The sequence below is a fragment of the Crinia signifera genome, chromosome 2 (genome assembly GCF_055691185.1).
Source record: "Crinia signifera chromosome 2, ASM5569118v1, whole genome shotgun sequence".
NCBI lineage: Eukaryota > Metazoa > Chordata > Amphibia > Anura > Myobatrachidae > Crinia > Crinia signifera.
This window is the reverse complement of record NC_139218.1, coordinates 194,687,603-194,759,691: the sequence shown is the minus strand read 5'-3', so window position 1 is coordinate 194,759,691 and position 72,089 is coordinate 194,687,603. Positions and strand designations below refer to the sequence as shown.

Here is a 72,089-nt window from a genome sequence, read left to right as displayed (position 1 = left end):
GGATGTTTAACCCACTCCATGCCTATTGCAGACATTACGTTATTCTAAACATCCTAGCATCTGATGTGTGTGACCTCTAGCATGTATATACATCACATTTCAAAACTTACAAACTAAACCTGAAATAAAGACAAGGCATGCTGGTCACACTCTGGTAGACTAGAGAGCTGCAGCCTGTGACCCACATCACTGCAAACAATTCACACTGCAGTCATATAACTATGTCCCACATGCTGCTATTACACACACTACCGCCTCCCCGTATACACCTACAGCCCTGTGCATTATCTGTGGCCACAGCTTACACTTTCTAGACACTCCATAATAGTATCAGCATATACAGACACTCACTGGTGAGCCCAGTAAAAAGCCCATGCTTCCAGGAATAATTCCTTTTAATAGACTTGAACTCACCCAGCTCCTTGTTCCTGAGCGTGCAGCGGTGTCTACAGCTGAATCAGGCGGCGGCACAGGTCAGAGCGCTGGGAGGGGGTGGCGGCGGCACACACAGGTCACCCATAGTGTCCCACGCTGCCGGGGCTGGCCACTGGAGACCGGACCCCTCACTCAGGCAGATTTGCGCCTTTCCCATGAGTGCGCACTGCGCAGGGTGCGCGGTGCCGGCGCGTGGCGTCATGACGCACGGCACCGGCCAGCGCATTGCACTCTTGGGAACGGGTGAGGGGGAGGAGAGGGGAGAGCTCAGCCGGCGGCGCAGTCGGTCCAGGCAGCACAGGGAGCCGGGGCCAGGAAGAAGTTGTGAGTCTGCTGAAATGTCATAAAATGCGGTACATTCGGTACAACTTAAATTTGCCGGTACAGACTGTTAAAAAACGGTACTGTACCGGCAAATTCGGTACAGTTGGAGGGTATGGTTCTATCCTGGGCTGATAAGCAGCAGCAAACACTAGGATAATCTTTGTTCTCATCCACTTTTGTTAGGTGCAGTATTGACGGCGCTTCTGGTGTCCTGCCGGCTCCCATAGTACAGGTCCCGGCGGCTGCTAGGCAGCCACTATTACATGCCGCTGACAGGCAGGCTGCGTGTCTCCCTCCACCGACACCCCCTCTCCCACAGCGGTTTCCTAGGCAACGGGGACGCCAGGCAGCCGCAGGGAGTGTTCATTAGCACACCTGAAGCAGAGTCCAGCTGCTTGCTCTTTGTAATCAGGGGCGGACACTCTGCAGCAGGTGGCTGGGAAGTCTTTATAGGTTTTTCATTTGGGCTGCCCCCGGTATAGAGTTCTGTGGAGACTCTGCTCTGACTCTGCTGGTGTATCTGGTCCCTGTCAGTAACTCCTTGTTGCCTGAAAGAGGGTATTCATAAACTACCTACTGGCTGTCATCCTCCTCTTCTCCTGAGCAAGTATCATCTAGCTTATCTTTAGCAGTTTGGTGTTGGAGAGTATCAGCTATTACAGTTTTCACCCGTAGTCAGCCCCACTGGGGAATCTGTGGAGGCAGAGGCGTCAGGCCACACATGCTGTGCTTGTACATACTTTGGTTATTTTGTGTCAGTCTGTGTGTATTCTTTATGTACTGAATTCTGTGTCAGGATTGATTTATATATCTTAGCTGCTGCTGAGAGAGTCTGTGTATATACTTTATGTGCTCACATCTGTTAGTGGGCAGGGGCAGGCTGCAAAGCCATATGCAATTCCCGAACCATCAAATAATTTTTTTCAATCTTTGGACATGTCCTCAGTGCTGGAGGCCGGCGGCCATTTTCCTGTAGCCGCAGCCGTGCATAGTAAGCGCCGCGCCCAGCAGACAGAGCAGCAGCTGCGGAGGCTTCACCTCACCCCCGCATTGTGAAAGCTCCAGGCTGAAGACAGAGACAGGGGGAGTGACGGGGAGCTAGAACAGGAAGCAGCTCGGAGGACAGGCTGGGGGAGAAGCAGGAGTGCTCCGTTCTCAGGTTAGTGCATGACAGTATTTCTACCTCGGCACTGTAGCTCCATGCTGGCTGGTACTGTGTGTGTGCAAGCAGCTCTGTGATGTAGGGTGTTTGTTTTTGTGTTTACAGTATATACTTTATAGCTTGCCACTGACACCAATATGTGTGTAGGTGACCCCCTGGGTGTATCTATAACATACCTCCCAACAGTCCCAATTTCAGCGGGACAGTCCCGATTATCAGGGCCTGTCCCGCTGTCCCTCCCGCGGCCGGCACTGTCCCGCGGTGAGGGGGGGCTGTTGGGAGTCCCCCCTGTCAGCTGCTAAGCATGCGCACAGCGTCTATTCCCGCAGCCAGGGGGCTGGGGGCATGGCTAGAGGCTCACAGAGCCTCTGGGTCACGCCCCCATAGCGGCAAAATGGGGGCGTGGCCTCGAGGGGGAGCCGCGAGTATAGGCCACGCCCCCAAATTTGGCCACGCCCCGAAAATTCCGGTGCGCTTTCGGCGCGCATCAGTGTTGTCCCGCCTGCTCCTCCATCAAAGTTGGGAGGTATGGAGGAAGTGAGGGCTGGAGGGTGTGAGGGCTGGAGGGTGTGAGGGAAGGGGGCATCGTGGACTTACACTCGGCTCCCAGCAGATGGCTGCAATATACAGGGCAGATTTACAGGTGGTGTGGCCTGTGCATTATACAGGGGCACCGGGGACTGACACTCAGGTTTCCAGCAGATGGCTGCAGTATACAGGACACATGTGCAGGTGGTGTGGCCTGTGCATTATACAGGGTCACCGGGGACTGACACTCAGGCTCCCAGCAGATGGCTGCAGTATACAGGACACATGTGCAGGTGGTGCGGCCTGTGCATTATACAGGGTCACCGGGGACTTACACTCAGGCTCCCAGCAGATGGCTGCAGTATACAGGACACATGTGCAGGTGGTGCGGCCTGTACATTATACAGGGGCACCGGGGACTTACACTCATGTTCCCAGCAGATGGCTGTGGTATACAGGACACATGTACAGGTGGTGCGGTCTGTGCATTATACAGAGGCACCGGGGACTTACACTCAGGTTCCCAGCAGATGGCTGTGGTATACAGGACACATGTACAGGTGGTGCGGCCTGTGCATTATACAGGGGCACCGGGGACTTACACTCAGGCTCCCAGCAGATGGCTGCAGTATACAGGACACATGTACAGGTGGTGCGGCCTGTGCATTATACAGGGGCACCGGGGACTGACACTCAGGTTCCCAGCAGATGGCTGCAGTATACAGGAGTCTGACACATGTGCAGGTGGTGCGGCCTGTGCATTATACAGGGTCACCGGGGACTTACACTCAGGCTCCCAGCAGATGACTGTGGTATACAGGACACATGTACAGGTGGTGCGGCCTGTGCATCATACAGGGGCCCCGGGGACTTACACTCAGGCTCCCAGCAGATGGCTGCAGTATACAGGACACATGTGCAGGTGGTTTCTGTGTATTATACAGGGGCACCGGGTACTTACACTCAGGCTCCCAGCAGATGGCTGTGGTATACAGGACACATGTACAGGTGGTGCGGCCTGTGCATTATAGAGGGGCACCGGGGACTTACACTCAGGCTCCCAGCAGATGGCTGCAGTATACAGGGCACATGTGCAGGTGGTGCGGCCTGTGCATTATACAGGGACACCGGGGAGTTACACTCAGGCTCCCAGCAGATGGCTGCAGTATACAGGGCACATGTGCAGGTGGTGCGGCCTGTGCATCATAGAGGGGCACCGGGGACTTACACTCAGGCTCCCAGCAGATGGCTCCAGTATACAGGACACATGTGCAGGTGGTGCGGCCTGTGCATTATACAGGGGCACCAGGGAGTTACACTCAGGCTCCCAGCAGATGGCTCCAGTATACAGGATGTATATTAGTACATAGGAGAACAACAATCAAACTTAGAATGCAAATTAGAAAAAAGAGGGGGGATAAAAGGTGTCTAGGTCAAGAGTAAGAAGGTCGTCCTAGACATGTATGTAACTCCCCGGGGCCCCTGTATAATGCACAGGCCGCACCACCTGCACATGTGTCCTGTATACTGCAGCCATCAGGTTTCCTGGTCTTTATATACTTGTTGCTTTCTGCACATGAGACAGGAAGTTCTCTGAGCTGATATAGGGGCCCATTTATCATGGAATATTACCGCCCAGGACCGCATTCTAAAATGTGATCACATCACAGGGATGTATCAATTTGGAGGACGCAGGGATAGAGAGAATTAGATTTGGGTGGGGTTTTTCTTCAAAGGAGATCTATATTGCAGTGTCAATATAAAGCAGTCAGTATTTTCCCTGCACAGAAACAAAATAACTCACCCAAATCTAATTCTATCTGCACCTGTTACATCTGCCCCCCTGCAGTGCACATGGTTTTCTCCATCTGAGAAGGAATTTGCCTCTAAGAGTGAACTAGAATAAGGCCCTAAGTGCTCCAACGCGTATCGACCACTAGGGTCTTCTTCAGGGAGAGTGTGTGGGCTTTAGTCACCGTTTAGTTTAAGTTAATACTCAATGGGAGTGGTATGGGTCTGATGCCACCATCTTTGTTTTGGGCTATTTGCCCTTCTGGGTATACCAGGGTTGCCAACTTTCACAGTCTCCTCTCTGGGAGAAGCCCGGAGAGGAGACTGTCAGCATCACTTCTGGGGGCGGGGCCTGATGAAGACATCATCAGTCTCTGCCCCCAGTAATGCAAATCCCGCAATATGCGGGTCTCCTGTGAGGGGGTGGGGCTAAATATGCACGATTATCATATTTAGCCCCGCCCCGTCCGTCAAAAAAAAAAAAAGGCAATTTAAAGTTTCTACAACCAGGTACGTTAGGGGCGGAAGGGGGTCTGCCGGAATACGGGAGTTTGGCCCACCTTTCCGAGGGGCCGGGAGGGGGGCCCAATTTTCAGGATCCTCCCGTCCATTCCTGGAGGGTTGGCAACCCTGGGGGTATACACGTTGCTATTAGTTGTAATAGACTGGAGGGAGAGTGTAGAAACGCCCTTCTTTCATAAAGGTCGCTCTCCCTTATATAGCTAGTGAGTTATATCTTTGAATGGGGCTATGAAATTTGGGGTGATACTTGTTAGTATTATGTGGTATAAATATTTTGTTCTGGATGGAAGTAGTTGATAACAGTTGTTTCTGTATCATTGTGGAGGAAACTAAAAAGTTAATTAAAAAATTAGTAAAATGTTTATGTAATGAAGCTATCTAGTGTGACATATAGTGTTTGTCAATAGAAACCCTGCTGATATTTGAGTTGCTAGGTCTAACGTCTCATTACTACTCACTCAGTTACCTATGTTTAGACCTTTGGATATCAAGGTCTTTAATTGGAATATCCATTTTAGTTCTTCTGTGTTGATCACCTGAATGGAATTGTGCAATAAACCATACCAATTTTTGCAGCACATAATCTGTCTTATTTTATCTGTCAGCATTTCACAACATAGTTACACCATCATTTAGAGACTATTTTTAGCGCAGGTCCCCACCATCCCTTGCATAACCACACCTTAGCCTATCACATTGTTTCTCTGTAGGCCACGTTGTTGTGTGACTTCCATGATGCCACGTGTGGTGAGACCTGTGATGTCAATTTGCAGCGCTCGATCCTGCTGGAGAACTGCGCGGTGGGCGGTCTGCCTGGAGGCTATTTAACCTGTAAGTGGTTTATTATATGTGATCACCCTGATCAAACCATTGTAATTAATATGACAATATTGGTAACCATATGCTGCTGGCCTGTTTATCCTGCACTGAGGGCTATGCTGTTATAGCTATGTACTAATGTTGTATAGTCCGGTCAGTGCATCTGGAAATCGCTGTCCTGGATATACATCATAAGTACACAGCTATGATAATGTTGTCTTTCTTGTAGCTATAATTGGTGATAAACATTATTGGGGCTTGTAGGTGGCAATTGATACATTAGCCCCAAAATTGTGCACCACTGTCATAATTCACTTAGGGAGAGATTGTGGAGGTGTTGCCTGTACCAACCAATCAGATTCCAATTCACATTTTATAGGCTGTATTGGTCAAATAGCTGGTTGCTATGGACAATGTCCCTGCTTGTCTTCTGCAAGTGAATGCATCACCCCCCTCACTGCCTGAGACCCATGGAGCTGCTTAAATAGAGATCTGTGGGTACAGTGTAGCCCAAATTATACACCTATTGCTAGGTAACCAAACTAATGCCCGGAACCCAACAGTATGGGTACATTATCACAGGCCTGATCTTATATGGTATATTACATGTATCCACAGGCCATGGACATACAGGGTTTGGTGTTCTTGCTGTGGGATATTCACTTTCCATTGACCACAAGTGAAGGCCATGTGTGGCATCTATACCATGTATCAGCTGAGAGGAGGATTAGGAACTCTCAGTGGTGAACACTGTATTACTATTATTATACGCTCAGAATGACCAATTTCTGGTGTAGTTAGTATGACTGTCGGAGATCTATAAACAATGGCGACTATTGTTATATAATTGTTATATTAAACTCTCTGCTGGCTGATGTCAGCCCACAATTATTAAGTAAAACAATATAACCTTATCTAAAATAATGACTCAGAGGCATATTGGTGGGGAAAGGGGTCAGGTTTATTTATTATTAATAAAAGGGGAAAGGTATTGTTGACAAGACAGAATGGCCCATCATGCAACACAATTATCTGCCTGATCAAACAGGCTTACATAGGGATGAAATGCCAGCCTATGACAACAGTCATAAATACCTAAATGAGGCCTAACTGCAGGCACATCACCTTGATCTCAGTGCCTAGATGGGGGCCGAGTGCAGGCCCATCACCATCTCCTCAATGCCTAGATGGGGGCCAAGTGCAGGCCCATCACCATCTCCTCAATGCCTAGATGGGGGCCAAGTGCAGGCCCATCACCATCTCCTCAATGCCTAGATGGGGGCCAAGCGCAGGCCCATCACCATCTCCTCAATGCCTAGATGGGGGCCAAGTGCAGGCCCATCACCATCACCCAATGCCTAGATGGGGGCCAAGCGCAGGCCCATCACCATCTCCTCAATACCTAGATGGGGGCCAAGTGCAGGTCCATCACCATCTCCTCAATGCCTAGATGGGGGCCAAGTGCAGGCCCATCACCATCTCCTCAATGCCTAGATGGGGGCCAAGTGCAGGCCCATCACCATCACCCAATGCCTAGATGGGGGCCTAGTGCAGGCCCATCACCATCTCCTCAATGCCTAGGTGGGGACCAAGTGCAGACCCATCACCTCGATGCCTAGATGGGGGCCAAGTGCAGGACCATCACCATCCTCTCAATGCCTAGATGGGGGCCAAGTGCAGGCCCATCACCATCTCCTCAATGCCTAGGTGGGGACCAAGTGCAGACCCATCACCTTGATGCCTAGATGGGGGCCAAGTGCAGGCCCGTCACCATCCTCTCAAAGCCTAGATGGGGGCCAAGTGCAGACCCATCACCTCAATGCCTAGATGGGGGCCAAGTGCAGGCCCATCACCATCAAGTCAGTGCCTAGATGGGGGCCAAGTGCAGGACCATCACCATCACCTCAATGTCTAGATGGGGGCCAAGTGCAGGCCCATCACCATCTCCTCAATGTCTAGATGGGGGCCAAGTGCAGACACATCACCATCTCCTCAATGTCTAGATGGGGGCCAAGTGCAGGCCCATCACCATCTCCTCAATGTATAGATGGGGGCCAAGTGCAGGCCCATTCCATCACCTCAATCCTAGATGGGGGCCAAGTGAATGCCCATCACTATCACCTCAATCCTAGATGGGGGCCAAGTGCAGGCCCATCACCATCTTTTCAATGCTATGCTACTGTTCTATCTCCCCAGTGAAGGCTCTACTAATGAATAAGCACCACCATACTAAAACCAATCTGAGCCAGGTCTTCAACAACAACTCACCCTCTGCATTAAGATTTTCTCAATCTGGTCTTTAAATATTGGCCAATCTGATTATCAGATGGCCAAACACAACACCTACAAGACTTGTGGGTGGAGGTATAGAAGAAAGGGGGGTGGAGGGGGAGGTGTGTCGTAACTTGACCTGAGGCAAAACTTAAAAAACCTGCTAGTCAGGAAAAAAGCAAATTCCTCAGGACCCCCACCAAAGGTGGCGAGTAGCTAGCCCTCAAGTCAGGACACAATTAAGTTAGTAATATATGGTTTGACGTTAGTAATTTATGGTTTGTCTGCATTCGTTTTTGTAGCATGAGCGTGCAAATTTCTGGGATAGGCAATTCATTGCAGCTGCTGGGAAAGGCAATCGGTTGCAGCTGGTGGGATAGGCAATCGGTTGCAGTTGGTGGGATAGGCAATCGGTTGCAGTTGGTGGGATAGGCAATCGATTGCAGCTGCTGGAATAGGCAATCGATTGTGGCTGCTGGGATATACATTCAATTGCTGAAGCTCTAATATGGAAGGAGTGCATTCCAAGTTCATAAGGGAATAATTGAAAATCAGATTATCGCTGCAGCTATGCAAGGAAACCCCATGAAATTTGCCTAACTGATTGGTGTTGGGACGCTGTACCCGGCGCTGATACATATATGGGAAGCGAGTAAGGGAGAATCTGACTTGCTGAATTATAATAGGACTTGTACTAATCCTCGCTTAGTCTAACCTGCGGGTCAGATGGTAGTGACCGCGGGATGGTGTGGCCCTCACTGGTTACATACCTGTCCAGAAGCCTCATTGGAAGAGGCTGCGGAGATCGACGCACCATTCACGACACAGGGGGCAGCTGCTGTTATCCTGAAGCCATTGAGCCAAACATGGTGCATGGAAGACGTGGTTGCATGATGTCGTCTCTGCAACTTCCTCTCCGGCCTCGAATTGTGATTGACAGATGGTGCAGATCTCCCCGGCTTCTCCTTCCCCAACAGTGCGTGTGCGGTAGGTGGGCAGTCCCCAAAGGATGAAGATTTCATCTGCAACGCGCTGTACTTCTCGTGCGTCGGCTTCTGGTCCTCGTCCTGCTGTTCCTGAGGATGATGCTCCTGATGGTGCCCTTCCTGGAAGTCGTCGTCCTGTTGGTGCCCTTCCTGGAAGTCGTCGTCCTGTTGGTGCCCTTCTGGAGAATGTTGCTCCTGATGCTGCTCTTGTTGACGGCCTTTGGCGTCCTGATCGCAACCATGCAGTCCTGTTTGATCCATCTGAAAATATATTTCATACATTACAGATATTATAGTCCTTGGAAACACGTACAGGTCCAGTATTGTTGGTGTACAGAAATAGCATCATTTATAGATTTTCCTAAGATACTTCCTGCTGTGAGACGCGAATCCCGACGTGATCAGATCGCATGGGGACTCGCCTCTCACGGCATGCTAGAGGGGCACAATTTACACTATATAGGGCAGATCTGCACTATATAGTCTTGCCTGCCCTCTCTATCTCACTGCCGATATGCGCTCACACGGCAGCACGCATCGGCAGCGCATCGGGCTCGCAAGCCCTAAAAAAGCCCTATATCGGGAACATCGGAAGCCAAATCTTACCGTCTGTACACACTATTAGATGTAAATATGTTATACTCTTTACTGAGGTGAAGCTGCAGCGCTGAAATGTATTAATATCTCTATTGCCGAAGTGTGGAAGTAAAAACTTCACCCTCCGGCAATCGCTGCCACCCCCTTCCCCACCTACTGCTGATGCGCTGTCTCTCCCCCTCCGGCTCACTGGGTATGAGCGAGATCTCACAAGCAGCCCAGTGTCAGCAGATGCCGCAGCCAGAGCCATCTCCATCCCTGCCTGTGGTGAATAGGTAACGCTACCTGCAGCTGTCCATATTGATATCGGCAGGTGTCGGAATAATCTGCGCTACTGACCATTAATGTGATGGGTATCTATAGAAAAGGCTGCTGGTTGGATTGGTACCGGAGACCCTTCCAATGTGCTATATACAGATAGAATCAGAGGCAATGCACAGTGACCGCCTACCAGGCTATTACATTTACTGCCCCACTTTCTGATCTCTCTGGCCTCACCCCGAATAGGCCTTCATCTACCACCCCTGGCCCCTGTGGGACACTGCAGCGTGCAGATGGGGATATGGGACAGGAGTCAGACCCCCAAAAAGGAAGCTGTCCCCCCTTATGAGGCTCTACTGGGGCTGCGACATCCAGGAGGGATAATTTGTGTAATATCTTGTTATAAATTAGCAGCCAATCAGCTCCTAGCTGCCATGTTACAGGCTGTGCTTGAAAATGGCAGTTGGGGGCTGGTTGGCTAGCACATATCTCTCTCCAATACATCTGTCCCAATGTATGAAAATTGTTTCACTGTTGAATAATAAACTTTATTTGGTTGGCTTTATACTCGCCCTTAAGAAAAGATATACAACTATGAAAGGGCCTTAGTAAATCGGAAAATATTATAAATAACATAAGTAACATTTGGTCCTTGTACCCCACTCGCCCCATCTCCGACCTCGCTGTCACCAGCTGCATTATACATCTGCTAGAGAAGGACAAACTGGACTTGGACATCATACACAGCAAACATTGTACTTACCGTGGTCTCCGAGCAGCTGGGATAATTCCCTGCGGCTCATTGTGGCCACAGGGAATTATCCCAGTAGATGAGAAAAATAATAAACTACCACTAGCACAGATGTGATGGTGCGGCTCTGCTGCGGTCACTGGTCGCTATCTGGAAGTGTGCGCTAGAGTACGGCGGTCTAGTACGGCTAGAGTACAGTAGCTCTCTCTTCCTGAAGCTCTCTCTCTCTCTCTCTCTCTCTGGTCTCAGCAACAGCTTTGACTAGAAATGACAGTTGGGGTTCAATACCTGTGGTCACCTGACCGTGGCAGCCAATGAGATCGCTCTCTGCGTTCAAATGTGGCATGCGGGCAGCAGCAGGTGATGGCTGTGTGTCTCTGCCCTGTATTATCTTCCCAGTGATATTACAGTGACACATGGGGGAAATCAGTGGGGGGTGACCAAGAACAGGGGGGGGGGGGGCGGCTAATGACACCAGCTTAGATCCACTGCTGGGGCCACTGGGCCCTAAGCAAGATACTGGTTCAGGCCCCACTTATATATATCAGATACATAGGTAAATGTGCTAATTTTAAATAAATAAAGTTAAAAAAATTAACATATTATTTTAGGACATACATAATGCACCAGGGAGTGTACGTCAGGTAATAAATGAAATGACACCATGTATACTTAAAAAAGGTGTATGCTTGTAATGAGCATTTTTACCCTTTTATGTTTTCATGCTTCTTACGGGTGTTTTGGGGGGATACGGTTGTATTGTCGACAGCACTTAGGTCAACACCGTTGGGTCGACAGGTGGGAAGGTCAACAGGGTTCTAGGTCGACATGGGACAAGGTCGACATGGGTTTAGGTCGACGTATGAGTTAGGTCGACATGGGTTTTTCACTGTTTTTTGAGCCAACATGTGCCGACAGGCGGTATTTCATGCCCTACCATCCACTAGGGCGTGGTTGGAGAATAAAATAGTGTGCCGAGCGCAGTGAGGCACTGTGCCCGAAGCATCGTGAGCGATGCGAGGGGCTGCGGTTGACTTAACTGTGTCGACATTCGGGTAAAAAAAAGTGAAAAAACCCATGTCGACCTAACGCATATGTCGACCTAAACCCATGTCGACCTTGTCCCATGTCGACCTAAAACCCTGTCAACCTTCCCACCTGTCGACCCAATAGTGTCGATCTAATGACTGTCCACCTAACTGTGGTCGATAAAACGCATACCTCCAAACTGTCACGATTACAGCGGGACAGTCCCGATTTTCGGGTCCTGTCCCGCTGTCCCATTGTTCCGCTGCGGGGGGTGGCAGTTGGGAGACCCCCCAATCTAATAGAATAGACGCTGTGCGCATGCGCACAGCAGCTATTCTCGTATGAAAATGAGGTTGCGGCTAATTAGCATAAGCAGCGCCCTCATTTGCCGCGCGAGTGTCTCTATTTCTTCAGCACGAAAGTTGGGAGGTATGCTATAAGAGCTGGTAGTGACCCCTGTGTGTGTGTGTGTGTGTGTGTGTGTGTGTGTGTGTGTGTGTGTGCTGGTAGTGGCCCCTGTGTGTGTGCTGGTAGTGGCCCCTGTGTGTGTGTGTGTGTGTGTGTGTGTGTGTGTGTGTGTGTGTGTGTGTAGGCTGGCAGTGACCCCTGTGTGTGTGTTGGTAGTGACCCCTGTGTGTGTGTGTGTGTGTGTGTGTGTGTGTGTGTGTGTGTGTGTGTGTAGGCTGGTAGTGGGCCCTGTGTGTGTGTGTGTGTGCTGGTAGTGGCCCCTGTGTGTGTGTGTGTAGGCTGGCAGTGACCCATGTGTGTGTGCTGGTAGTGGCCCCTGTGTGTGTGTGTGTGTGTGTGTGTGTGTGTGTGTGTGTGTGTGTGTGTGTGTGTGTGTGTGTAGGCTGGCAGTGACCCGTGTGTGTGTGTGTGTGTGTAGGCTGTCAGTGACCCCTGTGTGTGTGTGTGTGTGTGTGTGTGTGTGTGTGTAGGCTGGTAGTGGGCCCTGTGTGTGTGTGTGTGCTGGTAGTGGCCCCTGTGTGTGTGTGTAGGCTGGCAGTGACCCATGTGTGTGTGCTGGTAGTGGCCCCTGTGTGTGTGTAGGCTGGCAGTGACCCCTGTGTGTGTATGTAGGCTGTCAGTGACCCCTGTGTGTGTGTGTGTGTGTGTGTGTGTGTGTGTGTGTGTGTGTAGGCTGGTAGTGACCCCTGTGTGTGTGTGTGTGTGTGTGTGTGTGTGTAGGCTGGTAGTGACCCCTGTGTGTGTGTGTAGGCTGGTAGTGGCCCCTGTGTGTGTGTGGGGGGGGGCTGGTAGTGACCCCTGTATGTGTGTATATAGTTAGGTACTGATCCCTGTCAGTGTGTGTGAGTACACGGGCATTGTGTGTTTGTGTATAGGAGAACACTGTCCTGTGTCTGTCTGTATTTGTGTGCGCGTGTGTGTATGTGTAGGCTGGTAGCTGGCAGGAGGCTCACATTTTAGCCGCCAGTCCCCCCAATGCCCCGCATAGCCCTCCCAATACCCCCAGAATAATCAATCCCCATCTAAAAATCTTGACAGCACAGCGGAGCCTGGCACAATCATGCCTAAGAGGCCTGCCAAGCACCGCTGCCCGTAGTCCGCACAAGAGCCACCCAGGCCAGCAAAGCCTGCTAGTGGCCAGCCACCAAAGGAAAAAAATGAAGAAAATGGGTGTCACTGCACTGGGCCATGCCCACTTTACTGGAGACCACACCCACCTTCTTTGTAGCCCCACCCCCATCCCGGGTCAGCCACGCCTCCGGCATGGCAGGTCCTGGTTTTAACCATGCACAACTTGGGAGGTATGGAATCTCCCTGAAACCAGTTTCCGAAAGTAGGCAAGTATGATGTATGTATGAGAGCAGCAGTGTATGTATGTATGTATGTATGTATGTATATATGTATGTATGTATGTATGAATGAGAGCAGCAGTGTATGTATGTATGAGAGCATCAGTGTGTGTATGTATGTATGTATGTATGTATGTATGAGAGCAGCAGTGTATGTATGTATGTATGTATGTATGTATGTATGTATGTATGAGAGTGCCGGTATATGTATGTTTGAGAGTGACTGTGTATATATGAGAGTGGTGCTATATGTATGTGAGAGCCAGCATTGCATGTATATATGTAATTGAGAGGTGGAGGATGGACTGCCACTCATGGGCCTGTCCTTTGTGCATGCCACCCAAGCTAAACTTTGCCAGCCAGCCCCTGTTAGTGGGTATACCTTTATACCTAAATTGTACCGGCCACAGTCTGTGTATATACTATATGTGCTCACACCTGTTTTAGAATACACTTTGGTCTTGCTCTTGTCTTGTCAGTTGCTGTTAGGCACCAGGGTCTCATTAGCTTACGCTTAACAGGATTCATCCGTTGTCCCCGGAGTCCATGTCTTGTGCTTGCATGCTTTATGTGCCATTTTTGTGTCAGCTTTAAGTTTAAGTTAGTCAAACGCAGCAGATAGGCAGCTAGTGTATAATTTATGTGCCTTGGCCAAGGTAATGGCAGCGAGAACTTGGATGGCGAAAACTGGCCCAGATTTGGAGGGGTGGAGAGCTCTGGTAGATTACACTGTATTACACGAGAAATATATTCATATTCAGCGGAACACGATGACACAATTCACTAATATTTGGAATAAATGGAGAGTATGAGGAAAGTTTTTTTGTTTTTGTTTTTTTCCTGCTCTCCTCCTCTTCACGTATATTGCTTTGTTTGTTCACTAATTAATATATTTTGATGAAGATATCAACACGTATCTAAATATTATTATTAATAATGTAATAAGGGATGGGAGTGAGGGGGGGGAAGATGAGTAAGCAATAAAAGTATTAGAATTCCTATAATTGGAATATTAGATAGATATAATTAAGGGGGTTATTTTGTATTACTCTTTCTGACAAATTCCTTCTTAGATGGACAAAACCATGTGCACTGCAGGTGGGGCAGATGTTGCTTGTGTAGTGAGAATTAGATTTGGGTGGGGTTTTACTTCAAAGTGAGATCTATATTGCAGTGTAAAAATAAAGCAGTCAGTATTTATCCTGCACAGAAACAAAATAACTCACCCAAATCTAATTCTCTCTGCACATTTTACATCTGCCCCACCTGCAGTGCACATGGTTTTGTCCATCTAAGAAGGATTTTGACAGAAAGAGTGAACTAGAATAAGGCCCTAAGTATGGAAATTAAGGCACATATATATGTGTGAATGCTATTTCTTTCCACCTTCGTAAACAGGAATCAGAAGGGGTCCTAAATAAATTAGTAAAAGAGCATAGGCACATGGGTTAAGATATTAGGTACAACAAGATAAAAGAGAGCACACTTTTTTTGGGAGCAGCAAATTTGGCTGTGGATTAGAGTTATATATCTATATAAATTCATTCCTTTTTTATATATCATAACTGCGCCTGATTTACCCCCTGGGGTATTTGCTTGTTAAGATATTAGGTGAATTTTAAACTAATTCGATTCGGCTTAAGAGTAGTTGGGAAAACCATCGTGATACGGAATAGTACAGGTCAATGAAGGGCATTTGTATGTTTTGTATGTATGGGAGATGTATTGATAGATAAAAGTAATGTAGAAGGGGAGGGTTATTTGATAATGAGCTTAAAACTGGATTGATATGTTATCCCCTTATTGAAGATATTGTATGCATATGTGGTGTTTGCTGTTGTTGTTATGTCCAGTGATGTATTGTTTTTTTATATATGAATTAATAAAAATGAAAAAAAGAAAATAACGATTAAGGAAAAAGAAGGTTTGGGAGGAGCGCACCTCTAACTGGCAGCTGGTACTGGGGTTGTCAGCCCCGGGACAAAGTATACTATGGAAAAGAAGGGTGTACCAGCGCCGGCTGTAAATAGTTAATAAATACACTCAATATAAAATATAGTAGCAATTTAATTCAAATATACACATAAAAATATTTTTTGTTTTACACATGGAATTCCATTATTGTAAACATTAAAAAATAAAAAATCAGGTTGTAGAGCATATTACCACTGAAGGTGCTTTGAGATATATTTGGGATATGTCTCCGTTAGGTGTACAGCGACAGATGATTGACCAGGTAGCCAACGATTTCCAGATGGGTTGATAATTGAAATAGTGGTAGATGGTAATGTCCATGTTCCCAGCATGGGTTGTGTATTTGAAGGTAAACCTGGATAAACAAACCGTTCTTGGGTCGCCTCGGATCAGCCTCCGGGTACACTTGCATAGGAGATAAATTTGTAATCCCAAAGGGAAATATACTGGATGCTCAAATTCAATTCCCTATATCCAGACGATCTTAATGAAAATATGGAATTAAACTCAGTCCTGTAGTGCACACCTGGAGCAAACCATGGGTCCATCTTTGAGAGGGGGGATATATATGTCCCCACTCCCAGCTTGCGCACTGTGACAATCTGGCTGTGGATACTGTGTCCCCATCCTGGATCCATGATAGCCCCTGGATGTCCACTGCACAGACATGACTATGTGTGTGAAGAGGAAAATCTCTATATAAGATACCAATAGGATTGATGAATTTATACATGTATGTGTCTCCTAAATAGATCAAAGTGACCAATGCCCTGATAAAGGTATATATGAGTGTATTTATTCACTATTTACAGCCAGCGCTGGTACACCCATCTTTTCCTTTAAATAATGAGTATTGTAATGTCCAGGGGAACAAGACAGTGGTGTCTTCTTTCTCCGTTATTATTTAATCTCTCATTGGACCCACTGCTAAGATTAATTACCTCTTGGCCAATACTAAGGGCATTGGTAACTAAACCTAATGCATTTGCTGATGACGTTCTCATTTATATTTCAAACCTAAAAACGTCTTTACTCTGTGGGGCAAATTTCTGTCTTCCATATCAATCTGGACAAGTCAATTTTTTTATATTTGAAACAGGGATTTACTCATCCCAAATGGGTGGCAAATTTACCTATTAAATGGGCCACATGTAGTTTATCTTGGCATCACACTACCAAAAATTGTAATAAGTATAATATTTTTAAAATCATAACAAGTTACTAGGTTACTAAGGGGCAGATGTATTAAGCTTTAACAAGAGATAAATGAAAGGGTGATAAGGAGAGATAAACGTCCAGCCAATCACCTGCTAACTGCCATGTTACCGCCTGTGTTTGAAAAAAGTCAGTAAGGAGCTGATTGGCTGGACGTTTATCTCTCCTTATCACCCTTGCATTTATCTCTTGTTAAGGCTTAATACATCTGCCCCTAAGTTACTTACTAGGGAACTCAATGGGTTGAGTCATCCCCAGCTCTCCTACCTGGGAAGGACGAATCTCTATCATATGATATATTTCCCAAAACTTTTCTACCCCCTTCATCTCCTCCCAATTCTGTTGTCATGAAATGATGTGTCCTCTATTAATAAAATGTTTCAAACCTTAATTTAGATTAATGGGAGAGTGAGAATAGGAATGGTAAAATAATATCAACCCAAATGGAATGGTGGAATTCATTTTCCTGATATATTGATTTACTACTATGCTTCGTTACTACAATATTTGAAAGTTTGGCTACTAATACACCAAATATATGCAAACACTCTACTGGAACAATTTTTTTTACCTCAAACCTCTTTGGTAGCCTTCTTGCATATGGAAGATAAAGATATTTCCTCAGACATGCTTATTAATCCACTTTAATGTCTAGACAAAAATGATGGTTCATTTCTTGTCACCGATTTCACCTTAACCCACACTATACTATAGATTTGCCTTTTGTACAGAATCCAAGCTTTCAAAATGGTAACGCATCACCGGTCTTTAATACTTGGAAGGCAGCGGGACTGCATAGAGTGGGACAACTCATTACTCCTCAAAATAACAAACCACTTACTTTTTCAAAGGCCTGTGCTAATTATCCTGTTAATAATGTTTTTTAACCTTCCTTTATTTATTTATTTATTACAAGCTCAATATTATAATAAATAAAATATCCAAACTTATTCCAATGGCTGATTGGGATAATGATCTAGACAATGTATTGGTGGCTCCTCCTTCATTTAGAGGAGCGATATCGTTATAATATAAATTTCTTAGAGAACCGATAGATTATTCCTCTTTACTTTCAAGGATGGATTTAATGGTTGGAACAGTTTCCTTCATTAACTGTAAAATATTTACTTAACTACTTTCCCAATGGCTAAATTTGTTGAAATATACTTAAATATTTTTCATCATTCTTATATTTCCCCGACAAGAGGCTTTCATATGGGTATCGCAGATGTTACAACATGTCCGAAGTGTACATTTTCTCAAGCAGATTTATATAATTGTTTCTGGTCCTGCCATATACTCTTGAATGGGCCATTTTTGGCCTTCTACCTGAGAGAATTAGCATTCCTCGAGCAATTAAATAATTATTGATGGCATTCTCATCTGCCACTTGCAAAACCATCTTGCAGCTGTGGATTCAATAGGTCCTATCATCTTTGAAAATATTTAGAGATAAGTTATTTTTCATTTTTCATATGGCTTGGCTTAAAGCCTCTCTTCAAAAAGAATCTTGCACAAAGAAACTTTTTGACACGTGGGGCAGTTATATTGAGATTCTACCATTCTAAAACAAGCCATATTTCATTGCTTTTGGAGAACTGTTTGGTATGAGGAATGTATTTTGCTCAATGACCCTCCAATTTCTTTTGAATGATAATACTTCTAGGTATTGCAGTAGCACAGTGTAATATATTCTCATTACTTTCATCGACTTGATAACTTTGCTATGTTCTATATTTTCTTGGAATTGTAATATATGTACTGTATGTGGGGATGAGATGTCACTTATGAAGGAGTTGTCCATAATATGAGTGAAATTCAATTTTGATCTTTTATTGGTATTTAAAAAAATTCTCACTGTTTCAGTAGCATTATGCAGCAGCAGCAGTATCTCATCACCACCATACAACATACTATATGATATACTCCACTGATGTAGAGTTGAAAGGGGTCTGGGAGAGGATAAGTACCATAGTTTAATCTGACATCCTCAAGTCCTGATTTAAGACCAGGACAAGTGCATAAAAAACATCCTGGTTGCTATAACCAAGGAAAACAAACTGCACATGGACCTCCTGCAGCAGGAGATGGGCCAGATTCAGAAAAAGTCTGCATTTATATATAGGTAGAGCCAGGCTGGAATAGTAGCCTGTGCATTAGAGACCAACAGCAGTACACTGGACCCAGTGTACAGGTGTTATGTACTGTATGTTGTGCATCAGATTGATGTAGGTGGCAGCTAGTCCACATGTGGTACAGGGTAACCAGTTCCTATGTTTAGTGAGCATTGCAGCACACAGACACAGGGATAATCAGGTGTATCTAGGTATCAGATGCAGCCTGGAGAATGAGGGTATTGCTGGGTGTTGCAGTGCATAGACAGTAAGTTGGTTAGTGCCGCTAGGCCCCTCAGTGGTGGTGATATTTGTTGCACTCTGTGCCCATTAATGGAAGATGCCAGGGAGGAAGGTTATGCCAACATATTTGGGTCCTAATAGTTTTAATGAGGAATCTGGGGCATCCATGAGAAGTGATGCTTTAGCTGAGAATTTACCACATTGGCCTCACCTGGCTTATAATGTGAAATACATGTAGTCACCATGCCACATTGACAAGGATGTGATTGAGCCCTCTGGATAATGATTAATTAGAAACCAATTACCTGGGGCAATTGGTGGAGGGATCGGGTTTACGTTCTTTTGATGATTTAAACAAGTCCATGGGGTTCCCGGTGTCTCTTTTTTGGTTTTATCTCCAAATTAGGCATTTTGTTACATCTCTCCCCAAGCAGAAACAGGGATGGGAGCCAACCCCCTTTGAATCACTAATACTTTTGTCACACGCAGCCGCGGCGGTGCGCGGCGGGCATATTACTCACCCGTTCGCGCCCGCCGTCGGCTAGCGTGTAGTGGTCTCCGGGTCAGCGGCAGCGGGCAGCGGCAGTCTGGTGGGCAGCAGGCAGCGTGGGACGCCGACAGGTGTAGCAGTGTTTGCTGTAATGGCGCCGGGAGGCCGACGCCGCCATCTTGGTTAAGGGCAAATAGCAGATTGGCCCAGGTCTGAGGTTTCCGCCCATACTGACCTGACAGCCAATGGCAGCCGCCCTCTTGGGATATAGGGGATCTGCCTAGGGCTGTTCAGTGTCAGTACAAAGAGTCTCCCGAGGCGTTCACAGCTCCCAGCTGACCCCGGCTCTCTGACTCACCTCTCCTGACCTTGGTGCCTTGCTCGTGCTCTGCGCTGGTCTAGGCTACTGCTTAACCCCATCGCTGCCAGTTCTCTCCACAGTCTGGCCTCTGCCTGTATCCCTGAGCTTCCTGGCCTAGCTCTTCAAGTCTCCTGCTTCCAAGCAATTCTGCAATTTTCATTTCATCATTCATCTTCTTCCAGTCTTCAAGGATCCTTCATTTACCATCAAGTACATTCTCTTTCCGGATCCTCTTATTCTTCAAGACCCCTGCCTGTCGTCCTGTGCTATTGAACTGTCATTATTCAAATGAACTTTCTTCTTCTAAAAGTGCCTTGCTGGCTCAAGTATTATTTACCACTAACTGCCACTTAAAGAAAGTATTCAAGTGTGTATTGTTTCCATTGATGAATTATATTATTAAACCTGCACGATTTAATCCTTCCTCCTCTGGTCCGCCTCCGGTTGCTACACACCACACGACTTCATCCAGCCCTTCAGTTGTGACAACTTTCTCATGAGGCTTCTAGGCATTTGATCTCTAAACTTTATCAGGTTTGTTTGACCTACCTCCCAGACCCAATTCCAACATATACGGCAGCCTGGCAAAAGGAGTTGGGTAGGGATTTAACTGAGGCCCAGTGGAGTCAAATATTTAAATATGTATTTGCATCCTCCTCATCCATTCAAACGCTAGAAACACAATACAAAATACTCTCTCGATGGTATAAGTGTCCAACTGTATTACACAAAATGAATAATAACCTAACGAATCTCTGTTGGAGGTGTGACCTGCACCCTGGTTCTCCCCTACATATTTGGTGGTCCTGTCCAGTCATCCAGAACTACTGGCGATCAATTCATCAGATCTCAGAAAATATTACTGGCCTATCCCTCCCCTTCACCCCTGAGTTCTGGCTGCTAAGCTTAATGGACATCCCCATCTCCCGTTTTAAGAAACCCCTGCTGCGACATCTGATGAACGCAGCAAAAGTGGTGATACCCTGCTATTGGAGAACTAAACTGGCCCCTCCCTTAAGCCGCTGGTTTCAAAGGGTAGACTTATATATGTCAATGGAGGACTTGTCTTCCTTCCTGAAGGAATCTCCTCAGGCGTTCACTGTCACCTGGCTTGGTTGGCTCACATACAAAGAGTCCCCAGAATACCTGCAACAGACTGGTTCCGTTTAGAATGCTACAGAGTAGTGGCCCCTTATGCCCCCCCCCCTCCCCCCCCTATTGCTCCCCCCTGCTATTTCTTTCTCTTTTCTTCTTTCATCTCTATTCTATGCGCTAGATATGCTGTTTTATATGTTAGGACATGAAATGTACAGTTTCAACTTTTGTGCAAAGATTCTTTGATTGTGTACCTGTCTTATCGCATAGGTATGTTCTGGCATATTCAAATATTCCTTAAACACGGGATCTGGTTAATTGACCTTTATTGATGCTGTTTTTCTGAATGTACATTGCAAAGTTTCATATAAGACATAAGCTGTACACTGTTCTTAAACTTCGATTTACTTTTCAATAAAAATTGATTGCATATAATTAGAAACCAATAACTGATATTTATCATCTTTCTGTACGTAACGTGTGAATATTTTTCCACTCTTGTGTATTACAGATTGTATTGGCCCAGGCCAGCCACCTGGCACAAGCAATGGAGAAGCTGCAGGTAAAGCATACCTCCCAACTTCTTGTACATTTGAAGCGGGACCCTTGTGCGGCGTAGCCATGACTAAAGGGGATGTGGCCTATGCAAATGAGGGTGTGGCATATGCAAATGCTGGCACTGGGCAACGCACACTTTTACACCCACACAGTGTCTATTCCTTCAGGCTGGGGGGACTCCCTACTGCCCCCCCCCCCACTTCCAGCACCGGGCGGGGGGTGGGACCATCCCAAAAAATCATGACGCTTCCGTGAAAAACTGGACTGTTGGTATAGGTAAAGACACCACAATATTGCTGTGTATTGTAGATGGAAGCTGACTGAAGCAGGTGACGTGTGATAGGGTATTTCTGAGCAGTGATTTTCTCAGAGGGGGAGATCTGCAGTATAAGGCTAGGTGACTGCCAAACTCACAGAGCAGGGGAAGTATACTCAAAGTAACAGAAGTCACATCATAAATGTGTTATACTCAACATAATAAAGTGCAGCAGAAGATTTTTCCTTAATAACATAGGGCCTTATTTTGGTTCATTCTTTCAGACAAAATCCTTATTAGATGGGCAAAACCATGTGCACTGCAGGTGGGGCAGATGTTACTTGTGCAGAGAGAATTAGATTTGGGTGGGGTTTTACTTCAAAGTGAGATCTATATTGCAGTGTAAAAATAAAGCAGTCAGTATTTTCCCTGCACAGAAACAAAATTACTCACCCAAATCTAATTCTCTCTGCACATGTTACATCTGCCCCCCCCTGCAGTGCACATGGTTTTGTCCATCTAAGAAGGATTTTGTCAGAAAGAATGAACCAAAATAAGGCCCATAGTGTTCTTTGAGATATAAAAATACAATCTGGGCACTTTTCTAAATGCATCAACACCAAAAATGCAGTCAGACCTCTGAAAATGCCATTTTTGCAGTTATGACTGTATTCCCCATATGCATCAATGGCCTGATTCAATCACAGATGTAGCTTTGCGAGAAATCACAAATCTACAACTATTGTCACTAACTTGCAGGGGGGTTGTCAGCACAGGGCAAGGCTGCCCTGCATGGCGGTTCCCTTCGCGTGATGCGATTGCAAAAGTTGGCAATCACATCGTTAACATGTATACAGGGCCAACAAAGGATGTTGCTGATGACATGCGATAATGGGCATACTGGATGATATTTTGATTTGTCATACCGGACAGGCGGAATCTGCAAAATTGTATCGATTATCTGCCAGTGTGTATGCACATTTAGGTTAGAGACATTCTTATACATTTTTTCTTAACAATTTTGCTGAGTATTTACACATTATGCTTTTTTAAAAACACCAGCATATAATTTTTACAATTTTATTGGTAGTAGTTTTCCCTGAGCGCCCCACTAACCATAATCTTGCCCTGGCTCCAAAGAACAGGAAGAGGCATGTATTCTTTCAGAGGCCAATTTGAAAAAAAAAGTGTCTGTATTTTTATTATTAATGGGCATAGCTTTAAAATTTATTTTTTAAATATTTTAGTACCACCTGATGTACTGATGGCCAATTAAAGGAGGGATCACAACATTTTTCTTCAAGTTATTAGATTCACAATTTTTTTTAGTGCTTTTTAGTACTCAGATTACATTTCACATACTTTTACTTGCCTTGTGATTTTAACGTCATCTTCAGATACCGTTATCCAGGCTTGTCTCCGATTTCCCTGCCCTAGCTCAGCATTTCTGTCTACTGGCAGAGAAGGCTGGGCTCAGATGTGGCCCCTGTGATCAATTATGTGTCTGTTAGGCCACAGGCTAGACAGTTTAAATTTTCTTTTAGAAAACATAAATAAAAGTAACACAGGCCAATCAGTCAAAACAAATGGATGACCATCATGTAAAATTATCGATGGTAATCCATTGCATAGTTTAACACTATTGATGGCCAGTTGCACTCTTGGCCATTGATGGCAACCATCAAAGGCAATGGTAATGATGGCCATCCCTCCCGGAGAGGAGTGAATGGCTGCGGGATGAGGCTATGTGTCAGGGGGCGTGGCAAGGCTGACATCACTAAGCTTCACTCCATGACAGTCAGCTGCGTCAATTCGCCGGTCCGCAGATTGGGGGAGGGACTAAAATGATGCAAAATTATGAGATTTGTGTTATTTTAGCCCTGCTCCCTCCCGGCGGACCCGTGAAATTTGAAATGTTATGCAGTGGGGAAGGGGGGTGCAGGTATGATGCGGGAGACTTGCCCTCCTTCCTGGGGGGCTGGGAGGGGCAACCGATTTGCGGGAGCCTCCCGGCCATTCTGGGAGGGTAGGCAAGTATGCTTAAGTGTTATAAATTTAATTAACCTCTTAACTAAAATAATAAAAAAGTATAGTTTGTTATAAATGTGATTCATCTTAAAACTACAGTATATACAAAAACAAACCAATCAAGTGTTTGCTGGAACATTTATCACATAAAGGTTTTGTTGTTATTGGTAGAACACCTTTTTACCTCTGCAACAGTTTTTATAATTGAGTCAGTATAGTCAGTAATGATCTTCACAAGACAGCGTCAATCGTTGAAACTCAATGTTACTTCACTGGCAGAAAACTCAAATTTGGCATAATGTATATTTCATCACTTGATGATAGCATTATTTTTTTGCTTTTTAGGGGGAGCATAGATTCAGTTATCAAAAGTCGCTGTTAATGATTGAATAAATTGCTGCTTTTTGAGAGGAGGCAGTGTCTCTCATTAGAAGAGTCCCTTAGAAGGCATACTTATACTAATGCAATGTTACCCACAGGCACTCTTTGTATGAAAGTATAGAAAAGTAGGATCACTGGAGGACAGTGTCACTTTTTGAGCCAAATATCACTAAATAGAGGGCAGTGCCATTTTGTGGCTTAGTGGGAACAATATCACCCATTAACTGAGGAAAGGGGAACATTTTTACTGCAGGGCAGTGTCACTTGTCACTTATAAGCAACAGTGCTATTCATACAAGCTTGCTTACTGGAGGATGAGGTTGTTGATATATATTTACATTAGAAAACATGCTTACTGACTTAAAAGCAATGGTATTTCCTGAGTAGTTATAAAATGGAAAAGTGGAGGAAAAAGATTAAAAAAAAAGTGTTGAAGGAGTGGAGTAGTGGTGTTAACAAACACAAAAAGATACAATTCTGTGTAACCATAAGTCTCAGCAAGCCCTGTCAGCCATTGGGCCAGAATTACTAAACCTTAAAAAGTGATAAAGCGGAAAGTGATAAACAACCAGCCTATCAGCTCCTAAGAGTAATTTTCAAACTGTACCATGACAGTTAGGAGGTGATTGGTTGATTGTTTATCACTCTACACTTTTTAACTTTTTGAAGCATAGTACATCTGGCCCATACTTGCCTACCCTCCCGGAATGGCCGGGAGGGTCCCGCAAATTGGGTCCCCCTCCCGCCCCCCGGGTAAAAGGGAAAGTCTCCCTCATTTTCGACACAGCCCCTGCTCCCTCCTTCCCTGCGGTATAAAATTCCAAATTTCGTGGGTCTGCCGGGAGGGGGCAGGGCTAAAATTATGCGAATTGCGTCATTTTGCATCATTTTAGCCTCTCCCCCATCCACAGGCCCGTAAATTAATGTGGCTGCCTGTAGTGGGGGCGGGACTTGGTGACGTCAGCCTCGCCCCGCCCCCAGAACGTAGCCTCATCCCGCCCCACTTTCACTCCTCTCCAGGCTTCTCCTAGAGAAGAGTTTTAAAAAGTCAGCAGGTATGATCTGGCCCAAAGTGAGATAAAACATGAAAGTTAGGGAGAGACAACTATCTGAACAAACACAAAGTTTTTAAAATCGCAGTTTACCCAATTTCACTAAATTACCAGGCAAAGTTTGGAGGGGACTAACATGATATGGTCAATAACCTGCTCATATATGCATCACCATGATCCTATATGACAAAAGGCTAAAGCTACACCACACCTCAATGGGGGAAATTCAAGTATTTTGCACGACGATGGTCACTAGAAGGTGGCCAAGACAGCAATCCAAGTGCTGCACAGCAACACAATGACATTACTGTTGTGTTATTCCGTCATTTTGACATGCTGGTAACTTGTTAGACATAATAACATGTTAGCAAAGGCAACTCTACCTATTGCTGGATTTATGTTACACAATGAGTGAGTTTGGTTAGTCAGCTGGAAACATCTATAATGTTATCAATCATCATCATGGATGCGCAACGATTAAAGCGACAATATTTGTCCATTATAATAATGAACACACCATTCATACAAATGTTTGTTGTGTAGTAGATGAATATTCTAAATGAGTGACTAGGTCCAACTGTTGTGTAATAGAAGATCTATTCCATAATTTTTATATGTGCATTCCACTTTCTAACCTTTTACAAAATACTAAAGTTAATGTTCTTCTATGTTCTATGTTTTATTTTAGTGATGGTATCACACCTGAGAGCAGCATCTACAAATTGTTAAGTGATATACACATACATGTGTCCCATTCTTATGTGTACCATGTGCTGTGACCTTCACAATATAGGAGGAGGGAATCTTCTGCTCCAGGGCTAGTGCTGTCACCGAAATGTCTGTCAGTCTCAATCATTTGAGGCTTGGTGACAGTGGACAGAGAATTGTGCTGGGAAGGGATGCACTGAAAAAAAAAAAACTGTCATAAGGAATCTGTTTCAAGTCTGCACTTTGGTGCCCGCAATGGTTCATCTCTACCACCTGGCACCCAGTATCCTACAGCCAGAGCTCGCCACATACAGAATAGCTACTAATTTCTTGGCTTTATACTGCACTATATGGTTTTCGGTGAAGCAGATTGTGAAGGACTTTTTAGGACAAATTAAAAGAGGTAATGTTTCCCATAGCAACCAATCAGATCATTTTTTTAGGATACAATAGAGAAATGATAGACATGATCTGATTGGTTGCTATGGGCAACATCACTTCTTTATAAAATTTTAAGGATTGACATCAGCAGGCAAAAAGATGAATTACCTGTTGTGCACAATTTGGCCACATCACGTGTATGCATGGTAAACGATGTGGCAATTTATTTATTTATTTACAGTTTCTTATATAACGCAGCAGATTCCGTTGCGCTTTACAATTGTAGACAGTGATAAAAACAAACTGGTTAACAACAGACAGACTTGGAGATAGGAGGGCCCTGCTGCAAGCTTACAATCTATAGAGATATAGGAGGGAAACACAAGGACAAGCACCAGTAATAGCATAGCAGTCCCACCAAGTTGAGGGTCCAGAAGGGAAGCTATATAATACATAAGTGCCTCTGAGGGTTATGAGTGCGGTACCTAAATATGACAGGCTTGCCTGAAGAGGTGAGTTTTCAGGGAACACTTGAAAGGTTGGAGGCTAGTGGAGAGTGGCAATGATGTCAAATATGCTTTGCAGGTTTAGATGAATAGTTAAACAACCCATTTAACCCTGTTAACCCAATTTTCTCAATTGTTCTGTGTGTGGGTATGATCCAGGAGTGTTCTGTATTTCCAGGGGAATTGGTTTAACATTGGATCCTTGTGGAGAAACCTTAACCCTCTGATAGTTTACTCAATCATCCTGTGTGTGTGCATAATATTGGGGGTTATGCTAGTCCATTCTTTCTGACAAAATCCTTCTTAGATGGGCAAAACCATGTGCACTGCAGGTGGGGCAGATGTAACTTGTGCAGAGAGAATTAGATTTGGGTGGGGTTTTTCTTCAAAGTGAGATCTATATTGAAGTGTAAAATCATGCAGTCAGTATTTTCCCTGCACAGAAACAAAATAACTCACCCAAATCTAATTCTCTCTGCACATGTTACATCTGCCCCCTGCAGTGCACATGGTTTTGTCCATCTAAGAAGGATTTTGTCAGAAAGAATTAACTAGAATAAACCCCATTGTTTGGCCAGGAGTGTTCTCGATTTCAAGGTAAATTGCAGAAGAGATTGGATTGGTCATAAAATCTATCCGTGTGTAAGTACCCCACATACCCCTCTATTCTTTCCATGTGTTTTGGCCTCGTAATTCTGTAACATTTTCTTACAAACATATTTTAGAGTTGCTGGCCCTGTAAGGCCTTAAGCAGTGCCCTGATAGGAATCAGTAATGAAAACCATTTTTAAGTCTCCCCAGGGGCTATAAGTGCTTGCAATTGCATGAACTCACAATTGTCTTTACAACTGTTCCATCAATGAGGGGTGTGTAAGGAGTAGCATGCATGACTAGTTTCTCATTTATGTGACATAAGTGGACCTACAAGGATGTGATGTTTAGGATGTGAAGATTTAATGTATGACTGCTCTGATAGGTATCTTACCAGTATATAATGCAATCACTTGAACACAATCAATTATCACCTACATTAAATGATCAATATCCCATCTACAGTAGAATAAATAAGCATTTTGTGATGTGCCGCACAAAGGCAGCTGCAAATCTTAGGTGATTTAACTGTGCTGAGGAAACTAGGTAGTGCAGTCATCATGAAATTAAAGGAAAAGAAAATAAGTCACCAATAACTTATAAATGTCTTATTTCAATCCTACCTTCTATGTTACTACCTTAAAATGGATTCACCTTTTCTCGAATTTGTTAAAAAATAATTATGTTAAATTAATTTGGTGCAAATCTTTATTTATTTTATAACAACTTTTTTATTTGGTCAAAGCTTCAAAGCAATATAAAGTATGCTACTATGTATTAAGATACCATAATCAAGCAGATAGTGAATAATAAAATGGGGTTACATTTTTTTCAGTGAGTTTTAAATAAGAGCACGTGGTATAATATTTTTAGCATAGAGAGAAAAAGTTATTCCAGGAGTAATGGAGGGTCATTGATTAATGTCCGTTCTTCATACCAAAAGGTATTCTGGAAGCAGTGATGAATAGTTCTTTTGGTTGATAAAGGTAGTGTCTCCATGTAACTATTCCAGGTTCCAAAGAACTGTTTGGTGCGCCTGTTTTTTTGGAGGGAGGCCTCCAGCCAGTCCATGTGAAAAATAAAGAACAATTTATCTCTAAACATTGCCAAGGCTGGAGGGGAGTCCTGAATCCATACCTTGAGGATTGTCTTGCGGGCAGCCGATGAGATCGCCAGTATCAATTTCTTTATGGATTTGGGGGCTCTAGTTCCCTCCGGGAGGATGCCAAAGATGGCCCACTCCAGGGTGAATGGGGTGAAAGATACCAGGTGTTCGTTGGCATAGTTTCGAATTTGTAACCAAAACTTTTTGACTAATGGGCAAGCCCAAAAACAGTGGTACAGGTCTGCCTGACGATGGTTACACTTAGGGCATTTAGTCGAGTCTAGGATCTTCATTTGGAAGCCTCGTGCGGGAGAGATGTATGAGCGATGGAATATATTCAAGTACATTTCTGTGAATTTGGCCATTGGAAAGCTAGCAATTGAAGTTTGTAGTGTTTTTAATAGTATATCTGATGATAAGGAGGGGAAGTGTTCTAACCATTGACTGAGGCCTGTGCGTAAGGATGAGCAGTGTATGGTTTTTCTGAGAAAATTATAGTAAATTGAGATTGCTTTTTTGGGTAAAGGTGGGGCTATAAGTACGTTATCAAGATCATTGTTCCAATCCATTTCTGGGATAAGTTTAGAGGTTTTGTCTGTGTATGACTGAGCTTGTATAAAGTTTAAATTAAAGTTGTTATGATTGGATAGCATTCAGAGGCTTCTAAGAAAGTAAATGGTTTATAAGTTTGGGGATTAATCAGTTGGCCAACTCTATATAAGCCTGCATTTTCCAACTCATGAATAGAGGTGGAGTATTGCCATTTTGAAATTGTGGGTTTCGTATGAAGGGTAGGTGTATTGTTTGATGTGGATCTAGGTGGAAATTATGACGTAGTGTTAGCCATAACTTTCGGACTGACATTAAGAGTGGATTAAAATATATTTCTGAAGAAATATCTTTGTCTTCCAGATGTAAGAAGGCAGTTAGTGAGATATGTGTTAGAAAATTTTGTTCTAGGGGAGTGTTGACATAGGTTTGGCTCGTGAGTATCCAGTCTTTGAGATATCTGAACACCGCCGCTTGGTTGTATGTCAGTATGTCTGGAAAGTTGATACCGCCATTCCATTTTGGTTGGGTCAACTTTATCATACCAATTCTTGCCCTTATTCCAAATGAAAGTTCGGAAAGACTTTGTTATAGTAAGAATATCAGATTTATTATGTAGGATAGGTAAAACCTGAAGTTGGTATAAAAGCTTAGGGAAGTAGATCATGCGTAAGATATTCACCCTCCCCAGATAGGACAACTGAAGGTGGCTTATTCTGTTTAAGTCTCTTGTAAGGTCTTTAATTGATTTACTTATATTATATTTGTATAAATTTTGTATGTTTTTAAGTAATGTTATACCCAGATAAGTCAAAGGACTTTTGGCCCATTTTATAGGCAGCTGTGCAGCCCACTTAGGACGTGTGAATCCTTGTTTCATATATAAAATTTCTGATTTATCAAGATTAATCTGGAACCCAGAAATCTGACCCATTCTGTGCAAGAGGTCCAGGAGAGGGCGTAAGGAGGTTTTAGGATTTGCTATGTATATGAGAACATCATCGGCGAATGCAGTTAGTTTAACTTCCATATTGCCCACACATATTCCCTTCAGAGTCAGCCATAAATCAATTAATCGGTACTTATGTAATATCTGGGCTCCCGTTTTTCTTATGAGACCGCGTCCCCTCGCGGGGCTCGCTGCGCTCGCCACGCTTCAGGCACGGTGGCTCGCTGCGCTCGCCACACTATATAAAATCAACTCCATGCGTAGTTGGATAGTAGGGGTATGAAAAAATGGGGTGCATTTAACATGGGAGCCCAGATAATACATAAGTACCAATTAATCTAACTAAGGGGTCTAGCGAAAGATTAAATAAAATAGTGGAAAGAGGGCAGCCCTGTCTAGTGCCCCTATTCATTAGTGTGGGTGGGCTTTTGGTTCCATTGATGAGTAGCGAGGTGTATGGTGTATTATAAAAAAACCTTATCAGATTAATAAAATGGGGTCCAAATGAGTATGCTGATAAAGTTTTGAACAGAAAGGGCCAAGAGACGGTATCGAAGGCCTTATGGGCATCTCGGCTTAATAACATGTGTGGAGCAGCGGGTTTGAGGTTGGAAGCCACTACCGAGGCTATTGCAGTGCGAATGCCTTTGACTGAGTGTCTTCCACCAACAATACCCTTTTGGGCTGGTGAGATAATTTCTGAGAAGAAAGATTGTACTCTAGTTGCCATGATTTTAGATAATAATTTAAAGTCCACGTTTAAGAGGGTAATAGGGCGGTATGAGTCCAACTGTGAGGGTTCATGTCCTGGTTTAAGGATTAAAGTGGTATAAGCCTCATTAAAGGTATAGCAGGAAGGTTGTGATTTATGAATAGTCTGATAGAGCTCCAACAATGTCGGGGTAATATCTGATTGTAAATATTTATAATATTCCCCAGAGAGGCCATCCGGCCCTGGGGACTTATTAGTTTGAAGGGAAGAGATAGCTTGTGCAATCTCCTCGGCTGTGATATCTGTGTCTAAGGCTTCTATTTGAGTTTCTGTCAGAGAGGGTAGTTTGGAGTCTCTAAGTAATTGATCTATTTGTATGTAATCTGGTGTGTCAGTTGAGTATAGGGTAGAATAAAAGGCATGAAAAGCATCAACTATATCGTGAGTTTTCGTTAGAGGAGGGGTGTCTCTGGTTTGTTTTATAGATGTGATATGGCTTCTGCGATGAAAGGATTTTGTCATGTTCGCCAGTAGACGACCAGTGCGGTTCCCCCATCTGTAGTATCTGTTTTTTGTATAGTCAAGATGTCTTTGAGCCTGGGAAAGTAAAAAGTCTTCTAGAAGGTGTTTTGCTTCTTGATAAGCTATATGATTACTTTCAATAGAGTTAGAGATATAGGAGTTGAGGCAAGAAGTCATGTTAGTGTGCAGGAACTTATATTGCAATTTTGTGGATTTGTTTTGCTTAGCAACATATAAAATTATGTGTCCCCTCATCACGGATTTGAAGGTCTCCCAAAAGAGTACGGGTGTGTCCCAATGATTTATATTGGTGTCTATATAATTAAGCCAGTGGTGTTTCAGATATGAAGTGAAATAAATATGAGGGGAATCTCCAAGACCGATGCAGAGGATATTCAGAAGGTAGGTTAAAAGATATTTCAATGGGGGCGTGATCCTATATTAAAATATCTCCAATGTTAGCTGAGGTGACTGATGAAATTAAGTGGTCTGCTACCATGTAATCTATGCGTGAAAATGAGTGATGGACTCCTGAGTGAAAAGTGTAAGTCCTATCCGTGGGGTGGAATAGTCTCCAAGCATCAGTCAGATGGGCTTGAGTCGAGAAGGTGTTGAAGGTTGTCCATATGTTAGAGGAGTTGTTTCTTGGTGCAAATCTTTGAACTTTAGCACCAGCATGGCTAATTGGTTCGAGAATCAAATTATAACAATATCATGCATCTATATGACCAGAAGCATATCTAAGAATTTATGGGAACCCTCCACCTATGCCAAAATTGACAAGCCAAATCTCTTTACAAACATATTTTTGAAACAGGACACTTTACTTGCACTGTAAAAAGCAGAGATTTTGATTGTGCACTACATTTTTGAAAAAAGATTATCCATCAAGATCAACCTATTTTAACTAAACTCATTGGTGTGAGTTCTGGTTGTGATATCCTTTGCAGAATTATACATTTTAATTCTATTTTTGGCCTAATTAGTGAGTTGTGTTGCCCGCTGCTAGTTCACTAAACCATAACGTGGTGATTATAGCCCTGAATATTGTTATCCATCAAGTACTTTTTCATTAATGTATTTATTGTGTCTGTCATCATCACCTCCTCCGGCAGCTAGTTGCACACCTTTACTGCCCTCACCATAAAGAACCCCTTCCTTCTGGGGACCTCCTCTTCAATACTCTAAGCAGATGCTCTTGTGGCCTGATCACAGTCCTTAGGGAAACTACTCTAGATTCTTTGTGGTAAATGGCTATATAGTGTAATATTTGTAATGTTGATTTATGCAAAGGCAACAAAAAGATTTTAATGTTTGAATTTTAAACAGCTAAAGATGCGATTAATGGAGAAATTTATGCTTGGATAGACAGTAAAGGCAATATTTTATAGTGTATTTTATAGTGTTCTTGCTAGAATTGGATGAGGGGAGGGCGCTGGCCAGTGATGGTGTGTGGCTCCGCTGACATCACTAATGGAGAGGTCCATCCCTCTTGATGTCACTCTCGGGGGCATGTCCCAAAACGTGGTATCACATGCTCTCGATGTAATGTACATGCGGTAGCAAGGCAGCATGCAGGCAGTTGTGGCAATGAATCATTTCTTTCAGAACTGTTTTAATTTAAGAAACATGTATATTGAATTAATTAATTAATAATAATTAATAATTCATTTGAGAGAGCGAATAGTATGGACAATATTAATATATTTTAATCAAACATAAACATAAAAATAAATCTATATATACTGTACATATCGTAATTATCAATCAATAAATATGATCATTAGTAATTACCTAAGTTCACTATAACACTCCTCTGTCCAATGCAATTAAAAAAGGATAATTTTAACAGTCATAAACATCTATATCACCATGAGGTATAGTTGTGGTAAATGCTATGCTCTAATCCAGCGGTTCTCAAACTGTGGGTCCTGACCCCGAAGTGGGTCTCGACCGTCTCAGCATGGGGTCACGACTCCATGTTGCTGACCATCAGGCTGATGACTTTTCTAATCTCAGTCAGTGATTCAAAGAGTCAGAAAAGTCTGTTGAATTGTCTGTTACTTCAGACTCCTCACATCAGTCTGTGCCTCCACAATGCTGCCATGTATGTGCTGTCTGCTGACTACACATGTGATGTGATGACCTTCTGCAGTAACTTGCTGGGGTCCTGTCATTATTTTTATTGTTTGATGGGGTCCCAGATCAAAATAGATTGAGGATCCCTGCATCTAATCTACTTTCCCTTTGGTAAAGTATGTAATCTAGGCAGAATAAAAGTTCAATATGTTGCCAAATTAGCAGATATGTCCAGCTGTTAGCCAATGCTGGGAAAGGCTGGCATCAGTTCTTATTACCACTTGCAGGTGGAAATGGTTGTTACTGTATAGGTTGGTATATTGTTGTGCACTGTAATGTGCTGAGAAGACTTCCAGTCTCAGAATATAGGAGGTGATTTTAATTGATTCGCTAAGCAACAAAAATTTGTCCTGTAACACCGCCCGCACGAATGCCCGGCCCCCCTGGGCATTCCCATGGCCCAGTGCCACCACAGCCCCTGTCCCTTCCTCCCCTCTGCGAACAGCCCGGCGAGTGAGCAGTCAGGGTTTGCGCATGCACAGAAATGCGCATATGCAAATACTGACCAACGGGCAAGGACATATTCGTATTACTATGTGTGATCCGGAATCGGCCCCATAGTTACCAGCTTAGAATGATTCTCCCAGGGCCGGCGCTACCCACTCAGCAGCTCCTGCAAAGCAGGGAGGCGCCATGCTGAAAAGGCGCTGTCTCCCTACCTGCTCTGCTAAAGCTGCCTCAGTCCTCACTGTCACTGCCTCCTACATGCCACCCGCGGGCGGGCGGCAGTATAAAGATTTGCTCCCTGCAACGCGAGTACACAGAGCCTGCATGCCGCCCACAGTGCCTGTCTGACAGCGGGCAGCAGTATGGAGAAGCTGAGCAGCTCCCTGCACCGCACACACACTGTACTCCTCCTGCGACCTGCCCCCTCTTCCTCACGGACACTTGCACTGAGGCATGTAGCGCTGTCTGTGAATGCCTGGATGACATGTCATGTCCGGATCCGCCCCCTACCCATTGCTCCTTGCGCCTGTCAGCTGTCAATCAAATGACGAACAGGCAGCAGCGCTGCCTCCCCTTTCTTCCCTCTTCTCAGTGTGCTGTGCCAGTGCCACTGCCAGTCCTCAACACTCCGGCCCCTCTATCTCCTCCCCTCTTCTTCCATCTGCTCCTTCCCTCCCCTCCGTCACGAGAGGGGTGTAATGGCATCCTCAGCATCCTGTCTACGCCAATAGAAGAGGAGGGACTGCACAAGAGTTAAACAGCAAAAGAACAGTTTTTATACATGTTTATAACAAATGTTTTAATAATTGTAGATTTTTTTATATTAATTTAGACACTTTTTAAATAATGGGCTGGGTTATGTGCCTAAAGGTGACAATTGTGCTCCAGCGGGCATCTCATCGCGCAGTACAAAAAGTAAATGCTGCACATACTTTTTGTACTGCTTTCGGATCGCACACACATTGCATGCATGCCGTGCGATGGGATTTAGCCCATAACATATGCGATTCTCGCAGCGTGTATGGGCACCTTTAGTACCTGCAACATTTTGCGGACACAGCACTGAGATGGTGTATGCATACATATACATGCACCCGAGATCCTCCATAGGATTCCATGTTGCATACGCTCCCACAATCGGGCTGCAGCTTGTTGCAATGGCAATGTGAAAGGGTGCATAATTTATGGTTTGCAGGAGGGCGTCGGACACCCTAGCACCGGCCCTGGATTCTCCGTTTGGCAGTCTGGGGTTGCAATAGAGTGGCCATGCGTAGCACCAGATTCACAACCACAAGAAGAAGTGCAGAAGGAGCCAGCACCGATGTAGCAGCCTCAGCTAGACAGCTCAATCACCAGTGGGGAGTGAGGACGCGATTACTAATTATTGCATTTATTGATTGCTGAAAACTATATGTATATACAGATTTTATGCAGTTTTATTTTTATGTTTCATTAAAATATATTAATAAAATGATTCATAGTGTTGTGTTTGCTCAAATTAATTATCAATAATTTAATATACATGTTTCTAGGTTATTAAGTATCCCAGTATACTCATTGGAAGCTGCATTCATTTGTAGTTTCAAGTTTGGCCTATTTTGTATGGTATATCTATATCACTTGCTCATTCACTAAGCTTTAGAACCATATTTTTGTGAGCATATTCCCTTCCAGTAAAATTGAATGCTTTAGCATAATTTTCTGAGAGCTACTCTGCCCAACTCCAGTGAAAAACCACCGTGCTCACTTTTAATTGTCTTAAACTGTTTAGTGCCTGAATTTGTTAGTATATGTTTTAATTCAAGTTGGTAAGAGACTACGATCTAGAGACTCAATTTGATAAGCAGGGTAAGCATTTCGCTCTAACTATTATACTGCAGTAAGCAGAATTAGACTCAAATCACTCGTATAAACCTTTATATACAAGAGATCACTAGTATAGGAAGCATTTTTATGTCGCGACCATACGCACATTTATTTTACAGATCTGAGATAAGCAGTGAGACCAAATGGGACCTTTAATCACACTCAGACCCAAGTGGAATTGAGGTAGAGACAGGGGCGTAGCGAGGGCGGAGCCGGCAGAGCACCAGCTCCGGGCGCGGAATGTTCACAGGGTGCCAGAGCCACGCACCACAAATGGCATCCCTGCCCTGCATGCAATTGCGTCACACACTTGGAAGAGTATGTACAAGGAAAGGAGAGGAGCCACGCTAGTGCTGTACTGCTGCCTGAAAAATAAAAAGGTGCATATAATGCATATATAATAATGTAATAATCATTGATAGGGTGGCAGGGTGGAGGGAGGTGGTGGCCTGCTGGGATCCTGCTACAAATCAGGGGGGTAGGGGGAGGAGAGAGAGGGGCGCGAAATATGCGCTTGCTCCGGGCACCGTGGCACTTAGGTACACCGCTGGGTAGTCTGCATTGTCAGTATTTGTTCAAATATGCAGGCACCAAGGTATGCACATTTAATAGACAACTGTGAGATTCATAAGCAGAATGGACTTTTATCAGTGGCGTAACTATAGAGGGTGCAGTGGGTGCACCTGCTATGGGGCCAGGGGGCTTGTGGGGGCCCAAAGCCCAGCAGACATCCCCCTGCACCCTCTTGAAAAAGTATGTATTAAGTGTGCCCCACTGTGGTGATCTCCTCCCCTTTCTACAGCTGCCATATATTTGAGCGGAAGATTCCCCCCCCCCCCCCCCTCACCTGTGTGCCGCCTCCAGAGCAGAAAGTGAAACCAAGCTCCCTGGTGCTCCTGATCGCGAAACCCTGGGCGGTGGGACGGTGCTAGAGAACTGCCATTGGATGCTCCTCCGTCCATCTCGCCGGCTCCGCCTTCAGCACACTGACCACCGGTGGGGACTGGGAGGCTCCCCGGCACTGACCACAAGACCCCCGGCCAGAGCTTGGTGGCCCCCTCCCCCGGGAATGATTGTAAAACCTCCATGGGGAGCTTGGTGGCTCCCCCGGCACTGGTCCCATCAAGCCCCAGTGCTGATCCTCAGACCCAGTGGGGGGGGGGGGGATGACTCGGTGGCTTCCCCTTTCCCTGCACCAGCATGGATCAAGGAGCACCTTCATGCAGCAGTAGCTGGAGCGAAGGAGCTAGATTGTGCAAGCCAGAGAAGCAATCCCCAGGTCAGTGCTACCATCCACTGTCCCCATCCCAGGGCACTCATGTCCTTGACCCCAGCCCAGTGCACCCCGCATCTGAGCAACCATCCCCAGCCAAGTGCCCCCATCTAACCAACAATCCCCAGCCCAGTGCCCCCCATCTAACCACCCGTCTCCTGTCTTCGGCTCAGTGCCCTCCATCTACCAACCATCCCCAGCCCAGCACCCCCCCCCCCCATTAACCAACCATCCCCTGTCCCCAGCCCAGTGCCCCCCTTCCCAGTGTCTCATCACCCTGCCCGCCACTTTCCTACTCAGTTTAATGCCCACTGCCCACCACCTAACCCTCAGCCGGTACAGTCACAGCCCCCCCCCCCCCGTAACCTTAATCCTCACTGTCATGTCATCTTAATCAGTATCCAGTGTGTCTGGTCCTGTAGTCTACTCTGTCAAACCCCTCATCATACCATTTACCCTCATTTTGACGAAATGCTGGGGAGCCCTTTCAAAATTTTGCTATGGGGTCCAGACAAGTCTAGTTACGCCTCTGACTTTTATACTACTCTGAACCAGGGGTATAATTATGAAGGGACTTATAAAACATCCAGAATTTAAGGGGGAAAAAAAAGTACAAATCCCCCACTATAAAAAAAAACAACACTAAATGGTCCATAGCCTTTGAAAAGACAGTTCAACAAGACTCCTGCATTATGTTTGTTTGAAAGATACATAAAAAAAACACATAAAATATAAAGTCAATTTCTGGATTCTCTATTTTACAGCAGTTAAGAAAAGATAAAATGCATTATTTGAACTGTCAGAGATGTTTATGATCAGCAGCTAGTCTCACTGAACATTTTTATTCTAGTTATGAAGCAATGAGATACTTTCCCATTCATTGTCGGTCCTAGTACAGAAGGCTTACAGAAACCTCTCTGTAAAGAACGATTATTATGGACTGTGAAATGAGATGGTCTCACAGAGGCCATATACCATCTCTCACCTTGGGAAATGTGCTAACGGCATCCGAATTGTCCTATCATCAACAGGTCACATCACACTCAAGCTGCAGAATAGACATACATTGGAGAGTTAACTTTTAGTGCATACAGCCATGTGAAATAAAAAGATAAGTGTTTAAAAAGTGGTAAAAATCCTTAGAATTAAAGTTTGGCCTATTTTGTATGGTATATCTATTTCACTTGCTCATTCACTAAGCTTTAGAACCATATTATTGTGAGCATATTCCCTCCCAGTAAAATTGCATGCTTTAGCATAATTTTCTGAGAGCTACTTTACTATGGGCCTGATTCAGACCCTATCCGAATATGCACAGACAGCGATCAGTTTAGCCTCTGCCCAACTCCAGTGAAAAACCGCCTTGCTGTGTATGGCTAAACATCTGTTCTGCACATGAGCAAAAATGTCTAAAACCAATTGCAACAAACTCACTATCAAATGATTTTTCACACTGGCCACAACTCATCGTAGCCGCTGCTTAGCCCAGGACTAACTCAGTGGCTGTGGTGAATACAGGCATATCAGGCCTGCTACTGAAATCATACATCCTCCCCTAACAGACTTTGGCACCCCTGCATTTTCCCTGACACTCCCAGTGTTTATTTTCAGCACACCCAACATTTTTCTTGCCAATCCCTAAAAATGGTCGGCTTCTCCCTGTCAATCACCTTGCAAATGGCCAGCAAACAGAAAGAGTAGCACGATTTCATCGGAGCACAGCCTGTGAACCGTATGCATGTGAAGTGTATCGATAATCACATGCTGTACAAATTTCGCAGCCATGCAGTGAGGTCTGAATTGTGCCCTATATTAAGTAACCACTATCAGCTTAAAGTTTTTAATTACTTTAACAGACACTTTGCACAGATTTAAAAAAATCTTCATATCACTAATAAAAAAAAATGGCAATTACAGTATTTTTACTAATATTTGAAACTGTTGTCCTACTAAAAAAACAACACGCAATAATATGTATTTTATTATTGCTATATAACGCTGGAGAAAGTAGCATAGTACTGTGAGGAGGAACTCACTTGTGGCTGTTTGAGAACAAGTAACATGAATTTTGCTATTATTAACTACAAATTCCAAAAGTGAGCTGTGTTAATAGGTATTGTGGGCTGTGTCATCTTAACATATAGGTGGCGAGATTCTCTAATCTAAATATGCTGTAAAAAACTGGGTACTTCTTTACTTTCACGGCGCCACTAGATTAGGACAGATAGGATATCGCGGTCATCGCGGGCATTGAATGCACTAAAAAATCGGGTGCGACGCGATGCCCGCGATTTCCCATAGGGACCAATGTTAAATTTCTCAATTGACACAATTTTTCTGTTCAATGCCTCAATTGACACGATTTTTCCATAGGAATCAATGTTAAATGGCCCACAGAGGCCAAATAGACACCCTGAAGTGTGAAATGGCCCCCACAATTGTACGCGTCCTCCGACCTTTTCATACCCCCACTATCCACGTCGGCGTGGAGTTGAGAATAGAATAGTGTGGCGAGCGCAGCGAGCCACCGAGCCCGAAGCGTGGCGAGCCCCGCGAGGGGACGAGGATACCTGTGAAGCCCGCGAAGGGACGCGTTTACCTGTGAAGGTATCCGCGTCCCCTCGCGGGGCTCGCTGCGCTCGCCACGCTTCGGGCTCGGTGGCTCGCTGCGCTCGCCACACTATTCTATTCTCAACTCCACGCCGACGTGGATAGGGGGGTATGAAAAGGTCAGAGGGGGCGTACCGCCGCCCCCTCGCGGGATCGCTGCGCTCGCCATGCTTCGGGTTCACGTTGATCGTGGGGTGGCGTTAACAATTGTGGGTCCCATTTCACACTTCAGGGTGGCTATTTGGCCTCTGTGGGCCATTTAACATTGTTTCCTATGGAAAAATCGTGTCAATTGAGGCATTGAACAGTAAAATCGGGTCAATTGAGAAATTTAACATTGGTCACTATGGGAAATCGCGGGCATCGCTGGCATCGCGTCGCACCCGATTTTTAGTGCATTCAATGGCCGCAATGCCCGCGATTTCTAGTGGCGCCGTGAAAGTACAGAAGTACCAAAAACTGTTATCAGGGTTTTTACTTCATTTTGATATGCAGCGAAATCCGCACGGCGGGTTTTGCTGCGGGGGGTATCACCAGCAAAAGCTGGCGATACCCCATAGAGGCCTATGGGCTTCTTAACGTACCCATGCCGCCCCACACAGACCTGTGTCTTAGCAGCACAGCGATGTGCCGCCCAGACCTGTGACTCCTCACCGAAAATACTCTTCCGGGTGCAGGGAGGAGGAGAGCCCGCCCCCAGCAGCAGCAGCAAAATATCCGGATAAGGGAGGGAGGAGGGAGCCACCGGGACCCGCTGCGCATCGCTGGCTCACCGCAAACGACAGCTCTTCATGCAAGAGCTGTCCTTTGCCATAATTATCGCATATGTTAGAGCATATGCGATAATTATGTCTGCGGTAGCTGAAAATGTGTGTGTGTGGGGGGGCGCGGATGTTGGAGCATCCCGCCCAGGCACACTGACTAGCAGTTGAATTGTCTGTTACTTCAGACTCCTCGCATCATTTTGTACCTCCGCAATGCTGTTATGTATGTACGGTCTGCTACATGTGTGGAGACAATTCTGAGGTAAATTGCTGGGATCCTGTAATCATTTTTATTGTCTAACAGGGTCCCAGATCAAAATAGTTGGAGGACCCCTGTCTCAGTGCATTGCCATTGCCAATGGTCTGGTTTAACTAATTAATTATTTTAAAGGCGTGTCATTTTTTTATTTGTCCCAAAAAAAACAAAAAGACCAAAAAATAGCACTTACTGTAAGGGATAAACAATTTAATGAAATACAATACACAATGTTATAAACACCTTAAAACATGTACACGTCTGGAATACTCTAAAATCAATACTTAATATAGTATTAAGATGTTATAACTACAGTTTTTGAGAATTAGTTGGAACACAGATAGTAAGGAAATAACTATGACAGTGCCGTCTTTCCCATTGGGCACGATGGGCAGTTGCCCGGGGGCCCTAGGACCTAGGGGCCCCCGGCCCAGCCCAATGGGAAAGATGGTGGCCGGGGTCCGGGAATCCGCTCACCCTCGCTGGGGGATCCGGGCAGGGGGATCAGGGCGGTGGCGGTAGCTAGAAGCCTGATTCGGCGAAGCTCTATTTGCCGGCGGGGCGGGAAGCGCTGTTGCATTTGAATAGACTGGCCGGACGCTGATTGGCTGAATTCAGAAAATCAGCATCCGGCCAGTCTTTGAAAAGGCAACAGCGCTTCCCACCCCGCCGGCAAATAGCGCTTCACCTCCTAGCTAGCAGTGAATTTAATTTCGGGGGTCCGTGTGCCGGGGTTCTGATCACCCTCACTGGGTGATCCGGCAGGGGGATCAGGGCATCGGTGGCGGTAGCTAGGAGCCCGAAGCGGCGAAGCGCTATTTGCCGGCAGGGGGGGGGGCGAGAAGCGCTGCTGCATTTAAAATGACTGGCTGAATGCTGATTGGCTGAATTCAGCCAATCAGCATCCGGCCAGTCTTTTCAAATTCAACAGCGCTTCCCGCCCCCGCCGACAAATAGTGCTTCGCCGCTTCGGGCTCCTAGCTACCGCCACCGCCGCCCTGATCCCCTTCCCCAGCGAGGATGGTCGGATCCCCGCCACCCGGCCACCATCTTTCCCATTAGCGCTATTTGCCGGTGGGGCGGGAAGCGCTGCTGCATTTGAAAAGACTGGCCGAACGCTGATTGGCTGAATTCAGCCAATCAGCGTCTGGCCAGTCTTTTCAAATGCAACAGCGCTTCCCACCCCGCCAGTTAATAGCGCTTTGCCACTTCAGGGCAGGCTCCTAGCTACCGCCGCTGCCCTGATCCCGCTGCCCGGATCCCCCAGCGAAGATGATCGGATCCCCGGCCGCCGGAAGCTGACTGGCTGCCGCACGGAGCCAGAGAGGTGAGGGTTGGGGAGGTGACTGTGGGCTCCTGGGCAAACTAATTTGGGGGGGGGTCCAGTGAACTAGGTTGCCCAGGGGCCCTTCCTAATGTTAAGACGGCCCTGAACTATAATGGACATTGACTTTATGATACAACAGTTCTTGGAACATGGGTATAACAAACAGGACCTCACAAAAGCCAAACAGAAGACATTATCCATACAGAGGGGAGTCTTCTAAAAGTGTGCAAAGTAAAAACAAAACAAATTGGTCTTTGTACAACAATACCACCCAAGGTCAGGTGGTATGCCGCCAAGTTTGGTGGCCGTGGGTGATGCTGGCTGAACTTGAACGTTTATTTAAATCACTTTCAAAGCATGGTTTTGCCTTGTAAGTGATTGCCTCTTTGAAATAATGTCTGTGTTTGCCCGACAGCCCGCACAGCCACTGAACTTGGGCAGCATGACATAGCATCCTTGGAGATGATACAGTTGTGACAACAAATACTTTCTTGTGTATCCAATGACCCCTGATAAAGCATCAGAAATGCACATTGCACTTGTAATGACTAACGTCAGTCTCCTCTGACTATGGAAGGATGTAGAACTGGTCCTGATGAAGATGTATGAACATGTTGAAACGCTATGAGCCACAATTCCCATTGTTCCAGCTTGCACCTTGGCCCTTATTCTGATCGGTGCGGATATTCCCGCATTCTTACGGAGCGGTCCGCACGCCACGGTGTTCTGCCGCGTGCGGCCATCGTCCGTAGAAACGCCCACGTGTCCTCCGCATTCGGACGGACTCACTCTTTAAGAACAGGGCGTGTTTACGGACGACATACAAACCATGCGTGTGCGGGAGAAACACTCCGATTCTGCACGGTATTACAGAGTATTACAGAGTATGCTCGGGAATACCGCATCCGAACGGGAGCCAAGCGGTGCTACCGCCCGTAAGCGGTGTATTTACGCCAAACAACCCACTATTATGTCAATTCTGCAATACATCACATGACCCACTTATTCAATTACCTATCCTCATAAAAAAATGCTTATTTGGAATTGGAATCAATTAGATTCCAATATATCCTTACAAGCATGCCTAACACATGCATTGCACACATTAACCCTTACAGCAATTGAAGTGCAATGGTTTCAATTAAAGCACTGACAAGCGTCCTATTAGTGAGTAATGAGTAAAGGAGTCGATTTTATTGGGTTCAGGTGTTAATGCTTGTAGTCATTAGGCGGTCCGTTCGCCTCCCGCAGGAACGAGTGGTGTCCGCAAAGCAATAGTGGCCTTTTGGACACCGCACATTTCTTCCCTTTTTGTTCGCGTGCATTCGGAGTGGTATCCGAATGCACGCCCCCCAACATAAGTGTACTCCCCCGTGTCCGCCCATGTTTCCGCCCCGTTTTGCCCACTTTGAAACTACGCCCATGTGTCATTCCGCATGACGCCCATAATACGCCCATATTTCCCGAATGATTGCGGTGACCAGTTTTGTACGGGATTTGCCCGAACAGGTACGGAGTCAAGGCGTGGCACATGCGCGTAGCGTTCTCCACGCATGCGCAGACGCCGTAAAGACGCGATCCGAAAGTATGCGGTAAAGTACGCGTCAATCAGAATAAGGGCCCTTGAGAGGAGCCACATTCCCTGTTGTTCCAGTTTGCACCTTTGAGAATCCAGACCAGTTCTACATCCTTCCATTGTATCCCATAAATCTCACACCACTCTGCAATGACAAGCCAGGTATTAATATACCACACAGTCTGCATACATTCACACCTGATTTGGATCTTTCACTGGGTAATCACCGGGACTATTCCATCCATTCTCCAGCAAGAAGACCCCATTTACTTCATCTGGTAACTATACAATTCATTGGTACAATGGACATGGCATTAACCCTCTCCATGGAACACTCATGCTAACAGGAACTCATCTCCATTTTTAATAACTTTTTCGGTACTTGTTTCCTAGCACGGCCACATATCTTATGGATCGTGTACCTTTAGTTAAGGTACACGATCCATACGATGGACCCGATTTCCTTTGAAATCAGGTCCATTTGGCCGGCTAGGACAAAATATCGGGGGCATCGCGTCGGTCGGGACCGTTAACAATGGTCCCGACGCGACCGACGCGATGCCCGCGATTTCCCCATAGGGTTCAATGTTAAAAAATATTTTAACATTGAAATCGTGTCGGGAAAGGTAAAATATCGGGGGCATCGCGTCGGTCGGGACCATTAACATAGGTCCCGACGCGATGCCCCCGATTTTTACATAGGCTTCAATGTTAAAAGATTTTTTAACATTGAAATCCTGAAAAAATGTGAAAAATGTGAAATGGGCCAATATGACCCATTTCACATTTTAGATGTCCCCGTCGTCACCCCACGATAGACGCCAACCCGAAGCGTGGCGAGCGCAGCGAGCCCGCGAGGGGCGGCGGTGTTCGTCCTCCGACCTTTTCATTCCCCTACTATCCACGTCGGCGTGGAGTTGAGAATAGAATAGTGTGGCGAGCGCAGCGAGCCACCGCGCCCGAAGCGTGGCGAGCGTAGCGAGCCCCGCGAGGGGACGCGGATACCTTCACAGTTATACGCGTCCCCTCGCGGGCTTCACAGGTGTCCGTGGCGACGCGGACACCTGTGAAGTCCGCGAAGGGACGCGTTTACCTGTGAAGGTATCCGCGTCCCCTCGCGGGGCGCGCTGCGCTCGCCACGCTTCGGGCTCGGTGGCTCGCTGCGCTCGCCACACTATTCTATTCCCAACTCCACGCCGACGTGGATAGTAGGGGAATGAAAAGGTCGGAGGACGCGCACCGCCGCCCCTCGCGGGCTCGCTGCGCTCGCCACGCTTCGGGTTGGCGTCTATCGTGGGGTGGGGTGTACGCCGTGACATTTGGGGGGGTTGGGAATATTTTACATTGAATCCAATGTAAAATCGGGTCCCAGGGACCCGATTTACATTTAATAAAAAAAAAAAAAATCGGGTCCAAAATCGGTCGGTCGCGACGATCGCATCGCATGCGACCAAATCGCATGCGATGCGATCGACCCGATTTTTCCGACACGACCACCCCGATGTAAATCGGTGTGGCCGTGCTAGGAAACAAGTACCACTTTTTTTAATTTTTATATTTTTTCATCTAAGACAATTCTCTTTTTATTTTTCATTATTGTATGTCAACTTAATTTATTAAATGTTTATTTAATTTTTAATGTGGTAGTGTGAATTTATTCAGTCAAACCCAAGCGCTGTATTACCTTTTTTTCCATGTTCTACATAAGAAGCTGGATCATGAATAAGAATAGAATAAGAAGCCAACTTCGGCCTTGTATGATATTTGCTATTATTGAAATTTTTTTGCAGGTATGGGTAAAAACCGGACCCCAGAACGCCGGACCAGACAGGCTCCATTCATAAATATGTCAATATGGAGCTTGTAGTGTCTGGTCTGGGAGTGTGCATTGCCGGGGGTGTCCCGTCCGGTGGGGCTGCTCTGACACCTGTCATCAAGAGGAGAAGGGGGAGAATACAGACTCCCTGCATAGTCCAGGGGTGTAATAAAAACCGGAACGGTCAGGACCACATGGGGAGGCTGTAATCTCTCATTCCTCGTGTCCCCGGCGAAAGCTATCACAGGAAACCCCACGGACAAGACACGCCAGGTGTGTGCGCAATAACAGCAAATGAAGCTTCCTTTCTTTTTATGTTTTCGCTGAAACTACATTTCCCGGCGTGCCCCGAGCGGGTGTCGCCTAGTAGTGACGTCACACAGCTGCGCCGGCGAAGTTGCTGATTCCTCTCCGGCCTTGTGGGGATAATTTGCTGTGTAACGCGCCAGCAGCAGAGCAGTGCCCGGGAGAGACAGAGCTACAGCCGCCGTACAGTTATGGAGTATCTGATCGGTATACAGGGCCGGGACTATGTTCTGGTGGCTGCGGACACGGTGTGCGCTAACAGCATCATTAAGATGAAGCACGGTGAGAGGCTATGGCGGCACTGCTCCCTTACACTCTGCACTGTGACAAATGAGCATTACATGTAGCGGGGCACAATGGGGTGCATGGTGGCAGCAGTATCCTGACATAAGGTCCCAAAGCTCTCCTAAACGGATACTATATATATATATATATATATATATATATATATATATATATATATATATATAAGATTTTACTTTATAATTCTGGTCATATACTGATTTTTCCTGTGTTTTTTTTTTTATTATGTGTATAGTCACCTTTCTTGTAATACATTATCATAGTACTAGTGTTACACACACACACACACACACTACTGTCTGACTGAACTTATAATCATTAACATTTCCGATGGTGGTTTCATATATTACCCCTTTTTACATAGCAAATCCCGGGTTGCACCAGGGATTTGGACATGGGTCCTCCCTGGAGCGACCTGGCATTTGCAATGATTAGCCACTACAGTGACCCAGCTGATGTAAAAAAAAAAAAGGTGCGGGATGGGGCGGCGACATGTCATTGGGGGGAACGGGAGGCGGTAGTGCTTGGAGTGGACCAGTTTGCTTGATCTTGGGCACCTGTTTACACTGCCCGGCAACCCAGGTCTGACCCAGGATTAACTCTTCATTTAATCCAGGTCCGACCCATATTATTATTATTTTTTTAAATGGCGGTTTCACACAGCACAGACACCTGGGTTATTTGTGCAGTGTGAGAGGGGATTAAAAATACCTCTTGTGTGTGTAAAGCCAGGTACACATTGGAGCAAAATTGACCCAATACGTTGCTTCTGGACAAATTGGATCAGAAATATATCAGGGTGTGAATGCCCAATATATGGGTACCAGCAGTCGCCTGCAACATCACCCAGTTGGCCCTACTGTGCAGCTAATAACACTAGGGACCTAGTTTTATTAAAGGAAGGATGGGGCAATGTGTTGCTCTGACCATCATACATTATTGTGTGTATCCATGATCCTATATTTCTCCCTTCCGGCTACGCATCCTCCCCAATTGTTGGGCTGGCAAAACCTCGAGATCTATCGTCGGTTCATGTTTTCCAGACACCTAACTGGTGCAGTCATTTCTCACTGTCACATTTTCAAACATGAGCTGCATTCCTTCCTAACCTACACATTCTCCAGATCAACAGGTGTCCTGGAAAACATGGACTGTTGGTAGATCTTGAGGATTTGTTTAGCCATCCCTGCCCTAGCGTGTACTGTGTACCCAGCGTTATGTTCTCGTTGATATTTCTGGCCGTCTATTTGTGCCATCGAAGAAGCACCTGTGTGAAAGGTGAATCGCAACTGACTGACTTTCATGTCATGTCCTGGCTTCAGGGGATTGACCGATTTCTTCCATGCCAGAATAGATTCCTTGGTGTATCATTTGAAAAATTGCTTAGATAAGTAATAGGGACTTTGCGGGAAAAATTATCTGTACCAAGGCCATAATATTGATCATAAGTATACATTTACACAATGGGAAGTCGTGTTACCTTCATAATTTAAAGTGTTTTTAAAGAATATTAAAGCTAAAGATATGATATACCATTAATAAATGCTTGGCGTGGGAACACGTTTGTTTGTTTAGACACTCAACTCAAAACTTGGAGAGAGATAAAATAGAGATGCCAGTCAGCTTGTAAAATGTAAGCTGGAATCTGTTGGGCTAGTACTTTATCTCTTTGTTAGATTAAAAATCCCTTTAACAGAAAAATGTTTCAAGGGCTTAACAGAATAAACTGAATAAAATGTAATTGAGATAGTTTTCCCAGCCAAAGTTCTAAACATTTTTCAATATTAATATCTTTATGTAAGGGTTTGTAGTTTAGCTCTAGTGGCAATTTAATCACAAGCATATATTAACCTGGAATCCAAACAGATCTTGATTAGGGCTTGTGTGTCCACAACCCATAGTTGTAGTTAAACTTATTAGTGTTCCAAAAGAAGGTTTTTCTCAATTTAACAGCGCTAAACAAGACCGCCGCTGGGTCGCTAACCAGGAGCACCACTCCTAAAGATACAGACAAAAACAAAATATAGAGTAGCTTTCCAGCGCTGGTCTATTCTTCTAGGTGTTATCCTGTAATCAATTCAGGATATATTCACGGGGTGTGTTGCCCATGGGACCACACTGACCTTGGTGTTGGTCCCTATATGCAAAACAAGGTTTCTTTTAAGCGTTCCTCAAATCCGATCCCTCTGTTACACAGTGAAGTGGGATGAGTTGTGAACCAACGTAACTGACCTGATTGTTATTCCCTATATGCACATCATGGTATCTTTTATGTCTTCAAAAACTTTTCGTTTGTTCTGCTATCCACAATTAGCAAGTTATGAAAACCGTACTGACCTGGCACCAAGGCCCTATGTTCATATCAGGGTTTCTTTAGTGTGTCCCAGGATGCGAAGCAGGTATCCAACATCAAACGTCAAAGGTTTCCAAATATTGAATGATTTATTTAAAACATGGTATAAAATTCCAAAAAATCCAAAAAATTCCAATTTTTGGATTTTTGGGAATTTTATACCATGTTTTAAATCATTCAATATTTGGAAACCTTTGACGTTTGATGTTGGATACCTGCTTCGCATCCTGGGACACACTAAAGAAACCCTGATATGAACATAGGGCCTTGGTGCCAGGTCAGTACGGTTTTCATAACTTGCTAATTGTGGATAGCAGAACAAACGAAAAGTTTTTGAAGACATAAAAGATACCATGATGTGCATATAGGGAATAACAATCAGGTCAGTTACGTTGGTTCACAACTCATCCCACTTCACTGTGTAACAGAGGGATCGGATTTGAGGAACGCTTAAAAGAAACCTTGTTTTGCATATAGGGACCAACACCAAACTTATTAGTGTATCTGAACATGAATTTGTATTTAGAAGTAGAGTGAATGAGGTTTAGTTACGATGATGGGAGTTCTATTTCAGGTGGGATGATGCTATAGGCAAACATTCAGATTCTTACTATTTTCTTCTAAAAAGTGCTAAATAAATAAGTAGATTCTGATTGGTTGCTATGGCCAACATCCCATCTTAGTAAATAAACCCCAATGTGTTAGTAGAATTTAATAAAATTCAGGTCTGAAGGATGCATTAAAGGAATAAGCCAAATCGTCAGACACTGCAAGTTTGTTCCAAAGATGTGAGTCACTGTATAAATCTGTCACATCATGGCGTCCGTGTGAGCTGCTTATTAGAAGTGAAAGTAAAAGAATTTGCAACAGTTCTCTTCCTGCTTTTCTGCACAGCCGTCATATGCAAAATCCCCAAGCTTCTTATTAGCATCCTTTTCAGTATCTTTTTGTTTTTCTTAGTATTTGTTTGTGCAACCTGTACAACATATTTTCCATTCTGTTGTACAGGTTGAGTATCCCTTATCCAAATATCTGTTATGCAAATTATTCCGAAAACCATAGTCTCCAAAATGTACTTTTACTTTTTGCTTAAAACCTACTGCCTACATCTGTACCTGGCACTATTGGGGAAATGACATGTATCTGGCACTAAATATGTGCTAGGACATGATTGCTTGGCATTTAAATTCATTGTCTGAGATTGTACACAAACTTTGTTCCATGTTATAAAAATATTCCAAAATACAGAATAATCACTTATCCAAAATTCTTCTTGTCCCGAGCATTTTGGATAAGGGTTACTCAACCTGTAATCGGTATATATTTGGTGTGTTAAGTTAGCAATTATAATAAGTGTGGAAAAACTATTCGAACATTCTGCATTTGGCTAAGTAAACCAGTAGTAATATGTTACTGTGTAGCCCAAATGCACCTGCTATGCAGACTCCTTTTACAGTAGATGCAGTACTATATACACTGGGAACAAAACATTGATCTTGGGTTTGGATGTTTGTAGCGCCTTTTGAGGGTTGAGCCTCGTGGATTGGTAGTCGATGTTAAGGAAGTATAACTCTTTTTAACTCTACGGTTTTCTTTTTACAGATATGGATAAAATGTTCAAAATGAGTGAGAAGATCCTCCTCTTGTGTGTGGGAGAAGCTGGGGACACGGTGCAGTTTGCGGAATACATTCAGAAGAACGTGCAGCTGTATAAAATGAGGAATGGTGCGTTGCTAGACTGTTGCAGGGTTCATGTGCTGATTTTTCAGATGTTATTTATTTATTAACAGTTTCTTATATAGCGCAGCATATTCCGTTGCGCTTTACAATAGCAGACAGTGATAAAACAAAACAGGGTATTTACAGACAGTCAAAATGTAGGAGGGCCCTGCTCGCAAGCTTACAATCTATAGTTGAGATGATTAGTTGTACTAATTACCCTGCGTAAACACTGTATACCACTGCATGGTCAATCCATTGTAGTTCTACAAACTGCGGAGAGGAATAGTTACGAAACTCTTTAAGGACCCGCACAGTACAGGTTTTAAGGATATCTATGCTTGAGCGTAGATGGTTAAATTAAAGCAATGATATAGTAATTGTCTTCGTTCTAGCACCTTGCTCCTTGTAAAATCCTTGCATTTTCTCCTTCCTGCCTGGGGTGTCACTCTGCTGTGGTGTTTCTACTACTTTCTGGTTTGTTTCTCAACATTGAGATAAAAACCAGACTGTTCTTGAAAAACCACAGCAGACAGCGACACCCCAGGCAGGAAGAAGGAACTGCAAGGATTTTACAAGGAGCAGGGTGCTAGAATGAACACTAGTAATTAAGTCATCAATGCTCAAACATGATTATCCATAAACTAAGATGGTTAGCGAGCTCTGATGCCTGATTTTGGGAAACACAGCTATAAACATACAATGGATAACTTTCCCATTTCCAAATTGTGTGCTGGGACAGAACAAGTTTCGGTACTTGTGTATTAGCACGGCACCCGTTAGGCAGTTAGCATAGCGGCGCTGTCAGAATGAGCGTAGTGCTCGCGCGGCCAGCGTAGATAGCGTAGTGTTCCCGCGGCCAGAGTCAGCATCCCTGTCAGTGACTGCATAATGGCTGCAGAACCTGTCACAATGTTAAACAGTTAACACATGTTGTCATTAGGGTCTCAGATGTATGATATGGCAGGTGTGAATGTGTTCCTTAAACACCCCAGCTTGCCCGAAGCGTGGCGAGCGCATGCGTTACGCATCCTCCCGACTTGTTCATACCCTTGCTATCCACGTCGGCGTGGAGTTGATTTTATAAAGTGCGATGAGCCACCGAGCCCGAAGAGTGGTGAACGGTTTCGGGAATACATGTACAGTAATCCACGTCCCCACGCGGTGCACGCTGCACTAGCCACGCTTCGGGCTTGGTGGCTCAGAACACTTTATGAAATAAACACCACGCCGACGTGGATAGTGGGGGTATGAACACGTCGGGAGGACGCGTAACTCATCCCCTCGCGTGGCTCACTGTGCTTGCCACGCTTCGGGCTGACGTGGATAGTGGGGGTTTGAAAAGGAGGCATTTGTCAGTATGTAACATGGAGCACTGGCAAATGCCTCCTTTATTGTGCATAAGACACACTTGCGGACACGGGCAGGGTTGCCGTACCCTGCCACAATAATTACGGAGACGCCTGAGCATCTCAGACAGCTGGAGCGCCTCCCTGCTGGCGCCCGCATGATCCTCTCTCCGCCGGCGTCCGCCAGCGCAGGGGATCTGACGGTTACCAGCGCTGTGTGAGAGGCGCTCACTAGGCTTGCCATGGACGCCGGGAACAGAGCCGGGCTGCTGCGGAGTCCTTACGCTAACTACGCTAGGCAGCCGTTAGGCTGCTGCGGAGTCACTACGCTAGGCAGCCGTTGGGCTACGCTGAAAATGTAACGTAGCCGTGCTATTACACAAGTACCCAAGTTTCATGTTTTTATTAAGAGGTATATTGGGTGTAGCTTATGCTAAATGAACCTGTGTAATTTGCAGAGCTTTTAACATGGTTTCTTCTGTCCCACCAAGTAATGTGTCAATCCTAGTTTAAAGTAACATTATTGATGGTGTAATGTTTGTGATGCATTAGAAATTGCTAGGTAATGGCCTTTCATTTCACATTTTTGACCATTTTGTGTGTTTTGTTGTAGGTTATGAGTTGTCTCCCACAGCAGCTGCAAACTTCACGCGTAGGAATCTGGCTGACTACCTGAGAAGTAGGGTGAGTTACTAAGTATTGTATGATATGTCTTTTGGGCTATTTATCAAACAATATTTGCAGCTATTTCCTGTTGGGGTATTCCGTGTTGAATCTGACTGTCAGAACATTGTTCGTTTCCAATGTCAATAATTTGCAGGGAGATCAGAAGATGCATCTAAAGTTCTGTCAGATCCAGGGTGCGTTCGGATGCTGGGATGTTCTGACACTTGGACGTGGTGGGTTATTTGGGAGTTGGCACGCTCAGGTGTTAGGGTGCTCAGGGATTTGTGTGCTTGGATATCTGGACACTTGGGCGCGGTTGAGTATTTGGGAGTTGGCGCGTTTGGACGCTCAAGGATTCAGATGTTTGGGAGTGTTCGCGTTTAAATGCTCTGGGGCGCCCTTGAGCGGTTTCGGGCGTGCAAGGCTGTTTTGGTGATCCGGTATTCATGTGCACTTGAGCACTCAGGTATTGGGATGTTTGGGTGTCCGGGCTTCCAGGCGATCGACAGGGAAAGCGGGGGCGTGTGGTAAACGGGCTGAGTAACGTTTGTGCGGGGGAGGGACGACCACTCGCATCTACAGGTCTATGGACTGCACCGGCAGCGCAGGTCAAATGTTCTCTTTGTATGAAATCTTTTAAGACTGACGGTTAGTTTAAAGGAAATCTTAAGATTACTGATGGGCATACACTGATCGCAGCACATCCGGTTTGGGCTAATTTCTTCTACGATCCCCATGGCAGCCATAACATTGGGAGGTATCCCTTTCCCCCTAGATCAGACAGGAGTTTTTTCTCTAGGACCGCCCACCTTGGGTATAACAGCCTCCTCCTCCTTAGCCTCAGTGTCTTTTTTTCCTGTCTCCGGTAGAGAGGACAGTGTAGGAGTTAATTTTATTTTACAGGGCTACCTCTTATATATGGGAAGGAGAGCATGCGAGGGGGACCAGATTTATCTATACCCCTATGCAGAAACACCCGCTTGCATACACAGCAAAATACCTGCTGAAGATTCCAGTCTGGGAGCAAGGTTGTGTACAGCCGCTGCAATACTTACAGGCGCTGTGGCTGTGGCGTGGGTTGAGACCTGCAGGCTGAAGGCGCGCAGACGGAGAAGCGTGGGTGAGTCAAGCGGCAGTCTCAGCTGAAAGCCGTGACTGCACGCTGCGGGGCTAGGCACTGGAGAGCGGAAGTACGCGGCGGCGTCTACTTCCGCCCAGAGCATATGCCAGAGTGCACTCAGAAGGGTGTCCCCGGAAAAGCGGCAAGGAACATTTGTTCCGCTCGGCCATCCCTAATACCGCTGGTACAGCAAGAAAGGGGTTAAGGCGCCATATTTAAAGGCAGCAGTCAGCGCTGGTCAGTGCATCACGCTGGGCTGCAAGAAAAACGATGGCTGAGATGGAAGTGCCTTCTTCCCCTAAGCTGGACAGTGCCCCTATGAGGTAAGCCCTTGGTTTTTTCTGGGGCATTAGAGTTCTTTTTTATTTCTAGCTTCTTAGTGAGTCTATTATCTCTTATAGTGTGCCTGCAGAGGTTACCCCTGTGCCAAAGAAAAGGCTATCAAAGAAGAAATACATTGAATCTAACTGCATGTCATGTGATAAGATATTCTCTGCGTGTCAAAACAAATCTCTATGTGAAGAATGTGAGACAAGACATAAGGAGCCCATAAGAGAAGTGCCAAAGAAATCAGAGCACACCGAGATACTAAAGGAATTGATGGCTTGGATGAAACAGAACTTTGTGTCTAAACAGGAATTTGTCCAGTCACAGACAGCTAAGAGATCTAGGTCTCAGGCTGGGCTGAGTCAAGAGGAGGGTTCATCCGGCATGGAGGAACCAGATAAGAATTCTACTGATGAGTCAGGAGAAATAGAGGATGACAGAACATTTAACCTTGATATAGTGGAGAACGTACTAAAAAACATATACAAGGCTATGAACTACCAAGAGGCTACAGGTACCTCTACGGAAAAGGACCCGCTATTTGAGGATAGATCAAAGAAGGGGAGGTCCTTCCCAGTAAATAAGGTAGTGAGGGAAATAATCGCCAAGGAATGGGTAAACGTGGACAAGAAACTCACCCTTAGTAACAGAGTGGATAAAATGTATCCATACAAGGATGAAGAATTCATGGCGTGGTGCAAAATCCCTAAGGTAGACGCGGCGGTGGCGGAGCTCACGTCAAGGTCTACAATACCGGTGGAAGATGCAGCGGCCTTCAAGGATTCAATGGACAAGAAGGTAGAAACCGCCCTAAGAAAGGTACACACTGCGTCTTCAGGGGCGCTAAGATCATCAGTCGCTATTGCTTCAGTATCCCGTGCTCTGAGGCTCTGGGCAGCAAACCTACATACGGATGTAGAAGATAAAATATCTAAAGCATATATCTTACGCAGTTTAGAGATTATGCAAAAATCTATTGACTACCTGTGTGAAGCGTCACTGGACTCGGTGTCGTTCGCATCAAAATCCATGGCAGCCGGAGTAACTGCAAGACGAGCGCTGTGGCTAAAACCCTGGAGTGCCGACGCAAATTCCAAAAACAAACTGACAGCATTACCCTTCGAGGGAAATTACTTATTTGGGTCTAAACTTGATGCCATGATACAGAAACTGTCTGGCGGAAAGTCTGTCCGGCTGCCGCAGGATAGAAGGAATAGGTTTCCCTACCCGGGAACACCTAAACCGTCTTTTAAAGACGCAAAAAGCTACAGACCCGGAAAACCATACTATAGAAGAGGGAACCCTAATCTTTCCCGTCAGTCCTTTCGCCAGTCTTACCGAGGAAAATTTCAGTCGGACAGGGGTGGAAGGCTATGACTATCCACTAAACATCAAGATAGGTGCAAGACTGTTGAATTTCCCAGAGGTCTGGAAAAGGACGATTGGGGACAGATGGGTCCTGAATATAATTCAGAGGGGCTATTCAATAGAGTTTGCATGTCACCCGAGACAAGATCGGTTTTTAAAATCCAAAACACCTATATCGAAGGAAGAAAGAAGAGAGTTGAAAATAAAGATAGACCAACTCTTAGAAATAAACGCCATAGAGGAAATTCCCAGGCTACAACACAAAAGAGGCTTTTACTCGAACTTATTTCTAGTGAAGAAACCCAATGGAGAATACAGGACAATCCTGGATCTGAGGGATCTCAACCTGAATATAAGGAAGATAAAATTCAGGATGGAAAGCCTGTCATCCATTCTTACGGGGATAAGGAAGGGAGCGTTCCTAGCGTCAATAGACCTAAAGGACGCCTACTATCACATCCCAGTAAACAGCTACCACAGAAGGTTCCTCAGGTTCGAAGTGTCGAACAGGCATTTCCAGTTTACTTGCCTGCCCTTTGGGCTAAGAACGTCTCCGAGGGTCTTCACGAAGGTCCTGGTAACCTTGATTGCAGAGATAAGGAAACAGGGAGTCCTGATTTGGCCATACCTGGACGATCTGCTAATCGTAGGGGATTCAGAAGTAGAAGTCCTACAAGGTCTAGAGTTGACATTATCAACACTAAGGAGACACGGTTGGGTGGTAAACGAAACCAAGAGCCATCTTCTACCAAGTCAGATGATTCAGTTCCTGGGGGTCCTGATAGACACTGTGAATTTCAACATTGCTCTATCACCAGAGAGATGTATAAGAATCCAGGAGATGATAGAAAAGGTCTTGTATTCGAAGAAGGTGACCTTTCTGATGGCCGTACAATTGCTGGGCATGATGACGTCGTGCATAAAGATTATACCTTGGGCTCAGGCAAATATGAGAGGTCTACAAGGGTACCTGTTACCTCTGATCCGAAGAGGATACAGGGACCATCAGCTTATCACATTAAACGAATCAGTAAGAAGATCCATACTGTGGTGGACAAGGGATCTGGAGAGAAGAAGGTCCAGTCTAGAGAGTCCAAGATATATGGTAGTAACTACAGATGCCAGTCTAACTGGCTGGGGAGCACATATGAAGAATGCATCAGTGCAAGGAATATGGTCCCTAGAAGAAACAATGAATTCCTCGAACGTAAGAGAACTTCAGGCAGTCTGGGAAGCAGTAAGGCTACTGAAGAATTACATAGAGGGGAATCATGTCAGAATTATGTCAGACAACGTCACGGTGGTCTCACATATAAATCATCAGGGAGGCACCAGAAGCAGGAAACTGATGAGAATATCACAGGATATCATGGTATGGGCGGAGAAATACCTTCTCTCGATCTCGGCAGTATACATACCAGGAAGGAGAAACGTAGTAGCAGATTTCCTGAGTCGAAAGCTACTAGATCCGGGAGAATGGGAACTGAACGAAGAGGTGTTCAGGGAGATTGTGCAGAGATTCGGAGTCCCGGAAGTGGACCTGGTGGCTACCTATGCCAACAAGAAGGTGAAGACATTCTGCTCAAAATATTATCATGCCCAAGCAGCAACATTGGATGCCTTCACAATCAGATGGCAATTCAAACTAGGGTACATATTCCCACCTTTTCCCCTGATAAACAGGGTGTTAAAGAAGGTACAAGAGGACAAGACAGACCTAGTGGCAATCCTACCATACTGGCCTCGGAGGGGCTGGTTCGCAAACGCCATGAGGTTATCAGTACAGAAACCATGGGAGCTACCCAACAGACCGGACCTACTGACACAAGGCCCAGTACTACACTCAGAACCCGCGACATTATGTCTAAGGGCGTGGAGATTGAGCGGCAAATACTAAAGAAGCATAATCTCTCCTCACAAGTCACAGACATGATGTTGAAAGCCAGAAAGGAGGTGTCTTCTCTAGCATACTACAGAACATGGTTGAAATTCATCGAATGGGGACAGTTCTCAGGTGACTATGGTGAGATTTCCACCGGAGAGGTGTTACAGTTCCTCTTTGATGGTTTTCTCTTAGGGCTGGCAACGGCCACCATTAAAGCACAGGTATCAGCTTTAACTGTTCTGCTAGACAGACCATTGGCGGAAGAAAAGGTGGTGAAAAGGTTCAGCAGAGCAATGAAGAGAGTTAGACCCCCAATCAGGTCGATAGTAGCCCCTTGGGACTTGAACTTACTTCTGACAGTATTAGCCAAGCATCCTTTCGAACCACTCATGGACATCCCGCTCAAACTGCTTAACTGGAAAGTGGTTTTCCTCGTGGCAGTCACCTCTGCGAGGAGAGTGAGTGAACTACAGGCGCTGTGGATTGAGGAACCCTATCTTATCGTGTTCCCGGACAGGGTAGTGTTGAGGACACACCCGCAGTTCTTACCTAAGGTAATCTCTAGATTCCACCTTAATCAGGAGATAACCCTTCCCGAGTTTTATCCAAATCCTCAGAGTGATGAGGAGGAAATGTGGCATAACTTAGACCTGGTGAGGGCCATATCCATATACTTGGAAAGAACCAAGACATTCAGAACCTCCAAACACTTATTTGTAATTCCTGAAGGAATAAAGAAAGGAGGAGCACCTGTGAAGCAAACAATCTCTAGGTGGATAAGAGAAATTATCTTATTTGCCTACAAGAAAGAGAACAAGGTGGCACCTCCGATCGTCCAGGCACACTCGACTCGGGCAGTCTCCACATCATGGGCAAATAAGGCGAAGGCATCAGTTGCAGACATCTGTAAAGCGGCTACTTGGTCGTCTATCCATACATTTTCTAACCATTACGCACTCAACGTATCTACTGCCCACTTTGGGAACCACGTGCTGCAAGGAGCTATGTCAGCGGGACTGACATCGCCATAAGTAAATATAATACAGCTATCCCTCCCGTGTGGTTTACTTGGGTATGTCCCAATGTTATGGCTGCCATGGGGATCGTAGAAGAAAGAGCCGAATTATACTCACCGATAATTCCTTTTTCTTCCTAGAGATCCCATGGCAGCCACTTGTTGCCCTCCCGTGTTATTATTGTGTTTTTTCTCCAGGTTACGGAGACATTCAAAAGACACTGAGGCTAAGGAGGAGGAGGCTGTTATACCCAAGGTGGGCGGTCCTAGAGAAAAAACTCCTGTCTGATCTAGGGGGAAAGGGATACCTCCCAATGTTATGGCTGCCATGGGATCTCTAGGAAGAAAAAGGAATTATCGGTGAGTATAATTCGGCTCTTTCTTGGCCGAACCATCTGAATCGCCTGAAATCGGCCCAAATCAGACTAATGTATGGGACCTATAAAAAAAAATTGGAAGAAAGCAGACCATAGTTTGGTTACATATCCCTTGCTGTACCGTATTCCGAGATGGTGTGCTTTCTGTAACCTATTTCATATCTACTGCTTTGTGCAGTCGCATTAGCTCTTTATGAATAGATCCTCTTATCTATGCATGATGTAACATTAGAAACTTTGTTCTGAATTAATTGATACCGTTAAATGATGTTCTTTTGACTTATGCTGTGTACACACGGTCCGATTTCCTTTCCGATGTTGATGATATAGTCAGCATCGGATCGGAATCCCGATGAGCGTTCGCGTATCGGAAGCCAGAAAGTCTTGGCTGCCTTGTCTATATAGTTCAGATCTGCACTATATAGTCAAGATAGGATGCAAATCGGATGTGCCTTAAGATCCTATCCACGATCCTATCTGATCAGATCGTGGATAGGATCTTAAGGCACCTCTAACGTGTGTACACACCATTAGATGGTGTGTACACACCATTAGATGGTGTGTACACACGTTAGAGGTGCCTTAAGATCCTATCCACGATCTGGTCAGATAGGATGCAAATCGGATGTGCCTTAAGATCCTATCTTGACTATATAGTGCAGATCTGCACTATATAGACAAGGCAGCCAAGACTTTCTGGCTTCCGATACGTGAACGCGCATCGGGATCGCAAGGGTTAAAACCCTTGCGATCTGCATCCGATTCCGATCCGATGTTGACTATATCATCAACATCGGAAAGGAAATCGGACCGTGTACACAGCATTAGTGTTTTACACTGGCTGATTTTGGTTTCAAAAATGTTTGTTTGGACCATATATTGCCCGTGCCAGAAACTCTCATCTGTGTAGACGGGCTGCTGGTAAGAAATCAGCATGCTCCTATTATGCACCCACCCCATGTAACATCTAGCTACAATGTAATGTTATCATGCTGATCACATGGTGGCACAAGAGACAGATGGTGCAGGTAAAGCTGTGATTTTTAAGTATCCTGTCTCCCAAGTGCTGAAATTTAATTTGCTATACACACCAAAAGTTAATACCACTAACTAGGGTAATTGAACACATATTTTTGCAAACAAATTTGGCAGGATGTGACATGCCTCTTTCTATCTCCTCTCCTTTATTCAGTGAAGTGCCAACCCTCCTCCTTCCTCAGAAGTGGTCCTATTTTGCCCCCCCTCTCATTTTGTGCCCACACTCTCCCCACCTGTTCCAGATGGGCAACTCAGTGGGAGTACACTAGCAGAGGCAGATGTGTTTGCATGCCGGAGATGCAGCTCTGTGCCACTGCAGATGGTGATGCCTGGGAGGGAGTTGGGTGTGTACAACTATTGTTAAAGATCACATAGTGTGCAGAGTCCCTGCTGTTATGACTATGCAGCGCCTGACACTGCTGAGAGTAGCGATTTGTGGGGGAAAAAAAAACGGAGAGAAATTTTACTTTCTATTCCCAGTGACCTGTGCATGTACTGCTGGAATTATCCCTTTGTTTACAGGTGGCTATTTATTAAATTACCAATAATATTCTCACACATTCCACAAAGCTTTACAGAGAATATTTCAGTCATTCACATCAGTGGAGCTTACTAGTGGTCCTTAAGGCATACTAACAGTCCAGGTTTTATGACTATCCCTGCTTATGCACAGATGGTATAATCAAGCTGACTGAGGTACAAATTAAGTCACCTGTGCCTAAGTTTGGATACCTTTAAAACCTGCACTTTTGGTGAGCCTTGAGGACCACTGGCATAGGCACACAATATGAACTGTTTGTCAGAAGCCAGTACAGTATGTTTTTGGATAGCAAGCACTGAGCAAACATACAAACTCCACACAGATGTGCTATGACTGGGGATTGTACACAAGACTTTGTGATGTAACTAAGTAGTTCTAACCATTATGCCATCAGTAATTCCCAGTAAAAAGTAATCAGAATCTGCTTTATTGGCCAGGTATACTAGGAATGTGTTTTCGGTTTGCTGTGCAGCAGCCAGGAGGGTAACCAGTACACAGTATGAACAGGTGGGAGAACACGTATAGTCATACAGAAAGATATTCCAAGGGGACACAGTGTTAGATTATGTGCAGAGTGTTATGGTGCGACTAGAATTCCTGACCTGCATTTAGCCCGTATTTTGTGTATAGATCAGAATGTGTTTTGTAGTAGCATTAGTTACCATTTGAGGTTTCAGGAGCCAGACTTCTGTTATTGTCATATTTTTAAATGGGTGTGGATCGTTTGGTCTACAACTAGGTTAAAAGCATTGGGTCGACGCCACTTGGTCAACATAGGGTTTTTCACTTTTTTTTTTTCATCTGAATGTCAACATGGACACAGTTTGAAGTGCACCGCATCCCCTTGCATCGCTCGCTTCATTCACGATGCTTCGGGCACGGTGCCTCAATATGCTCAACAAACTATTTTATTCTCCCACCATGCCCTAGTCTAGTGGATGGTAGGACATGAAAAACTGCCTGTCGGCTCAAAAAAAACCTGAAAAACCCCATGTCGACCTTTTGACTGTTGACCTAATGCTTGTGTCTACCTAGTGGTGTCGACTCAATGCTTGTCGACCTATTTGCTGTAGACCTAATGACCATATCCCTTTTTAAATGACTGTGCCCCTCCTTATGCAAGCACAGTGAACATGGGCCCCAGGATACAGGGGACCAACACTCCTTACTGCAGGGCATGGCTTTGAAGAAACTACTGGAAATCTGGTGCACGTACCACCATTTTTTCCAGAGGGAAAGAACCCTGAAGAAAATTGCAAGTGTATCCCTCCATTTGTTAAAACACACTTTATTTAAACATCATCTAACTTTAGTGCGTTATCATCCTTGCTTATTCCGTTATTGGAGTGCTTGCACATCTAGGGAAGCCATTTAATTAACGTGTGGGTTAAAATAGTAGTTATTGTCTTCAGCATGTTTTATGATACGGTTCCTTTTTCAATTTGCTGAAATCTAAGAGGTTTGGCTCTTTGTAATTTCTCGCATTTGTTATGATGGAGAATATTGTAGTCTGTGATTTGGGATTTACATTGTACATTTCCTCTCAGAACCTGTTCATTTTGCTACTTTTATAAAAAGTTGTTTGGTTTCCTTCTATTATAAAGGAGTTACCTGATGTGTAAAGTTGTGGCTGATCCCGCTCTGCATCAGCAGTTGCGGCTTGTATCTCCATGTTGTGTTCCTCCCCCCTACCTTACTGTAATGTGCTGGATGTTTGTCTCCATGCTGTGCTGACACAGTTGCAGGTTCACAGGTGTAAATTTCCCAGCCTCTCTCTCTCTCTCTCTGGGGGATCTGAAACTGAGACATAGTTGTTGGCTCATTCCTTAAGAGAGAGCAGAGAAGTGCTAAACAGTGCTCACCTGCTGAGAGATGAGGACTCACTAGATTAGGAAGAGCGGCTGCTGTTTAGACTCTTTAGGAGGGTCTCTGTCATATAGCTCTCAGATGTATTAATCATAAAGTGTATGAGCTGGGAGCGGGTCTGTCCACAAAAGGACATTTGCTTTGCTGTGAACAGAATTTTACATCGTTTTTCAGTTTTCACTTGCCTAGTGCGCATTTCAATGACCTGGACAAATTGGTTTTATAGTCAATTTATCAGTATTGGTGCTGCAGTGTACACTTCACAATATGCATAAGGTAAAACAGAAATGGTTATTCTACAGGGCAGATAAAAACTATTTTCTATTATTTTTCCTGCTGTCTGTATGTTAGTTTTTCATTGTGTATCCTAATGGCATTGCTAGCCTTCTGACATGCATTAAATGAAATGTTTTCTATAAAGTGATATGAGCATGTGGGTTATATTTTATCTGTTGCACTTTGCTGGGCATTTCATGTTGCTTTCATGTAGGTATACATTTTGAGATGCTCTTAAGTTTAGTTTCCTTCTTGGTCTTGTACGAAACAGCAGTTATATTTTATTTTCCGAGTGAATATACTAAATGTGCAGATACAGACTCTAAAAATATAATAAACCTTATTGTGTTTGTAGGACTATGTAAGACACTTATTTTTTTTTTTTGTAATACAAGTTATAATTTAAGAGGTCAGCAACACAGGAACTGCATTTTCTGGTCTTGAATGGGTAAAAATCAGACAGCTCATTCCATGTGCCCGAGCGTGTCAAGCGGAAGTCTGACATGGTAACTGGCACAGATGTATTGGTTTAATTAAAACTGCCTCACACCCTTTTATTTATGCCTGAGCTTCTCACACATGCAGAAAGCTGGCATCTCGAGAGTCGCACAAACCTTTAGCGAGACATCTCCTGCACCGCTGTTTAAACACTGAGATTCCTCTCCCCCCTTCATTCCTCCTGTTAATTGTGACTGCGTCTCAGATCTGTAGGCATAAATAAATGTTAGAGCGGCTAATTAAATTAAAGTATCTTCAGAGCAGTGGCTACAACTGCAACCTCTTCTGCCCGCTCCAAGTGTTAGCATCCCGCTCTTAAACTGTTATTGAACCTGTGGATGTGCAGTAGAGGGTGACTTCTAGCGTGACGGGGTCCTGTAAAAACAATCATTTTATTTGGTCATCATTTTTTATCTTCTACAAATATGGGTAAAATATAAACCATTGACAATTGAACAGATGTATCATTACCAAATTTGTTTGAAGTAAAATGTTCTTATTAGTGATGGCTAACACGCTTGTATACATGTGCTTACTCATTCTTTAATATTATGGGTGAAAAATTGGTACCTTACAACAATGAATTCTAACTAGGTAAACCTGAACAATGTATAGAATGTATTGGGTTATTAATGGAATTTTGCGTGCATGTATGTGCATCTCTGCAATGTACCAGTGAGCTTTAACCTGTCTAGCAGTGTAAGTTAGACCATACCACATATATCTTGTTGCATTCTCAATAAAATAACACTCATGGGATTTATTGTGTGGATCCCATATGCTGCATGGGGTTCCCATGCTGTTCTATTAATCCTCTTTAGCAACATGGGCTGAAACATAACGATTAGTCCCTACTATTGAATGGTTTCACTTCCATGAGAAATTTGTGGAAAAAAAATATTTTCTGCACGATTTTGTTTATTAAGGGCAGACGTTGAAGTTACTAGCCCTCTTTTTCATGACGTACTGCTGCAGGTGGCTTGTACAAGTTTAATAAGTTCTACTTACATTGTATGCGCTTATTAAGTATGTCTTGCTGTCCCCACAGACTCCCTACCACGTTAACTTATTGTTGGCTGGCTATGATGAACATGATGGTCCTTCCCTGTATTATATGGATTACCTAGCTGCTCTGGCAAAGGCACCTTTTGCAGCTCATGGCTATGGAGCCTATCTCACTCTCAGCATCCTGGACCGCTACTACAAGCCAGGTATGAACTGCAGTATTGAGCTATGGTCCTCAGTCTTCCAATGTTTTTATTAATGTGGTTTTTAAATGACTTGATTTTTATGTAGTTGCACCACCACAGCACCATGTAGCGTAAGGCTGTTGAGAACTAGAATATCTCATTCTGAGTGTGTGTGTGTGTGTGTGTGTGTGTGTGTGTGTGTGTGTGTGTGTGTGTCCATTCCTCATTGGTCAGTTCCCACAATCCTTATGGTGGAAAAATTTGGGGGGACATGTATCAATCTTGCTAGAAGACAACAGGTGGAAAAATTGTCAATAACAACCAGTTTATATGGAATATAATTTTTTAGACTATACTAAATATTTAGTTCTAAGCTACAGTATAAGCAACTACTCCAAGTGTCCTCTTGCTCACATCACTGATAATCACCTCCTAAAGCATCTACAATGGGCACATGAGTGTCAGAACTGGACCATGGAGCAGTGGAAGAAGGTGGGCAGGTCTGATGAATCGCATTGTGTTTACTTCATGTGGATGGCTGTGTGCATGTGCGTCATGGGGTGACAATGGCAACAAGTTGAAGTATGGGATGTATGAACCAGCGGCAGCAGTGTGGATGATACTTTAACATGTATGACCTACTAAAACATTGTTGCACACCAAGAATACCCCTGCATGGCAATGGCTTTTTTTTTAACCAATGGCAGTGGCCACACAAAAAAATTGATCTGGAATGGTTTGTGGACCATAATAAAGTTCAAGGTGATGTCTTGGCCTCGACTTTCCCCAGATTTAAATCCAATCAAGCATCTGTGGGATATTCTGGAAAGACCAGTCCAAGCCACACAGACCCCACCACACAATTAAGTGCACCAATACGTTGGAAGAATCTGCTGCAACGTAATGTGCCACAGGACAGGACCCCTTCTGATGTCTTGTTGGGTCAGCATTGTCTTAGCAGAACGAGAGGGACCCACACAATATTAGGCAGGTGGTTTGCTATTCTAAGTTCATCTGATTTATTTTTATCTATTTAGCTGTAGATTTCATTTCTGCTAAAGCCTCATGGGGGCGATAATTAATTGACAAAAACATCTAGTATATTAAATATCATTGGTAAAAAGCCTCTTCTGCATTTGAAACATTCTCCTTTGTAGCAAAAAGTGTGCGGTCCCTCATTTAAATTGTTGCATAACATACATATATTTTATGTGTATGTCCTATCTATCTATCTCTATCCATCGATAGTGGAGTTCTAGCTGGAGGAAATTTGCTACATGATGCATAAATGTGTTTAACACAGCAGCACCTTATTGGACTGGTAGCTCATACTTCTATATGGGATATATTCATTATAAGGGAGCTTTCTGAGTGGTATTTTCCTCAATTTCTAGAGGTAAATTATCATTTGGGAGTAACAAAGAAAGAATCAAGTATTTTATAAACTGATTTAAAGATCCTTATTCTTAAAATAGTCTTGGAAATCTTTATATATATATATATTTTTTTTTCTTTGATGGAGATGTTGCACAGTGGTGATAACTCAGATAGGTTACTTTGCAACACAGCCCTCCAAACCTGTTATCCAGTGCTGAGAAGTTCCTGTGATAATACCCACACCTAGCTGGGGTGCAGAATACCCCCTGGTGGGACATTAGTATCACCCACACCCCCTTTCCCCAGTCCCCTAGGTCCCTTTCTGTATAGTAGTGACACTCAATCTGTGCTTATTTTTAGCACCCCATCATTGCTGGAAATGAATTACATGTGTTTCAATACCAACTCCGCCTTTCCCGGCTTCTCTGAGGAATACTGTCTGATGAATCAGACACAATAATGGCTTGGTTGATTACTTTTCTTTTAGCTTCAATGCAAACTTAAGACGGAATCCAATACATAGTGATGTTCTGCCTTAATGCTCCTCTGCGCGCATTACCAGGGATTGCATATGTGCATATTGTATATTTTACGGTGTGTAATTAAGTCGCTGACGGACAAAATACTGATTGACCGAATCCCCACAACCAAATGCAGATGGAACTTATACCGATGTATACACAACACTGACAATCAAAATACCGACAAGTATAAAACGCACGCAACCACAATGCCAGCAGCCGAAAAAATGACACAAATATTATTGACGTTTTTCAAGATTTTTTTTTTTTTTTTTTCTCATAAACAGAGTTGTTAATACTTTACCATTCCGGTGGGCATAGAGGGAGAATATAAGTAAGTGCTGAGCGCAGCTCATGGTGAATGCAGTGAACCATGTGAGGAGATGCGTTACACTAACACTGTGTCCACGTCAATATTATAACTGGCGGTATTTGACCATGTTTGGCATTATGATCATGTTGATATACTGACTGTAGGCATTTCAACAGTCCGTATTATGTGCTGTATGTGTCAAGATTTTAACCATAGTTATTTACACCTGGTCAGTAAAACCGTGTCAGTCAAGTAATTGTCAGTAATTCAGTTGTAGGTAAATCATAATGATCTATCTTTTACACTGAATTAAGAATCATACTCGCTTTGTACATAATGAGTGGGTCTCTGTGGACGTGCTCTGCAGCCCATCGCGATCAGCCCGCAGCATGCTGTAGCTAATGTGACTTTCAGAGTTGTGAATAAGAGAAGAAAAGGCATTTTTGAGGGAGCAAGTAATTGGCTAAAATATTGCACCTGTTCTGCAGCAATGAACAAGAGGCTTGTCTGGGCCACGGTGCACCACCAATGGACTTCTGAAGACTGGAAGGAGGTCTTATTGAATGCTGAATCAGCATTTTTAGTCCATCATGCAGGATTTTTGTGCGCTGTTATATTGGTAAAATCATGGTTCCTTTGTGTGTGTAGTAGTCATTCTCTGCCACGCTGTCAGTGAGCGATTGATTGATTGATTTGAAGCAATATGAACACTGAGAATAGAATTGTAACCCAATAAATGAGATACTCAGTCTTGTATTTTATAGATCAACTCCACAATCCATCTGAGACTATCCTACTTAGTTGCTTGTTCTGTTCACTGCAGGCTTTATACTGTTACTAGAAAAAGAATGCCCTGTACATGGCTAATTACGCTATAATGAGTTTTACAGCTGAATACCATGCTGTAACATGGACATTTTATTCAGCAAACGTTATTCTTGAAGGGCAGGCTGTTCCTAGATCTCCATGTTGCTTCACTTCTGCTAGCTTTTCCCTTATGGGACACCTTCCCAGAGTGCAACTTGTGCCAGACCTCCTGCCTCAGCAGAATGTGGTGCTGTTTGTTACTCAGCAAGCTTTTTCAGTGGCTTCTCCATAAAACTAACAAAGAGCCTTAAATCAATACTGCTCAGCATGTGCTGGTGGTAAAACGTTGTACCCTCATACCTCAAAGGAAGACCATCATAGCCTGAGGCGGCACATGGACTTTATTCAGTAGTTCCCGAAAGGCCAAGATCTCATCTCAGACCTATGAGACTGGAATTCCGTCATGCCCCCTCGCCAACATAACTAATCGATTTAACATTCTCCTTATTGGGAAGACATATGAAACATGTTTTTTTTTTCCCCATGAAAACTATAGAAAGTGGGAAGGTCAAGCTTATAGTTCTAACCGTTTCATTAAGAAATGTTCACATCATTAGGGTGATAGGTGTGTGGTTATCTCTGTAAATGTCTTCTCTTATTCTCCTGTCAGTGTTCTGCAATTAAGTCGCCCATATGTGCCCAGGGCTTTAATATTAAGCTGGTCTTTTGATACTGTAGATATGAGATTTGTACAGATTCTTGTTAATTTAACTCCTAGAAAATTTTTTGTTAGTCCTTACATTTAAGAGCCACTGTCATACATATGCGTTTCGTTGGGCTACACTTAAGCACCTGTCTGTTCAGTGCTTCTCCATGTGCACCCTGTTTTTAACTGATAGAAGGTGGAACAGTCAGAAACGCATTAACCTGTGAATGACCGCAGCGGTTGAGCATTCTGGAAGCAGTGGGGATAATTACTTTTTGGAGATGAATGCGAGGTGAAAGTGTGGAATGGGGATAACCAGCTTTATGTCAATGGGGATTAGGATGGCTATTTTCCACAAATTGCACCAACATGGCCCTTCTCATTCCAGTGTCTGAAACCTCCACTCTGACATGACTTCGTTTTTAGGAGTAAATTTTACTAAAGCTTCTAAAAATAGCAACCAATCAGGTTTGAATCATTTCTCTATTCTATATCCTAGAAAATGATGGACAGAATCTGATTGGTTGCTATGGGCAAAATCACTGCTGTTCATTTGTAGAGGCTTTAGTAAATTTACCCCTTTATAGTCTACATTATAATGAATCATTATACTGCTGAATTACCTAAATCTCATAAAATGCTAATACCTTAATGTAATTTATTCATGTTCCTTTTTTACAGCACTCTGTATGTAGGTTTTTTTTTTTTTGTTTGTTTGTTTACAGAATTTTAAATTGATTTGTTTTTATTTGAGTTTTTGAAATTGAGGGTGGTGACAATTCTATACTTTCTCCACTTTGGTCTATTTCTATTTATCTGGTTTATTTTCTCTTTTAGATCTCACACGAGAAGAGGCAGTAGAGCTTCTAAAGAAATGTATAGCAGAGGTAAGCGGGTACTTTTTGGTTTTTAACCAACCTAAATATTGGTTAGATGCAGTAACTAGTAGAATGCTAACAATGCTATTTTCTAAGTGACCTGTCCCATTCAGATCTTTAGCACATATGCTGTCACAGTCTAGATAGATCGCCTGCATGTGCTAGAGAAAGCACTGGTTAGCATATATCGCTGTGCTCCCCTAGATCGCTTAGCACAGCACTGTCGCCCCCTGTGTACAGGGCTGTACTCACTTCCTGCAGATTTTTATGAAGTAGGAGGAAAGTCATTTGAAAAGCATTCACAATCACTCACCATCTAATGGATTTTCCCCTGTTCGCAGCTCAGAGTGAGTGTAGCCGTGCTCCCTGATGACATTTGGGAGATCGAGGCAGCTGATGGCGTCAGTGGCTCTCCCTCCCCATGGCCGGGCCTGTCTGTGGTTTTAGGCAGCACTCCCAGAAAACGCTGGGGTGCCACCTAGAAACGCCCCCTGGTTGTCGGTCACCTTGATTCCCAAGGGGACCCAGTGCATGTGTACAGCGTACCGTATGGATGCAAGGTCAATCAGCAGGGCTACGAATATGAATCCATGCATAAGAGTCTGAATCAGGCACTGTGTCCTGAAGCTTGTGAGCAGGGCCCTCTTACCTTTTACTGTTTGCCCTGTTTGTTGTATCTCTCTCCTATGGTAAAGCGCAACAGAACATGCTGCGCTATATAGGTAACGGTTTAGTGCAAGTAGCTTTTTCATGTCACTACATTTAATCCACTGATGCTGACCAGATGCTGCAATGGTAGGAGCTGGACATAGACAGCAGAGGCACTTTCATTTGCGTTTTGAAGCTACAAGAAAAGTGAAAGTTGCATGAACTCTTCTCAACTTTGATATTAAACGAGTATAGATACCTCATTGTTGGCATTTACCTTTTTATCTTTCTATTTTAATTTCTTCTAGACTTTCTATGTGGAAACTGACGTATATTCTTTATAGATACTATTCCTCATTTTATTTGTAGACCTCCAGCATTCCCAGAAGATGGAGTATGATATTATAACCTCTTAACAAACTATCCATTCACCTCTATTGCAGATGGCTTTCAGTTGTTGATCACCTGTGTAAATTGGTTCTGCAAAAGTTTTCGCTCACCTCTGACTGTCTGCATTGTTGGAATTTTCTATTTCCTTTTACAAGTTCTAAAAAAAAAAAAAAAAATCCCCAACAACCTGCAAACATGTAGATAATTGTGATGCTATTGAGCAGCTACTTTAGGTCTGTGAACATGTGTTCTTACTTCCTGAGGATCCAACTTCTAAAGCTAGTCACAATATTTATGTTTTACCTGCATAATTCAATACGGACAGCAGCTAATTTTAGCACTTTAGCGCAGTTTTCCGCATGCCTTGCATTAATGTAATTTATGCTGACACCTTTTAGTAGGGAGCAGATTGCACACACGCCGCTTTGTTTTCTGTCTTCCAGCTCCAGAAGCGATTCATCCTAAATCTGCCTTCATTCACTGTGCGGGTCATTGACAAGGAAGGAATCCATGACATGGAGACCATTTCTGCATCCAGCGTATAATCCTCCATAACCTGAATGTCCCCTTATTTTTTTTTTACATTTTGATTTCTACTTCTTTTTGAAAACTAGTTTCATTAAATGTTCCCGTCACCATGAGTGAGGGAAAATTGGAATAAACAGCTTGGCTTTTGTGTTTTCTTACAGCATCCATATAAATATTCTCTTTCTGACAATTCACTATAGAGTAATTGTGAATCTGCTTTATTAAAGTCAAACAATAATGTACTTGCTATTCTACTACATATTTATCTTCCAAGTTGATTTTAGATTGAAGATTGATTGATGTACTACCCAGCCACTTGCTGTGGAGTTTAAGCCGCTACTGCTGTGAAGCCAGAGCCAACTACGCAGTTGCTACCAAAAGCACCACCAAGGTTAGCAAATAGTAAGTCACCCCCTTGGCGGTGCAGGCAGACTGCACAGACACTGGTCTCAGCCTGTCTCCAGAGTCTTGTTCTGTGCAGCTGCAGCAGAGAGATTTTCTTTAAAACAAACTTTGTTGACAGCTAGCGCAAGGTGACAGAGCTTATTTCCTGCTTCTACAGTGGGGGTAAGCAGTTCCAGCAACTACAGGAGACCATACTGGTACTGGACAAGACTCTGGCTGTAAGGAATCTTAGTAATACCTGGTACACTTTGGGCTGATGTAGCTGCCTAGGGCAACCCTAGTTATTGTTCACCTAGACTGTTTTAGCAGGGTGCCGCACCCTGCCCAATTGTCAAAAGGCAAAGTGTGCCCTGCCCCTCTAGCAGCTCTCTGCTAAAACCGCCTACCTGTGCTGCCGCGTGAATAGATGCCATGCGCACAGCATCTATTCACATTAAGCAGAGAGCTTGGAGGAAGCGTAGCACTTCTGTAGGTGCCGAGCACGCCACCATCAGTAACACCGGCTGGCGCCGGTACCCTTCCCTGATCCTGGCGGGATCACTACCTAGTGACCTAGATAGTGCTATATTGTAGCATGCTGTTAGCACTAGCAACAACAGGCACAAAACATCCCTTTAGTACACACTGAGAAACCTGAACGTACAGGCATTTTCTCTCACGGTTTCCCTTATTTATCTGCCTTGTTCATGGACCTGTAAGAAGGTTGCACACGTTTAAGGGCTCATCCTGAGAAAACAGAGTAGTGATCTGGTGATCACATCTTAATCACATACAGCACCGTAATAGGAGGAGACAGAGAGAAATTGTGCTGACATAAAGCAGAAAGAAGTGTTTCATAGGCCCTCATTACCACTTATGACATTAATTTTAGTGTTAAAGAAAATGTCATTAATTTACTAGTGGAAACTCCTAGGCTGCAAAATGTTTCTAATTTGAAGCTTATAATCCTAAAGAAAGGAAAAACTTGCTGATTTATTTAATGACAAAAACATCAATAAGGGGTTTTAATCTTTGTATGGAGAAATTGCATTTTTTTTAGGCGACTTGTCTGTGGTCTGTGTGATGTTTTTCTTAAGAAACTGCTTGTGCTGCCCTGAAGGGGTTTCTTTGTCAATTGCTGCTTAAATAATATATCTTCCTTTCTATTGTTAATGGGGCAATCCCCCTTTTATCTGTCTGAGAATTGCATCCAGCTTTATTATGCTTGCAACAATAATAAAAGGTGGAACCTGCAATCCTGCAAAAGCCTGGTTGTTCGCAGGGTTAACTCAGGTCGTGGTTTGGTATGAATGAGGATTCAATGCATGTAACCCAGATAGATACCCTGGTTTGTCTGGGAAGGATTCATTAACAAATCGTAGTGAACAGGTAACCAACTTCGTTCCTGGCGCTTGGAGATGAAGTAATCTCCAAAAGTCTGCGGAGAGAAGCCCTGACCATATCCCGAGTCCAGTATGTGGTGTGAACTGGTTTTACGTCACAGTGACATGACTTGTAACCAGTGTTCAGTGACCAGACTGGGAATGTGGTGAGAAAGGGGTATGATAGGGGTAGCTGACTTCTGCCTAATATGAGATTCCCTGCACAATGCATTAAGGTCATACATCTAACCAGAGGAGGCTTTAGGAGTGCCATGATGTTTGCACCTTCATAATGCCATGGGAAATGGCTGAACATCAATAAAGAGGAAAGCAAGACATTTTTGTTAGGGTGGCATTGATGAAATGAAGCTAATATATAATAAATAGGTACTAATATGCCAAGCAAGTAAGGGCATGTTTGCGTGACGGGTGGGCCAGAGATACATTTTAGGATTACGGATATGTACATAAGTATATTCAAGAAGGGACTTTAAAGTTACATATTAAAGATGTAACCTATATGGTTAGGTCCCACCACTACCTCAGATGTGGGTTGGGCAAACTACGGTCCGCGACCTGATTTTGACTGATCTGTGGTGCCGCTGAGGACATGTTTTGCTCTCCACACGGGGGCAGCCGGTCGGGATTTCCTCAGCGGTGCTGCATAACCCGGCTCTCTACTGGCCTGACTCAATTGTCCCGTAGTGTGCTAGGTAGATGCTGGAGGCTCAGTGATTGGCTGTGCAGGGCTACAGGAGGTGGGATCCCGGGCAGTGTGTGCCGTGTGGATGGGGGTCTACT

At 44.5% G+C, this 72,089-nt stretch overlaps 1 protein-coding gene and 1 long non-coding RNA gene across 2 annotated transcripts; one reads left to right on the top strand and one right to left on the bottom strand.

The window, feature by feature from the left end:
• Nucleotides 1-35,647: 35,647 nt before the first annotated feature.
• Nucleotides 35,648-45,463, bottom strand: LOC146060363 (uncharacterized). Its single transcript, XR_014470424.1, has 3 exons — nucleotides 45,026-45,463; nucleotides 37,794-37,856; nucleotides 35,648-35,900 (listed from the first exon to the last, which is right to left on the bottom strand). It is a non-coding gene; the product is annotated as an uncharacterized LOC146060363 (long non-coding RNA).
• Nucleotides 45,464-45,521: 58 nt separating this feature from the next.
• Nucleotides 45,522-69,656, top strand: PSMB2 (proteasome 20S subunit beta 2). Its single transcript, XM_083173495.1, has 6 exons — nucleotides 45,522-45,745; nucleotides 49,722-49,844; nucleotides 51,801-51,871; nucleotides 63,213-63,375; nucleotides 67,916-67,965; nucleotides 69,438-69,656. Exons 1-6 carry the CDS (start codon nucleotides 45,655-45,657, stop codon nucleotides 69,537-69,539), a joined length of 600 nt encoding a protein of 199 aa, XP_083029621.1. The 5' UTR covers nucleotides 45,522-45,654; the 3' UTR covers nucleotides 69,540-69,656.
• The last annotated feature ends 2,433 nt before the right edge of the window (nucleotides 69,657-72,089 follow it).

What these genes read in the sequence shown, in the direction of transcription:
- PSMB2 (XM_083173495.1), top strand. Translation starts at nt 45,655, where the DNA reads ATGGAGTATCTGATCGGTATACAGGGCCGGGACTATGTTCTGGTGGCT. An exon ending in CTGACTACCTGAGAAGTAGG is followed by an intron (nt 51,872 to 63,212) that starts GTGAGTTACTAA and finishes CTGTCCCCACAG; the next exon opens with ACTCCCTACCACGTTAACTT. An exon ending in TAAAGAAATGTATAGCAGAG is followed by an intron (nt 67,966 to 69,437) that starts GTAAGCGGGTAC and finishes TCTGTCTTCCAG; the next exon opens with CTCCAGAAGCGATTCATCCT.